General features: G+C 43.8%; 1 protein-coding gene across 1 annotated transcript; it reads right to left on the bottom strand.

The window, feature by feature from the left end:
* Nucleotides 1–21,133: 21,133 nt before the first annotated feature.
* On the bottom strand, nt 21,134–62,731 carry LOC144509785 (dihydropyrimidinase-related protein 2). The gene is made up of 14 exons (XM_078238571.1): nt 62,618–62,731; nt 61,586–61,674; nt 61,285–61,469; nt 56,774–56,938; nt 43,904–43,965; nt 43,720–43,800; nt 38,424–38,492; nt 36,807–36,927; nt 34,745–34,901; nt 32,215–32,356; nt 30,908–31,078; nt 26,228–26,407; nt 24,624–24,795; nt 21,134–22,744 (listed from the first exon to the last, which is right to left on the bottom strand). Exons 1-14 carry the CDS (start codon nt 62,654–62,656, stop codon nt 22,653–22,655), a joined length of 1,725 nt encoding a protein of 574 aa, XP_078094697.1. The 5' UTR covers nt 62,657–62,731; the 3' UTR covers nt 21,134–22,652.
* Between the last annotated feature and the right edge of the window lie 9,358 nt (nt 62,732–72,089).

Raw genomic sequence — 72,089 nt, 5'->3', positions numbered from 1 at the left:
GGTGAATGATGAATGAAGCTAAAAGGCTTGGGGAGCAGTGACATTCATTAACATAAAGCATCATTGTTCCACCAAGTTCCATTCAACTTTGAAGTACCATCACTTCCCCAGAGGGAAGTATTTCTCCTGGATGCTATTGACTTGATAAGCTCCCTTCCTGCCATAGCAACTCATTTTGAAACAGCCAGCACAAGTAGATCTTTTCTCATTTGAAAACCCCCCTCCAGGGACTGCAGGTTGATGCACTATCAATCAAGCAAAGACTAGTTTGTATGCAAGAACAAATAGGCTTTTATTCGCAAAAGACTTGGAGCACACCCATGCTGATGAACTGGTCCAGAGACTGAGGCAGGGGGGTGGGGAGCAGTCACCTTTATACCTGGACCAGGAAGGGGCGGAGTCTCAGGCAGGGCCAGCAGGGGCATGCCCAGGCATGTCACACACACACAGGCAATGAGCTTAACAGTGGTTTACCACACAGGTTAACGAGGATAAGTAGTAATCTAGCATTCCCAAAAACTACTAGTCAAAGTTAACCTCTTCCCAAAGCTCTTCCTTCTTAAAAGCTTCATTTTGAAAGAATAATGTTGGGATAACTTTCCTGTGCATCAGTGTTTTACCTTGTTTCAGGCATTGCATGGGGTAGTGTAGGGGGTGAATGACACATAAGTCCCAAACACGAGTTGTCAATTCACAATTGCTCCAACTGTGCAAATGCCTTTCGGACCTCTGCAAGATTAAAAAAAAATAGGATTGATAAATTTTCTTTTTATCCACAGCCACTAAGGGATATGGAGTAAATGTGGGTAATATGGAGTTAGGCCACACATCAGCCATGATCTCAGTGAATGACTGAATAGGCTGAAAAGCCTCCTACCTGTTCTCAAGTACCTGTGTGTGACGAGAGGTTTATACATAGTGCATTGCTGGAGAAGGGGTCAAATGCCTTCCAAATATGAAGGACTTTTAAGAGGGATAAACATTCTCTGGGGGAGGGGGGGCATATCATATTTACGCTGATGTGATAGTCACTGCCGTTTCAATTGTGAACAGATACCTCACACAAAGAAAACAAAAGTCTATGTTTGGGCTGAATGAGTTACTTACAGAAAAGGTGACTAATAATAAAGAAATGGAGAGTGACGAGTTGAAGTAGACAAACAGAACGAGAGACTCAGGAGACAGAAAAATGAAAAAGATTGAAGGACAGTGACAAAGACTGACTGATAATGTTTCTCTTTCTCTGTCACACTGTTTTAATTTGAGACAACAAAAACTGAAAGATTAAAGGTAAGCAAAAAGACAAACAGAAGACACGGACAAAAAACTGGGGGACATGCATACTATTAAGTGGACTGATGATCAAAAGAGACAGCACTGTCCAAACATTATTGAATATCCCAGTGTACGTTTTATCATACAAAAGAGTTAAATCGAATAAAATGACAGAATCTTCGTAGGCTTTGCACACAGCAGCATGACTGATACATGAGCAAAATACAATCATCCTTCCAATGGAGTGTGGCTTCAACTGGTCTGATTTTGATATAACTATATCTAAATTGTGTTATGAAAACTACTCACTACTAGATTCAAAAAACGTTAAATGGGTTACAGATGTCAGAATTTAATGAACATCGAGTTTCAAATGAGAAAAATATGGGCTTGAAAATATTGAGCAATATGTTGCTGTTTTTAAATTTCCTTAAAAGGACACAACAGTTGTGAAAAGAGAAACTCTTTTTGTGGTGAACCATCATTGGTTACCACTGGGGGTTGTTCTTATGTTACTGTTGGGTTAGGGTGTTGTCACTGTGGGGGTTGTATAATGTTGTTGGGTTAGGGTGTTTACCTGTGGTAAATGTTATTATGGCACATCCCGGTGGGGCCCCGCCTCCGGAGGCAAGGTATAAGACCCTCTGCTCCGGCAGGACCCCTCCAGTCTGAACTGGTGTACTCGTGTTAGTTAGTTCCATTGTTTGCGAATAAAAGCCTTCAATAACTGAAGCCTTGTTCCACGTGCTTGATTGTCGCGCATCAATTTTATTAGCAAACATAAAACTCTCAACAGTAAAAAGGGAGTATGGAACAGATATTAAAACCAGAACGTCTGGCGTTGGACCCACGTGCGGTCGGTGCCGCTAACACCTTCGACCACTGGTGGAAGTGTTTCGAAGACTACCTGGCAGCCTCTGTAGCTGTTACTACAGACAGCGACAAACTCCAAGTCCTCCACGCAAGGGTAAGCGACACGATTTATCTTGCGATTCGTGCGGCCACCACTTACCCGAGGGCCATCGAGCTCTTGAAGAAACGATACACGAGACCACCCAACGAGATACACGCTCGTTACCTCCTCGCTACACGACGTCGGCAGTCGGGCGAAACCATGGAGGACTACGCCAATGAGCTCCTGCAGCTTGCCAGGGGTTGCGATTGTAAAGACGTATCAGCCGAACAATATATGTACGACCTCACCCGAGACGCGTTCATAGCAGGGGTAGGGTCCTCGTACATCCGGCTTAAGTTACTGGAGAAAGGGAACCTCAACTTGACCCAAGCGATGGAGATGGCTGAGATGCTGGAAGTGGCGTCGAAAAGCTTGGCTCTGTACCCCGAAGACCACGTGGAGACAACGTGGCAAGAGCAAGCTCAAATCCCTCCTCGCCCCGCGGGCTCGCGCTCCCATATCGATCCGACGACGGCGGCAGCTCCAGGCGGCCAGCGATGCTATTTTTGCGGTGGGGCCAAGCATCCACGGCAACAGTGTCCTGCAAAAACGGCAATCTGCAGCCAGTGTGGCAAAAAGGGCCACTATGCTAAAGTTTGCAGGTCGAAGTCCAAAAACGGCAGTGCAGCTTGTAACCCTCCAGAGCGGAGACAATCTCCTTCGGCGTCGCAGTACCCACGAGGTCCGACCACGTGCGAATCCAGGACGGCGCCATCGTGGCTGACGGAGGAGGAGGAAGACCACCAGGAGTCGCTACGTTTGGCGCCCTCACCCACGTGCGATTCATGGGGGCGGCCATCATGGTCCACGACGACTAGGAGCGACCAGCAGGGGTCCTCAGCATCAATATCGGCTGCATGCAGTGATGCCCAGGGGCCAACGGTGGCGTCGATCTCCCTGGACCAGACAAAGCACCACAGGCTTGAGAATTCCATGATGAACATCAAGGTAAATGGTCGTACTGTGTATTGTCTGTTTGACAGTGGGAGCACCGAGAGTTTCATACACCCTGACACTGCAAAAAGGTGTGGACTCCGGGTTCTACCTGCCAAGCAGACAATTTCCATGGCATCACGGTCCCGGTCTGTACCGATCCAAGGACGGTGTATGGTAACTCTAGAGGTACAGGGCACAATTTACGAGCAATACAGGCTCCTTGTGTTACCTCACCTTTGTGCGCCAATTCTCCTCGGACTAAATTTTATGGTCCACATGAAGAGTGTGATCCTACAGTACGGTGGGCCACTCCCTTCACTGGCAGTAGGGAATCAGCCGCAGCCTCCAAATTGCCCAAAGCGCCCCGCATGCAATCTTTCCACTCTGAAAATCACCACACCTTCTTTATTTAAGAATCTGGTACCAGGCTGCAAGCCCATCGCTACTAAGAGTAGGCGTTACAGCGCTGAAGACCGGATCTTTATTAGATCTGAGGTTCAGCGGCTCCTCAAAGAAGGGATCATACAGGCCAGTGCTAGTCCGTGGAGAGCGCAGGTCGTGGTAGTCAAAAGCGGGAACAAACCTCGGATGGTCATCGACTACAGTCAGACCATTAACCGTTATACGCAGCTGGATGCGTATCCTCTCCCGCGCATTTCTGATATGGTCAATCAGATTGCGCAGTACCGAGTGTTCTCTACCATAGACCTTAAGTCCGCCTACCATCAACTCCCCATCCGCCCAGAGGACGGACAATACACGGCTTTTGAGGCGGATGGTCGTCTATACCATTTTCTCAGGGTTCCACTTGGTGTCACCAATGGGGTCTCGGTCTTCCAGCGTGCTATGGACCGAATGGTGGACCAGAACGGGTTGCGGGCTACCTTCCCGTACCTGGATAACGTCACCATCTGCGGCCATGACCAGCAGGACCATGACACGAATCTCAAACACTTTCTGCGCACTGCATCTCGCCTGAATCTGACCTATAACAGGGAGAAGTGCGTATTCCGTACGCGCAGGTTAGCCATCCTTGGATACGTGGTGGAAAACGGGGTCATTGGCCCTGATCCAGACCGTATGCGCCCCCTTACTGAACTTCCCTTGCCCGCTAGCACGAAAGCACTGAGGAGATGCCTCGGGTTCTTTTCGTATTATGCGCAGTGGGTCCCCAACTACGCGGACAAAGCCCGTCCGCTCATCAAGTCCACGACCTTCCCACTCACGCCGGAGGCCCAATTGGCCTTCAAGGCTTTGAAAAGCAACATTTCGAAAGCCACGATGCACGCGGTGGATGAATCCATCCCTTTCCAGGTGGAGAGTGATGTATCTGATTTCACCCTAGCCGCCACACTAAACCAGGCAGGCAGGCCCATCGCGTTCTTTTCCCGCACCCTTCAAGGCCCCGAAATTCGGCACTCAGCGGTGGAGAAGGAGGCTCAGGCCATTGTGGAGGCAGTCAGACACTGGCGCCATTACCTGGCGGGGAAGCGATTCACTCTGATCACGGATCAACGATCCGTGGCGTTTATGTTCAGTAACACGCAGAGGGGCAAGATCAAAAACGATAAGATCTTGCGGTGGAGAATTGAGCTCTCCACCTATAATTACGATATTATGTATCGTCCAGGGAAGCTCAATGAGCCCTCGGATGCCCTCTCGCGCGGAACATGCGCCATCATGCAGGAGGACCGCTTGAAGGCCCTCCACAATGACCTGTGTCATCCTGGAGTCACCCGACTCTACCACTTCGTAAAAGCCCGCAACCTGCCCTACTCGGTAGAGGATGTCAGGTCAGTGACGAGAAGCTGTCGGATTTGCGCGGAATGCAAACCGCACTTTTATCGACCGGACCGGGCACAATTGGTCAAGGCCACTCGCCCTTTCGAGAGGCTGAGTGTGGATTTTAAGGGCCCCCTTCCCTCAACGGACCGGAACGTCTATTTCCTCAATATAATAGATGAGTACTCCCGGTTCCCGTTTGTTGTCCCCTGTGCGGACACGTCGACTGCCACCGTTATTAAGGCATTCAGTGAGCTTTTTACCCTGTTCGGGTACCCCTGCTACATACATAGCGACAGGGGCTCGTCGTTCATGAGCAACGACTTGAGGCAATTCCTGCTCTCATACGGGATTGCCTCTAGTAGAACCACGAGCTACAACCGTAGGGGTAACGGACAGGTGGAAAGGGAGAATGCTACAGTCTGGAAGGCTGTCCTACTGGCGCTGAAATCCAGGGGCCTTCCAGTCTCCCGTTGGCAGGAGGTCCTTCCAAATGCGCTCCATTCTATCCGCTCCCTCCTGTGTACGGCAACCAATGCTACTCCCCACGAGAGGATGTTCTCATTCCCTCGGAAGTCGTCCTCGGGGATCTCATTACCAGCCTGGTTGACGTACCCAGGACCCGTCCTTCTGCGGCGACATGTGAGGGCCCGCAGGTCCGACCCCTTGGTCGAACCGGTCCAACTCCTCCACGCCAACCCTCAGTATGCCTATGTGGCATATCCTGACGGGCGAGAGGACACTGTCTCCATTCGAGACCTGGCGCCCGCAGGGGACGTAGCAACTCCTGTCGCTCCCATACCCCCTGTCACGAATCCCCTACTACTTATTTCTTCCCCAGACGTGGCGCGGTCAGCACTGGGACCAGTGCATAACAGTTATACTCCCATGTACAGCTTGCCTGAGACTCGGAGATCGGCGCCACCACAGAAGGTTCCAGGATCCCCTGCACCATCGCCTCACCAGGGTCAACCGGCCCGGGAGTCCTTGAGGGGACAGCCGGACGCTGTTTTGGAGAGAACGCCACCGCAAGCACCTGCTCCGGTTTCGCAACCGGTGTTGAGGAGATCACAGCGACGGTGCGGTCCTCCAGACCGTCTGGACTTGTGAATTTTGTACATATATGACCTGTTTTTGCACCCCGCCGGCCTTTGTTTTTAAAGGAGGGGTGAATGTGGTGAACCATCGTTGGTTACCACTGGGGGTTGTTCTTATGTTACTGTTGGGTTAGGGTGTTGTCACTGTGGGGGTTGTATAATGTTGTTGGGTTAGGGTGTTTACCTGTGGTAAATGTTATTATGGCACATCCCGGTGGGGCCCCGCCTCCGGAGGCGAGGTATAAGACCCTCTGCTCCGGCAGGACCCCTCCAGTCTGAACTGGTGTACTCGTGTTAGTTAGTTCCATTGTTTGCTAATAAAAGCCTTCAATAACTGAAGCCTTGTTCCACGTGCTTGATTGTCGCGCATCACTTTTCCAAAACCTATTCTTATGACACAGTAAATGTTATCTATGCAAAGAAGTGCCATGACTGTCATTACACAGAGATACTCAGGGGCAAGTGGAGGTCACGTAATCTTTGAGCCTGCTCTGTCATTCACTGAGATCAAGGCTGATATCTATATCTGAACTCCATATTACCCACCTTTGCTCTTTATCCTTTGATCCACTGGGATAACAAAAATCTATTCAAATTGATCTTCGCATCAACTGCCATTGGCAAAAGAAAGTTCTAAACTTCTGCTATTCCGTGTATGCACAAGCACATTTCCAAATTTCATTGCTGAAAGGTCTGGCTCTCATTTTTAGATTGTGATTCCTTGTCTGACATTCCCCAACTAGTGGAAATACTCTCTCTCAATCCAGATGCAGTAATTCAGCCAAACGCCATTTTCCCACCACCAAACGCCCTTTTACTGTGCACCTAAGAGAAAGGCCATGCCTGCGGTTCACAGCTGGACAAGGCTGCACCTTGGGACTTACAACGCTGGTCCTGGTTTTAAAACCTCCGCTGACCACTTCTCATTGGGCAAGCCTCTGTTCATTCAAAAAGGGAAGCTCATACTCCATGAAGCCCATGGGGAGATCTATCACTGATTGCCCCGTGGCCTTCATAACACCATCCAAATCAGGTTGACAAAAGCAACAAACATTTTGCATCAAGCAACTTTTCAGTAAACAACACTTGAGTTGTGGGGGGGTGGTGGGGGGCGGGGAGGGGGGGGGGTTACTTTTGCTTGTGTTGGTAAAGTGAGGCATGTTGGCCAAGACATTGTGAGACCACAGAAAATTTTCACACAGTGATAGTCAATCTTAAATAACAACACAACATTTTAATAGACTTTTACCAATTTTGAATAAAGATCAGTAACCTGAAACATTAACTCGGTCTCTCTCGCCACAGATACCGCATGACCGCTTTCATTTTAAACTTCCAGCAACCAGAGTATTTTGCATTTGTAAACAAAATAATGGAACGAGCAGGCAAGGCCTCAGCTAAATGCGATATCCTGATGATGACGACAAGTGTGGTAGCAGGGCTAAACTCAAGTGCGAGCCTCGGTTGCGTGTTCAAGTCCTGGAGTCAGAGTTGAGCCGACAACCCGCTTTCTCAGAGTGCTGATCCCAACTTCCCAAATTGTTCAAAATTTGCGCAGAGATTATTAAGCTTGTTCAAGGCCAAGAGGAGATTAATGTTTTTTTTAGCCTGGGAACAGACTTTTTTTTTTAATGGAAAAGACAGACATTTGTGGATATGTACAAAAACCAACAGCATTGAAATAAAAATTGAGCAAAATATCTACATCAGTTACGGGGAGAACATTGAGTTGGAATGTGTGGTAAACAATAGTTCCCCTGAAGCTTCAATTCCAATTCCTGTTGAAAATTTATCTTGTGCAAATAAGGGAAACACCCTTGCTTCGCCTGCCGACTTCCAATTCCACAGTATTGTTAATCATTTCAAAGCTACCACCAGCTCTAACAACAGTTTTCAAAGGCTGAGATTCCTGCTCAAAGGTCATGGAAACTAGGTAGGACCCAAGTTCCAGCTATAGTAGAATGAACACAACATTAACACCAATAAGGGTGCTGCAATGCTCCTCAAGTCATTTCTCGTCCCAAGCAGCTGACAACATTTATTTGATACCTTTTAAGGTAGAGATTCGTAAAAACAATTACCAAAACTCAACACAGAGCAACCCAGGATCTTAGGACAGATGACCAAAAACACACTTTTGATGAATGTCTTTAATGAAAAGAACAAGGTCGAAAGGCAGAGAGGTTTCAGGGAGGAACGAGAGAGCCAAGAGTCGTAGCAGATGAAGGCACATCCACCAATTGAGGATGCATGAGGGGCCAGAAACCAGGAACGCAGGGAGGTGCAGGGCTGCAAGAGGTTACAGAGATAGGGAGGGGAAAATTAAAATGGCAACAGCCCCCTAGAACAGAACCAGACTAAGGTGTAGCCTGAGGCTGAATATGTGTAAATATCACCAGGAATGACAGAAACTGGAATGAAGTGCTTGAACAAGAAAAGCCTCTTCTGAATATTGCCCTCGTTTCTAAATGCAGCCTCAGATTGGTTCATGAGTATTGAAGCCAAAAATTAACACTCTCTTCAAACAATGTTTCATACAAGTCCGATTGCAATTTACTGAGGGTCCTGGCCATCACTGTATGTCAACAGGCCAGCACCCTCAGTTAGGCCAAACAAAAGGCTCTTTTTTCCATCCAGTCCATCCCACACAAATGCAACATCTTGTGTCCACGCACCTCCTCCGAAAATATATGATCTCTTGTGAAAGGCAAAAAAAAGCTTCAAAATCCATACCAGTCTGGGAAGGGTGCGGTGGTGTTTGTCTGTGTGTGTGTAGGGGCTTTGTTCATTTCCATCCAACTTTCCCTTAGCAATCAAAACTATACCAAGAGATCTCTGTCCCTGAATTCCCCTAAAAGTACCTACCTTCAGGAAGAGGTGATCGCCACCCCAGTTGAAAACTAAACTCAATTATCACTTGAAGGAATTCAGCAAATCAGCTTAGAGTCATAGAGGTTTACAGCATGGAAACTGGCCCTTTGGCCCAACTTATCCATGCAGCCCTTTTTTTAAAATTCCGAAGCTCGTCCCAATTGCCCGCATTTGACCCATATCCCTCAATACCCATCGTACCCATGTAACTGTCTGAATGCTTTTTAAAATACAAAATTGTAGCCGCCTCTACTATTACCTCTGGCAGCTTGCTCCAGACAACTCACACCCTCTGCATGAAAAAATTGCCCCTCTGGACACTTTTGTATCCCTCCCCTCTCACCCTTAACCTATGCCCTCTACTTTTAGACGCCCCTACCTTTGGGAAAATATATTGATTATCTAGCTGATCAATGCCCCTCATTATTTTATAGACCTCTATAAGATCACCCCTAAGCCTTCTATGCTCCAGGGAAAAAAGTCCCAGTCTATCCAGCCTCTCCTTATAACTCAAACCATCAAGTCCCGGTAACATCCTAGTATATCTTTTCTGCACTCTTTCTAGTTTAATAATATCCTTTCTATAATAGGGTGACCAGAACTGTACACAGTATTCCAAGTATGACCTTACCAATGTCTTGTACAACTTCAACAAGACGCCCAACTCCTGTATTCAATGTTCTGACCAATGAAACCAAACATGTTGAATGCCTTCTTCAGCACTCAGTCCACCTGTGACTCCACTTTCAAGGAGCTATGAACATGTACCCCGAGATATCTTTGTTCTGTAACTCTCCCCAACGCCCTACCATTAACTGAGTAAGTCCTGCCCTGATTCAATCTGCCAAAATGCATCACCTCACATTTATCTAAATTAAACTCCATCTGCCATTCGTCAGCCCACTGGCCCAATTGATCAAGATCCCATTGCAATCCGAGATACTTTCTTCACTGTCCACTATGCCAGCAATCTTGGTGTCATCTGCAAACTTACTAACTATGCCTCTATATTCTCATCCAAATCATTAATATAAATGACAAATAACAGTGGACCCACTGTTTGAGCATGCAAGCCAATAGATTGTACTGCCGATCATGTTGAGTCCATCAGGAAGGTTTCAGGCATAAGAGGGGCACTGGGTGGACTGACCCTTCGTCCCCTTCACCGTCAGGTAAGACAGCCAAAGGGTGCCGGGGTTCTGGTTCGCAGGGACTAGGCCATACGTTGGAAACTGGAAAGAGCAAGTAGGTATAATGAAACAAAATATTGAGCATGTGGGAGCAATGCTCCCTCTCCATCCCAGTGAAGAACCTGGTCATCACCGGTGATCATCCTGGTCATCATCCTCAACACTGGTGCCCCACAAGGCCGTGTTCTCAGCCCCCTACTATACTCCTTATACACTTATGACTCTGCAGCCAAATTCCCCTCTAATTCAATTTTCAAGTTTGCTGATGACATCACCATAGTGGGTCAGATCTCAAACAATGACGAGACAGAGTACAGGAATGAGATAGAGAATCTGGTGAACTAATCTCTCCCTCAATGTCAACAAAACGCAGGAGATTGTCATCAACTTCAGGAAGCGTAAAGGAGAACATGCCCCTGTCAACATCAACGGGGACGAAGTAGAAAGGGTCGAGAGCTTCAAGTTTTTAGGTGTCCAGATCACCAGCAACCTGTCCTGATCCCCCCATGCTGACACTATAGTTAAGAAAGCCCACCAATGCCTTTACTTTCTCAGAAGACTAAGGAAATTTGACATGTCAGCTATGACTCTCACCAACTTTTACAGATGCATCATAGAAAGCACTCTCTCTGGTTGTATCACAGCTTTGTATGGCTCCTGCTCTGCCCAGGACCGCAAGGAACTACAAAAGGTCGTGAATGTAGCCCAATCCATCACGCAAACCAGCCTCCCATCCATTGACTCTGTCTACACTTCCCGCTGCCTCGGCAAAGCAGCCAGCATAATTAAGGATCCCACATACCCCGGACATTCTCTCTTCCACCTTCTTCCTTCAGGAAAAAGATACAAAAGTCAGAGATCACGTACCAACCGACTCAAGAACAGCTTCTTCCCTGCGGCTGTCAGACTTTTGTGTGGACTTATCTTGCATTAAGTTGATCTTTCTCTACACCCTAGCTATGACTGTAACACTACATTCTGCACTCTCTCGTTTCCTTCTCTATGAACGGTATGTTTTGTCTGTATAGAGCGCAAGAAACAATACTTTTCACTGTATGTTAATACATGTGACAATAATAAATCAAATCAAATCAAAAATCATCAAGTGTGAGGCACTCGTGTGCTGCTGTACATGGTGCAGATCTGGCCCATTCTTCACTCCTGTGCTGTGGCAATCACCCAAACCATTTTCCACTTCATTTGGGAGATCAAAAATGAATTGCGTTGGTAGGGACACAATGTACAAACTCTAGATAAAGGGGGGGAAAAGCATGCCCAACATTGTCCTAAGTCTGATGGCCACCTTTGTTGTGCGGCTGCATCAAACTCGTGTAGATCTTCAGTATGCAAATACCAAGTGTCACTACGTACTGAGGTTCTACCTGTCCTGTGTTGACAAAGGATGGGTTTGGCCATGTTGCCGCAGAATGCTCCAAGTTATTGGACCATGCCATACCATCTGTCCTTTGTGGAAAACTTTATGCAGAAAAACACCTTTGACCATAAGTCCGTCAGGCAGGCATCTGCACAGAATGTCCTAGGAGCTCGAAGGTAAAAGAAGATAGAGTCATAGAGGTTTACAGCATAGAAACAGGCCCTTTGACCCAACTTGTCCATGCCGCCCAGTTATTAACCACTAAGATAGTCCCAATTGCCTGCATTTGGCCCATATCCCTCTATACCCATTTTACCCATGTAAATGTCTAAATGCTTTTTAAAAGATAAAATTATACCTGCCTCTACTACTGCCTCTGGCAGCTCGTTCCAGAGGCTCACCACCCTCTGTGTGAAAAAATTACCACTCTGGACCCTTTAGTATCTCTCCCCTCTCACCTTAAACCTGTGCCTTCTAGTTTTAGATTCCCCTACCTTTAGGAAAAGATAATGATGGATCCTGTTGGATGATTCCTGGAGCAGACTGTCAAAGTCATTTAGCAGAATGCCTCATCACCAGAACTTACGGGCGATATGGTGGCACAGTGGTTAGCACTGCTGCCTCACAGCGCCAGGGACCCGGGTTCGATTCCCGGCTTGGGTCACTGTCAGTTTGCATGTTCTCTCCCTGTCTGCGTGGGTTTCTTCCAGGTGCTCCAGTTTCCTCCCACAATCTGAAAGACGTGCTGGTTAGATGCATTGACCCGAACAGGCGCCGGAGTGTGGGAACTAGGGGAATTTCACAGTAACTTCATTGCAATGTTAATGCAACCCTTACTTGTGACTAATAAATAAACTTTATTTACTTTACTTACAAACAAGCATCAAGACCGAGGTGGCTGGTGGTGAGAAAGGCCCTCCCCGTCAGATCCTTCATACATGCCTGGAGTCTCACTCCAGCTGCATGTTGCCCTCGACTTCACTGTGGTAGGGAAGAGACCACTGTCCACCGCCTAGTGGAATGTGCCTGTGCAAAGAAGGTTTGGAGAGAAATATGATGGTATTTGTCACCCTGAGCAGCTCCCTGACGCAGGACTTTGTGCTCTACGGGCTGGTCCCACGGATGCAATCTGAGACAAACATCAGCTGTCGCTTGAGGATCATCAAGTCGGTGAAAGATGCTCTTCGGTCTGCCTGAAACATGTTGGTCTTTCAGTACAAGGAGTTGTCCCCGATCGAGTGTTGCAGACTTGCACATTCCAAAACCCAGGACTACATGCTGAGGGATGCAATACCAAAGCTTGGGGCAGTCGTTGCAGAGGCGCAATGAGGAAGTCCCTGCTGAAACCTTTCAGCCACGACGGACCAGGGGAACAGAACCCCTTCGGGCCAAATGACTCACCGGATGTATACAATAAATATTACATGTGTCTCGGCTGTATTGAAGCACCTTGGATTACAACTTGATCTACGTTGACAGTTTTAAAACCTTTGCACCATTTGTGAAGACCATTTTGAAATGTCTGTCATGTTGTTTTGACTGTATTGGAGCACCATGTAAAGAACCTGAATATTACTGCATTGTGTGCGTTGGCCACTTTGGAATGTTTGCAATGTATATTTATGCAAAACAAAAAGCAGACTGCACCGGTGGTCCTCGATTCTCTGGGAAAGGAAGCACCTCCTGACATCTGACCTCGATCTGGCTTTATGGAAGTTAGAATGTGACCCCCTGGTTCTCCCAAACCTTGTTAGTTCAAACAAGTTGTCGACAGAAACAAAATCTATTTCTTTCATTGTCTTCTATACCAATCAAATCAATCCAAATTCTACAGTTGTCTACAACGTTGCAGTCCCAGTTCCTGGCACCTCTCTTGGCAACTAAGATGCCTGAAACTTGGAAGTAACTATGCCCTCCTCACCACCCTTTCCAAGGCTAGATCCAGATTGTCTGAACCCCATGTTTCACAGGGAAAAAGATGGAGATGTTCTGCGGCTGCAGTAGATTAGGCTGTTTTCAGCCAAGAAAGATCATTTTCTCTCATTCAGTCTCGGATTACAAGTCTACGGAAAGCTCGCAGAGGGAGAACTTCCGTCCCATCGACCCGCTGCTAACTTTAAAGTTTGGCTGGCATTCAGAAAACCAGTGAGCAGAGAGCTGTGCACAATGCAAGCCCGCAAAGCTGCAGAAAGGAAGCAATATCATTCCGGTCTGCTGCAATCCCTCACAAAGGAACCAGTTATGAATTTGCAGTGTTACGATGCCATCAATTCATCTTACTTCTGTAAGCAATGAATTACATTAATGGGCAATTGGGGAAATGTAAATCACAGCCCAAAAGCCTCATGATTGGTGTTTCCGATTCCCTATTCCAGTCAGCAGACTCCCTTAACATGTCACAAGTTCCATCTGTTTGCCTCTCTCAACAAAATGAGCGTACAAGTCTTTTAACATGCCTAATTCTTGAGAACACTCATTAATTAATTATTCCCCACTCTCCCCCGCCTCATTGCCACCCCTCCAACCCCAAGAGCATTGAATGGATCCGAGTGCTGGGGCTCAAAACAAGGTGTGAAATTTTGGACCAGCTCTGCTCTAGACAATGCTGCCCCCTGGTGTGAACTATATGTCAAGACAACCACAGCTGGAATAAAAAGTAACTGCGAGGAGAAAGCAGGTCAACAATTTTGAGATTAATGCTGTAATCAAAACTAGATGACCTGACATCAATTTTGCCTTGATGGTAAATCAAAGCAAAGAGAAGGAAAACAGCAATTCAAAGTCGGGTCTGATGCCCCAAGTTGCAGAGCAACAGTTAATGGGTTGGAGTAAATAGCTTTTTCTGAAGTTTGAACACAATGGCTACTTCCTCCCACAAATTATTAGATATTTGTCATTATTGAAGTGAAGACATTTTCAATTGTCTTAAGTTTAAATGTACATTTTAGTCACTTAAATCTACATTCTTTTGGTTCTGCTTTCCTTACTTTCCAAAAATGTTCCGGCCACATCCACAAGATGCACTGCACGAACTCACCAAGGCTCCTTCGACAGAACCTTCCAAACCCACAACCATGACCATGACCATCGAGAAGAACAAGGGCAGCAGATACACGGGAACACCACCATCTGGAAGTTCCCCTCCAAGTCACACACCATCCTGACTTGGAAATATATCAAGTCTCTTTCACTTTTTTCTTCTTTCACTGTCACTGCGTCAAAACCATTGAGCTCCCTCCCTTACAGCACTGTGGTTATAACTATATCACATGGACTGCAGCAGTTCAAGAAGGCAGCTCACCGTTGTAGCAGCCTGTGACTGCTTGAGTAGGGTGAAATCTTTGGGGCGAGGCCAGCTGTGGACGAGCATCAGGCCACGGGTGTAGGCACAGCAAAATGATGTAGCGACTGACATAGAAATTGGCCTAAAAGCAAGGTATGCTGGGATTACCTCAGTCCAAAACAGTCTGCCTGGAGACAGGCCCATTGCAAGATTTGAGTTTAGACAATTGAAACCCAAAGATGCACCAGGGCAAAATAGCATGTGTAAAAAGACAGTTGTACATTTCCTGGGAAACAAATCTGCATCAGTGAAACAAAAGATTTGATGCATATTCGAAGCTGAAATGAGGCATCTGGGTATGTAGCACACAAACACAAAGGGTCCACTATTGAAACTCAATAACATTCATTGAAACCCATCAACAATGGTGTGAAGCTAATCAGACCTAAGCACTGATAGGCCAAATCCTTGGAAGATTCCAGAAGGTAGCCAGACAGATGTAAGAAACCTATGCCAGCAGCGTTCGAGAGAACCCAGCTCTCCAGCTTCCCGCAGAAGGGCGTCTGGACACAGCAGCGACAAGAGCAGCTCGCCTCCAGACCAGAGAGAGAAAGAGACTTGCGAGTTCATTGTACCGATGGAATCACAAGGATTCGGGGTAGTATATGAATTTCGAAATGATAAATTAGCTAGAGATAGAGAGAATTGTTAAAGTTGTAAAACTGAAGTCTTTTACTGTTTGGAATTAAGTTGTGACTTGGTTATGCACTATTGATTTGTGTGTTGTCCTTTTGCCTAATATAAGCAGAGGTGGTTGAGTAAGATCCATTGTACACAGTACTGGCTGAGTCCACAGGATATGAGAAATACACTGGAAAACACCATCACCTTCTCAAGGAAACCTGGGGATCAGCTATAAATGCTGGATAGGAGGTCTTGTGATACAGTGGATAGCATCCCTGCCTCTGAGCCAGAAGCTCCAAGTTTGAGTCTGACCCAAGGACTTGCTGGCCAAGGAAGGTGCGTTCATAACACAGTCAAACAAGTTGAGGAGTGCCAAGCTGCAAATCCTTCCAAACCTGCGATTGGCTGGAGGTCAGAGCCGGAGGCACGCTTGGTCAGCCATGCTTGATGTGGAGTGATGCCCATCAAGCGATAAGCCTCTGGCGACAGAATAAAGTAAAAGTAAAGTTCATTCATTAGTCACAAGTAGTCACCATAGGAAGCATTCTTTCTGGTTGTATCACAGCTTGGTATGGCTCCTGCTCTGCCCAAGACCGCAAGAAACTACAAAGGGTTGTGAATGTAGCCCAATCCATCACATAAACCAGCCTCCCATCCATTGACTCTGTCTACACTTCCCGCTGCCTCGGAAAAGCAGCCAGCATAATCAAAGACCCCCACACACCCTGGACATTCTCTCTTCCACCTTCTTCCGTCAGGAAAAAGATGCAAAAGTTTGAGGTCACGAACCAACCGACTCAAGAACAGCTTCTTCCCTGCTGCCGTCAGACTTTTGAATGGACCTACCTCGCATTAAGTTGATCTTTCTCTACACCCCTAGCTATGACTGTAACACCACATTCTGCACTTTCTCATTTCCTTCTCTATGATAGGTATGCTTGGTCTGTATAGCGCACAAGAAACAATATTTTTTTTACTGTATACTAATACACGTGACAATAATAACTCAAATCAAATCAAGTAGGCTTACATTAACATTGCAATTAAAATAGCAAGGTGTCCCAGAAATTACTAGCTATGAAAACAGGCAAAGGTCTGCCTGCGTGCACCACTAGGTACAGGAAGAGGATTGGAATGGAATAAATGCTGGCCTAGCCAGCGAAGTTCAAATCCCTTGAATTTAAAAAAACACCCTATTGGTAGAATTTAATTCATATTTCTCAGCGTCAGTCTCCTCTAAATTCTACCCTAAAGATCACAAAGTTTAAATCTCTCTGATCTTCACATCGTCTAATGATACCTTTACATTCAGGTTCAGTCTTATGGCTCTTCCACATGCTATAACTTGATGGCCACAGTTTAACACAAGTCCGCCAAGTATATGGGCTTTTTGCTGTATTTCCTTTCCTTTATTTCGATTTCCTCATGGGAGATGATAAAGCACCGGGAAAGCTGAAAAGAAACTAAAATCATAAATTCTCCTCCAGATAATATTGCTTCGTCCTGAATAACATTTCTCTTCATCTTCCACAAACGACTTAATAGCCTCATATATATTTATAACCTATAATCTCATTGCTAGCTACATTACCATGTAACTCACTTTTTAAAAGACTTCATTTGACCCGTGCCGCTCCATTATTCAGCTGTAAATCATGATGGAGGTGACACACCGAGCAATTCTCAATAGGCTTCGCTGCCTTTACAGATCCCAAGACAGTGACCTCAAAATATTCCTTTCTTGGTGGTTCAGAATTTAAATATCTGGGCATGGGGACTTTTCGTGCGGAATCAGAGGTGAGACAGAAACCATTTGTGCTGGTTTTCCAAGCTATTACACACCATGCCCTCGACCCCACCCCAATCCTTCCTCACACTTTGTGGTGCTTTCTCTCGATTCACACATTGAGTGGCCTCACTTGCAAGCTTTTAATCCTCAGTTTGTACTAGCCGAGTGTTTGGGTTACAGAAGACTGGTACCATTCCAGCCACAATCAGCAGATACGGATGAAGTGAGAACCTCCTGACCTAAAGAGTTGCACTTGCCATTTTTGTTGCTGCAAAATACATTTGGACAGCTGTTCTGATTTGCTCCTATCTAATATAGACCTGCACTTGCTTCACATGCCAAGGCCACAGATTTTCAACCCCAACCAAAGTGAGAGTGTCACAGGACTAAGTGCAATATCCCATTTGGCATGTCTTTGTCAACAGTGAGAGCAAGAGAGTCTGATCAGCAGACAATTCCCATGTCATACACAGAAACATAGAAAATAGAAGCACCCTCCTCACAGCTCACCCAACTTTGTGTCATCTGCAAATTTGGAGATAATACATTTAGTTCCCTCTTCCAAATTATTAATATATAATGTGGACAGTTCGAGTCCTGGCACAGATCCCCGCTTGTCATTGCCTGCCAATCGGAAAAAGACTCATTTATTTCAACTCTTAGCTGACAGTCTGCGGACCAGCAGTCTGTTATGTGAGACCTTGTCAAAAGCCTTCTGAAAGTCTAAATAAACCACATCCACCTGTTCTCCTTGGTCAACTCTACTTGTTACATCCTCAAAGAATTCCAATAGATTTGTCGAGCATGATTTCTCTTTCGTAAATCCGTACTGACTTTGTCTGATTATACCACTGCCTTCCAAATGCAGAGTTATGAAATCCTTGATAATGGACTCTCGCAACTTCCTCAGCACTGACATTAGGCTCATTGGTCTATAGTTCTGTTTTCTCTCCATCTCTCTTTTTGAATTGTGGGCTTACATTAGCTACCCTCCAATCTGTGGGAGCAAGTCCAGAGTCCAAAATGTTTTGGAAAATAATCACCAACGGATATACTATTTCCAGGTCCACTTCCTTAAGTACTCTGGGATGAAGATGATCAAGCCCTGGAGATTTATCCAACTTCAATCCCATCAATTTCCCTGAAACTATTTCCCTAAGCTCCTCACTAAAACTTGTTTCTCTTGGAACTTCTGATACATTATTTATGTCTTCCTTTGTGAAGACAGAAGCAAAATATGAATTCTGTTCCTCAGCCATTTCTTTGTTCCCAGTTATGAATTTTCTTGTTTCTGAATGTAAGGGGCCTACATTCGTTTTTGTCAATCTTTTTCTCTTTACATACCCATAGAAACTTTTAGTCACTTTTTATGTACCCCGCTAGCTTGCTTTCATACTCTATTTTCCCCTTCTTAATCAATTTCTTGGTCCTCCTTTGCTGAATTTTAAACTGCTCCCAATCCTCAGATCTATTGCTTTCTTTTGCCAATTTGTATGATTCTTCTTTGAATCTAATACTATCTCCAATTGCCCTTGTAAGCCATGGTTTGGCACAGTTCCCTTACTACTCTTGCGCCAAAAAGGAATAAAGAACTTTTGGAGTTCACCAATTCATTCCTTAAAACAAGTGTCATTTTAGGCAAATTTCCTGCCATTGGCTTCCAACAACCTACGTTTTCTGCTCTCCATTTCACCCAGTAGATCCAGGAAATCAAACAAGAGTCTAAGTTCTTGTATCTTCTCCAGCTCTGCGTCATACCTTGGTGCCTTGCTTGGCTCATGCCATCTGCTCCTCTGGTGGATGTTCTTGAAAAGGTGGCATCAAAACCATGACAAAGGCAGCCCAGCTGCTCAAGTGAGTGAGTCATGCAATGGAACCTTTAATTCCCTCCTGTTCTTCCAGTCTGCTGCTACCATCTGTAACCAGAATTCAGTTTTAGAAGCTTCCAGTTTAATTTCCAAGCACATGCCTTTTTACACCTCCCACTTTCATCAGTGGGAGGTGTAAAATCCACACATTTGTGGAGCTAGGAAATTCTGGTGGAAGCACATCACCAGAGCACGGTAGATTGGCTATGCTAAATTGCCCCTGAAGTGTCTGGAGATTTGTGGGTTAGGTGGATTAGCCATAGTAAATGCACTGGCCTATGGAGAGAAGAGTGGATGGGAGGGTCTGGGTGGGATGCTCTTTTGGTGAGCCGGTGCAGACTCGATGGGCTGAATAGCCTTTTTCTGCACTGTTGGAATTCTATGATCTGTGAGTTTTTCCATATTGGCATAAAAATGGTGCAATTTACTGCATGGGCCTCCATTCAAAGTCATATGGGTGAAGAAAATCATTGACCATGTGCTGCGTTAGCTGATCTCTGCTGGTGAAGCAGTATAGGTACAATTGGCCTCCTTCCTCCTGCAATAGGGACAGTAAACAGCATTTTAAGTTCCTTCTCAGACTGCCCTCACTCCACTGAAAAGGATGCAGCTGTTGATATTAGATGAAAAAAACAATTTTTCTTTGTATAGCAGTTTAAACGCATTAAAAGGTCCCGGGACCTTCACAGGTGTGATATCAACATTTGACACAGAGCCATATCATAAGATATTGGGACAGATGACCATTAGCTTGGTCCAAGAATTAAATTTTAAGGACTTTGTTTAAGAGGTCAGATAGGTTTAGAGGGGATTCCAAATTTGGGGCCCAGGCAGTTGAAGGCACGGCCACAAAGAGTGGAGTAAATTGGAGATGCGCAACTGGATGAGTGCAGAGATCGTGATGTGTTTGTGAACTGAAGGAGCAGGTCACCAGGATTAGAAGGTCATGGTGGGCAGGATTTGAAAACAAGGTCTGGAATCTTACAATCATGGGGTTGCTGGACCAGGAGCCAATGTAGGTCAGCACAGTTGGGACACCGTGCATGCCAACCCTCACCATGTTGTATATGTCATTTGTGTCATGTTTCCTGCCACAGGCACCTAACAACCTATTGCTCCTGCTCTCTATTTCACCCAGCAGATCTTGTACATCAGACAGATTCCTCAAGTGCCATGATCTTCTCCCGTGTCATGCCGTGGTGCCTTGTTTGGTTGCCAATGCCACCTGCTGCTCTAGCAGACATTCTTGAAGAAATGGCACCAAAACAATGAGAAAGACAGCCCAGCTGGTTAACTGAATGAGCTAAGCAACGGGCCTTACTTTGCATCTGCACTCTCAGCCTGCTGCAGTCATCTGTCATCAGAACTATCCAGAGTTTTTGCATAAACTAATTCATAGAGAGTGGGAGATTGCAATCAGTTCAACAATGATTACTCATACAACTCTGTGAATTACAAATATAGGGAGAATTTTTACATTCAAATCTGCTTTGATGTAATTCAACACTAAGTGGGGACAGAAGTCCACAAAACATCCAATGAAAATGATTCCAAATCTGACATATTTGCAGGATTTCTGCAGTAAATGTAATCAGCATCATGAAAAATTTGATGTTAGCTTCTTGCTCATTTCACTTTGCTACTTATTTTAACATGTATTTAAAATGTACCTCTGAGGGAATCTAATTCCTTCCAATCCAAACCTTTGCAGAGGAAACAATGGATTTTCCATGTCAAATTCCCCTGCACCCTTTTATTTTGCAGGAATAAGAGTAGTAGGAGAGAGAACAGGCGAGCCAGGCATCACCTTACTTTGCAGCACCAAACCACCAGCACCAATATACTGAGAAACTCCTACCTCTGGTTGTCCCAGAATGATGCAGCCAATGGCTGCACTTCACAATGCAATGAGACACACAAACTCACACATAGACACGCAGACGCAAGCTTTCAAATTCCATTCACTCTGACACGATTAAACAGCAATGTGTTTTCTGAACAGTTCATGTCAGTAAAGCACGATATTTTATCAACCTTCCCTAATGGGATAAATCACAAGACCTTTATTGAACACAATGGAAGGAGGAAGAAAAGTACAAGAGCAGAACCCTATCATCAGGAATGTCATGAAAACACAAAGTAGATTTCTTTAATAAGAATACAATACAGAATTAGAGGGGGAAAAGCCATCGATACGACATTTCAAAACTACAATGAGTTTTAGAGCATCAAGTCACTGCAGTCAATTAATCTTCGAAACTCCCCCAAATATGAATTAGCTCATCTAGTGACAAACACAAGGAAGCTGTCAATGAACGTACAGCGAGCCCATTTTGTGTTCCCAGTTTGAAAAATTAAGAAAAATGCACTTTAAGCACCCATAGAGGACAACAGTGAATCCTGTTGAGATGATGTGGGCAAAGCCTCACGACATACTGCCTCATGGGAAAGTGGACCATCCCACAGGGCAGCTGGGGAGAGATTTCCGAGTGGTGGAAGGACGATAGCCCATGAATAGACCAAGAAAGGAGCAAGCTTGTTAGTCAGACAGCCTTACCATTAAAAACCTATTCTTCTGTTCTTAGAATTTATCTCAGTACAAATTACATTTAACAATGCTGTGTGGAACTCAGAATTGGGAAGCAAATAGCATTCTACAGCTAAAACCAAAGGATGCTGGAAATTTACAATATGCTCCTCATGGGCGAAAACTGAAAAGACTAGCTAATATCATCAACCTACGTTTTCATTTTTTAGATGTTGTATTTACACTATTTCACTTCACATTTCCAGCTGTCAGTTTTTCCACAAATAACAAACCTTCCCTGCAGAACCAAATACCCAAAATTATCACCTGCTGCATCTTCAGGAAACTGTTGTAAATTATCATAAGTGCATACTTTTAATGACAAGTATTTAACAACTTGAAATTCAAACCATGTTTAACACAATTTAAACAATATTTGCAGACTGCTTTTCAGCCCTGTAGAGTATAAACTGAAAACAAATTGCATTCTGGCACTGATTTACTGACCATCCATTAACTGAGAGTTCAACTGGGTTAATACTGCTGCCATACTAATGACAAATGAACCTTGCAATTTCTTTTGTGAAGGGTGGCTGATTTAGTCAGGTTTGTGACCCTCTCAAATCATTTTGCATGGCTGTAAAATTCAAGGAACTGACACATTCCTCAATCTGCGTGGGAACGTTTTGGTTCGTTCTGCCGCACAGCTTAGAGGAAACATGAATGACAACTGTATTGTATGAGGATGTACAGCTCCAGGGAAGTCACTCCTATCTCCCTCAATCAGATGGATGTAGAAATTCCTTCATCTCTTAAATACTGTGTGTGTCATATTGCATCAGGCGTGGGTTTAAGAACAAGAAGGTGTTTCTCTCTGGATTTAATTGTTGGTGATAAATATAATACTGGGAATGGGTTACACAAATCCAGGATTGTTTGTCCACAGTAACCATCACAGGCTCTTAAAAAAAAAGGTGAAAAAAGATGATGGCTCCGCCAACACCACTACACAATGGAGGTTCATCCAAGCGTTGTGATATTCGCATGACCACCAGGAGGCATCACGATGCGCTGGCCAGTACGGCGAGGTAGATTGTCATCTACCTGTGCACCTGTTGAAAAGGGGGAAGAATTAGAATGCAGAGAGAGATACATGCAACAAGATAATTGATTCACCCCTCTGGTTTCCACCCCACCCACACCCCCCAATCCACCCATTCACTGCCTGAACCATCCCAACATTTTCTTTTGAATAGCTAACTGCACAACATTCTGTGGAAAAGCTTTTGGTTAAAAGTCAAGGAGCAGTTTTCCACTCTCATTCAGGATATGTGACACCAACTTGATTGAGTTTTTTTGAAGAGGTGCCAAAGAGAATTGATGAGGAAAGGCTGTGGATGTAGTTTAGATGAACTTTGGTAAGGTGTTTGACAAAGTCCCACATGGCAGACTGTTACAAAAACTAAAATCACATGGGATTCAGTGGAAGGGTGTTTTTCCAGGACGGAGATCTATAGCTAGTGGTGTTCTGCAGGGATCAGTGCTGGGACCTCTGTTGTTTGTAGTATATATAAATGACGTGGAGGAAAATATGGGTGGTCTGATAAGTTTGCGGGTGACACGAAGATTAGTGGAGTTGCAGATAGTGAATTATATTATAAATGGCAGAACCCTTAGCAACATTAATTTACAGAGGGATCTGGGCGTGCAGGTCCACAGTTGCCTAAAAGTGGCAACACAGGTGGCCAAGGTGATTAAGAAAGCATATGCCATGCTTGCCTTCATCAGCCAGGGCATTGAGTACAAGAGTTGGGAAATCATGTTGCAGCTATATAAATCCTTGTTTAGGCCACATTTGGAGTATTGCATGCAGTTCTGGTCACCACACTACCAGAAGGACATGGAAGCTTTGGAGAGAATGTAAAGAAGGTTCACCAGGATGTTGCCTGCACTCGAGGGTGTTGGCTATGCAGAAAGGTTGAATAAACTAGGATTCTTTTCGCTGGAAAGACGAAGGCCGAGAGCGGACCTGATAGAGGTCTACAAAATTATGAGAGGCATAGACAGGGTGGATAATCAGAGGTTTTTTTCCCAGGGTGGAAGTGTCAATTACAAGGGGGCACAGGTTGAAAGTGAGAGGGGGAAAGTTTAAGGGAGATGTTGGGGGAATTTTGTAGGGGAGTGCTGGGTGCCTCGAACGCGCTGCCAGAGGAGGTGGTGGAAGCAGACACATTAGCAATATTTAAGAGGCATCTGGATGGGTCCATGAATAAGGAGGGAATAGAGGGATATGGACCGTTTAAGGGCAGGTTTTTTTTTAGGTTAGTTAGGGCATCATGATCGGCACAGGCTTGGAGTGCCAAAAGGCCTGTTTGTGTACTTTTCTTTGTTCTTTGAATTTCCAACAAAGCATGGCTGATCTTGGCACACTGCATGAACTGCAAGAGCGAAGCCCAAAACAGCGGTCAGCTTACTTCTAATACTGCAAGTGAATTGAGAAATTTATGACCTGCATCATTTCTTTTTGCTGCTTTTGTTGTTGCTCCTCTCTGTCTCCTGAAACAGTTGGGCACTCTCTGCTCTGTACCCTTCTCCCTCCTGGTCTTAAACTGCCTGGGGGCAGTTTACATCCTGCCATTAGCTGACCCCCCCCACATGTTCTGGCAGAGACTGCTGCAAATAACCCAGCAGCGAGTGCATCGCCACACCATACTTATTAACTAAGTGAACTCGGTAAAACACATTTCACTAAAAGAGCCCTGTCCACTTTCAATGCGAGTCCATCTGAGACAGGCTGGAGAAATCCACCCATCACTGCATCGAGGTCACAAAGACTTGAAAGAATGCAATCATAAATTAACTTGGTTCCTCATATTTGACGGATCTGCTACTTCAGTACAATGTCAAGGTAAGGAGCTAAAACAAATACTAAATACAAAGTATTATACTGCCACATCAATATGTTGAGAGGTAATAAAACAGGAAACACACATTTACCAGACAAACTGAATCCTGACTGGTGCAGGTTTCGCACTGGTGGTGCTTGTTGCTTGGCAGGTGAAGTCCTGGCAGAGGAAGCAGGTGTGACTGATTTGGGCGTCACTGAAACCTCACAGACAGGACCATCGTAGAGCCCACGGGGGACTCCTCGCAGTTCTGTTAACTGGGAGGCAAAAAGTGATGGTGTTACAAACTATGTGTGGTTGAGATGCTGACAAAAGCAATATTTGTTGCAGTTCACGTGCAACATGCAGCAGTGCAACATTTCAATGTACCAATACTGATGGAATTGATTGAGTCCAATTCAATTGATGTGAAATCAATAAAATCTTAATGATTCTTGCTCAAGACCTCCTCTTTTTGCATGTACCAACAATAAAATTGTGGAGGTAGCACAAAGGATATGGGTTCAAATCAGAGATCAGCAGTGTCAAGAAATTTGTTTTCTTAAGAGCGTGCTCAATGCATAGAACAGCTCATGGAAGCAAAAACTTGCGGAACATTTATGCTATAGGCTGAAGCTATGTTGGGGGGGCTTGGGAGGCAGTGTGCGGTGGGGAGAGGAGGATGTTCATCCTCATGAAGCATCAACATACAATTACATTTCTCCCTTGCTGGAAACATCATTTCGCCTCCAACATTCCCGACGACTATTGCAAACATGGAGGTTAAACATGTTTCATTCATGGGACTATGTGGCAGAAGAGCAAGGGTTGGCGATACCAACATTCAATAGCAGCGCATTGTTGTATTCTAAAGAGAGGTGCACCTTTGCTACTGTTCCTGCAAAGCTGCGTTTTTGGGAGCTTCTTCCTGTGCTTTGCTTCTGCATCAGGAGTTAAGCACATATCTTGGCTGACATACTGCATAACAGACGAATCATCATTTCCAGGTCAAAGTGAGATTGGCAGTGGTCAGTGAAACTAATTTGGCACATTTGCATGTGCCCAGGACTGCCAGAATCAAGGGGTGGTGATGGGGGGAGGGGGGTGGCTGGGAAATAAGACTTTTATTACATAGAACCTCATGGTATTCTTCAAGATGGGATCAATGTACATCCTGAAGCGTGATTGTTATTACCTTAACATATCCTCACTTTGCACACAGCAGGATCCCACAATCAGCTCGAGAATGAATGACCAGTTAATCTACTTTTGACAGCATGACTTGAGGAAAGACTTCTTCTTAAAATGGTGCTGCAAGATCTTCACTGATCCAGTGAAACATGCCTCACTGTAAAGTCACATCTAAAGATCTGTGCCACACTGTGCTACAGTGTCAGCCTCAATTATCAGCTCAAGTCCCAATGTGGAACAAAACAGCGCAACAAAAAAAACACAATCTTCACAGGGCAGAATCAATGAAAGTAACAAAAAATGCTCACGGGATTGACAACTTAATGGTTGAACACAGAAGCTGTCCCAAGGGTCAACTGTGAGCAGTTTTCAATTACACTGAAGCAGCTGATGTGTGGGGCCAAGCTTTGCTGAGTCAGAGGCATAGGCTGAATTTGAACAGGACATGTCGCCAACAGAATATCAAGGCAAAGTCAACACTTTTAATCCTGATTTGGGACAACGTATAAAAGTAATTACCTTGCTCCTTGCTTTGACTCTCTTGTACACATAGTCAGGGAATGGTTTCTTGGGGATAAAGCGTCCAGAGCCCTCAGTAGCATGAACCGTGCCATCCTCAAAGACAATTTTGCCTTGGCTGATGACAACCAAGGGTGCCCCACGACACTCCATTCCTTCAAAAATATTGTATTCCACTGCCTAATTGCAATAAGAGGGGGAACAAAAACGTGAGAGCGGCAGGATTATATGCACGCACCTGCAAGAAAATTACAGAAGTGCTGCAAAACACATGGTTGACTCGCTGATCATATTTCTCTCCTCCCCTCCTGATTCTTGATGGAGCTCAGATGCATGAGCACCAACATCTATCTGGAAACATATCAAAATGCTCATTCTCACTGTCCAAACGGATGAGGAAGCACTGGCAACCTATTTGACTGTGAAAGGCATTACTACCGAACACGATCCAGTCCTCCCTCAACAATTTGAATCATCGATAGTCATGGGTGAGGTGCCTGAAGATCGGAAAGTGGCAAATGTTGTGCCTTTGTTTAAAAAGGGCTGGGAACTACACAGGCCAGTGAGCCTGTAAGTTGTTGGAAGGTATTTTGAGAGACAGGATCTACAGGCATTTAGAGACGCAAGGACTGATTAGGGACAGTCAGCATGGCTTGTGAGTAGAAAATCATATCTCACAAATTTGATTGAGTTTTTGAAGGGGTAACCAAGGAGGTAGATGAGGGCAGTGCAGTTGATGTTGTCTACATGGATTTAGCAAGGCCTTTGACAAGGTACTGCATGGTATGTTGTTGCACAAGGTTAAATCTCACGGGATCCAGGGTGAGGTATCTAAATGGAGAGTTGTTTTACAAACTGGAGGCCTGTGACCAGTGGTGTGCCTCAGGGATCAGTGCTGGGTCCACTGTTATTTGTCACTTATATGAATGATTTGGATGAGAATATAGGGGACATGGTTAGTAAGTTTGCAGATGACACCAAGATTGGTGGCACAGTGGACAGTGAAGAAAGTTATCTTCGATAGCAACGGGATCTTGATCAATTGGGCCAATGGGCTGACGAATGGCAGATGGAGTTTAATTTAGATAAATGCGCGGTGATTTTGGTAGATTGAACCAGGGCAGGACTTACAGTTACTGGTAGGGCGTTGGGGAGGATTACAGAACAAAAAGATCTAGGGGTACAGGTTCATAGCTCCAGGATGCTACCAGGACTTGATGGTTTGAGTTATAAGGAGAGGCTGGATAGACTGGGACTTCTTTCTCCGTAGCATAGGAGGCTGAGGGGTGATGTTATGGAGGTCTATAAAATAATGACGGGCACAGATCAGCTAGATAGTCAATATCTTTTCCCAAAGGTAGGGGAGTCTAAAACTAGAGGGCACAGGGATGAGGAGGAATTTCTTCAGCCAGAGGGTGGTGAATCTGTGGAACTCTTTGCCGCAGAAGGCTGTGGAGGCCGGGTCATTGAGTGTCTTTAAGACAGAGATAGATAGGTTCTCGATTAATAAGAGGATCAGGGGTTATGGGGAAAAGGCAGGAGAATGGGGATGAGAAAAATATCAGCCATGATTGAATGGCGGAGCAGACTCGATGGGCCGAGTGGCCTAATTCTGCTCCTATGTCTTATGGACTCAGGTGTGCAACAGAGATCCACTAGACAAGAGTTCTGGCATGAGGCTGCTTCGCAATCCCTGTTGAACCTGATAACTTGTGAAGGAGAAAGTAATCCCCATGAAGCTAATTGGTGGGCAGAATTTCACATTTTACGACATTTGTTGATAGAAACCAGCAAAAACCAACTTATTTCAAGCTAAAGGCCGGAGGCCATTTCAAAAAAAAGGGTAAATGTCTTTAAATACTCGATACAGCCAGGATACACCTCATGCAGATACAAGCACTCCCATTATTTCCTGCTACATTTGGTGCCATGTAAATCTCTCCGTTTTTCTAACTGGGCCTCACTTTCTCACTCATTTCAGCAAAAAAACAGAAAATGCTGGAAAATCTCAGCGGGTCTGACAGCATCTGTGGGGAGAGAATAGAGCCAACGTTTTGATTCTGGGTGACCCTTCGTCAGAGCTGAGCTGAATCATCCCGACTCGAAACATTGGCTCTATTCTGTCACCACAGATACTGTCAGACCCGCTGAGATTTTCCAGCATTTTCTGTTTTTGTTCCAGATTCCACCATCTGCAGTATTTTGCTTTTAGTCATTTTGGTGCTTGAGTCGCATTCACCAGTAACCATATTCCATCTGAAGTACCCAGACGCTGTTACCATTGACAAAGCACCTGTCAATTAACCTTCTCTCTCGCTGGTCATGACAGTCCTAATGGATTCCAGGATTCCTGGAGACTCCCTTCTTTAACCCCTTTGCACAGTCTGGTGGGTTCTGACAAGAGGATCTTGATCAATTGGGCCAGTGGGCTGACGAATGGCAGATGGAGTTTCATTTAGATAAATGCGAGGAGATGCATTTTGGTAGATTGAACCAGGGCAGGACTTACTCAGTTAATGGTAGGGCGTTGGGGAGAGTTACAGAACAAAGAGATCTAGGGATACATGTTCATAGCTCCTTGAAAGTGGAGTCACAGGTGGACAGAATGGTGAAGAAGGCATTCAGTATGCTTCGTTTCATTGGTCAGAACATTGAATACAGGAGTTGGGACGTCTTGTTGAAGTTGTACAAGACATTGGTAAGGCCACACTTGGAATGCTGTGTACAGATCTGGTAACCCTATGATAGAAAGGATATTATTAAACTAGAAAGAGTACAGAAAAGATTTATTAGGATGCTACCGGGACTTGATGGTTTGAGTTATAAGGAGAGGCTGGATAGACTGGGACTTTTTTCTCTGAAGCGTAGAAGACTGAGGGGTGAACTTATAGAGGTCTATAAAATAATGAGGAGCATAGATCAGCTAGATCGTCAATATATTTTCCCAAAGGTAGGGGAGTCTAAAACTAGAGAGCATAGGTTTAAGATGAGAGGGGAGAGATACAAAAGTGTCCAGAGGGGCAATTTTTTCACACAGAGGGTGGCGAGTGTCTGGAACAAGCTGCCAAAGGTAGTAGTAGAGGCAGGTACAATTTTGTCCTTTAAAAAGCATTTAGACAGTTACCTGGGTAAGATGGGTATAGAGGGATATGGGCCAAACGCTTGCAATTGGGACTAGCTTAATTGTTTTTTTAAAAAGGCAGCATGGACAAGTTGGGCCGAAGGGCCCGTTTCCATGCTGTAAACCTCTATGACTCTAAGCCATCCATGGACACTTTCCATCAGAAGTCTCAGTACAGTGGTTCAGAGCAAGAATCCTGTGAATTGTTTTACCCTCTACATTCCAGGTGTGTTGAAGTCCACTCAGATCAGCTAATTCAGAACAGACCGGGGATAGTTCCAAGCATGAACTGAATCTGCCATCTACCTGTTCACTCTACCAACCTCGCTCTGTTTTGCATTCCTCACACTTGTGATCACTGCTCAGTTGCTATCTTCATCAGCTCTCTTTTATTTCTCCAAATGCTTTATATTTCATAGAATGCACCGCTCAAAGAGTGGTGGAAGGAGGTTCATCCATAACTTTGGAAGCGATGAAGAAACAGCTAAGACTAACTGGATAGCTCTACCGAAGAGTTGGCACAGGTCTGTTGGGCTGAATGGCCTCCTCCTGTGCTATATCATTTAGAATTCTATGTTAAATAGAAACGATAGAGGTTCCAGCATAATTCACTGGACACACAACTAACTGCATCAGACAATCTTGTTGGAGTAAACTCAAGATTAAAGGATACCAGATGGTTACCAGGCACAAAATGGACTCTGGGAAAAGACATTAAGATGTGCTGACTTGGGCACAGACATTGCACAGCGAGTTAAAACCTGTTAGTGTCTAAATTACTGCAGGAAATAGATCAGACCTTGAGGCACCTTAGTTTGAGATAAAGCAGAACCAAAACAATGAGTTTTGGTAATGAGATCAGTCGTTGATGGGGGGCATAAATGCATTAATGTATCTACTCTATGTATAACGATGTGCTGACTGCCAATGTCCGTACTTGTCTACTCTATGTATAATGATGTGCTAACGGCTAATGTCCGTACTTGTCCATTATTTGAAAATGTATAAAAGATGCTTAACTGCCATTTTAAAGTTGAGAAGGTGACTGCGTGCACTGCGGAGTGCCCAGCGCTTCTCCCAAAGCTTTGTTCAATAAACTGCGTGCTGAATCTTTAGATCTGACTCCGAGTGGTGATTTTCCCACAACAATCTCAAAAAGCATCAAACTTTCTTTGCTTCAGTTCCCTGGTCACCGTTTGAACTTCTTTTCAGAAGGTCAGCTACCAGATACACTGCCCAACTTGTGTAACCAACACTTGAGTTGCTGGGAATTTCCTGAGAGCTTCTCACACTCTACTCCTTCAGCAGAAATTATAAAACAATAAGTTCTGCATAAACGGAGGTGTCTTCCCAACTGCAAAAGTTATGGTGGCAGAGGAGGAGAATGCTCCAAGGAAATTTCTGGTAAATATTTACTATTACAGCCCAAGGTATCAATAGAGTCTTTTGTCCCTTGGTGAAAGTAACAACTTTGGACAGTGATTTATTTGCTTCTGCAAAAACATTTGATTGCAGTGACTGACTGGTGTATTAAATAACACAGAAAGTGGTCAAATTACCAGGCTATGGTTTTTTGCAGTGATGGTCTTGACAAAATCAGGGTCCCAGATCACAAGGTCGGCATCCGAACCTACTGCAATGCGTCCCTTCCTTGGGTACAAATTGAAAATCTTGGCAGCATTGGTGCTGGTCACTGCTACAAATTGATTTTCATCCATTTTTCCAGAGACCTGTGACAAAATACATTTCAGTTAAAGAACACTGACAGTTGGGGACACCGTGGAGGCATCTAACAAATAATTATTGGGCTTTACTCATTCATGTGGGTGTCACTGGCTGGGCTAGCAATTATTACCCATCCCCAAGGCATTCAAACATCAACCACACTGCTGTGGATCTGCAGTCACATATAGGCCAAACTGGATAAGGAAAACAGATTTCCTCCCCTAAAGTGAACCAGATGGGTTTTTATGACAACCAACAAAGGTTTCATGGTCACCATTCTTCTTCATTACAGATGTTTGTTGAATGCATGGTAGAATTCGAACCTGGGTACCAGAACGTTACCCTGGGTCTCTGCATCACCACTGTGCCACTGCCTTCTCATTTAGTCTTAGTGTATTGCAATACTGCAGGTGCATTCCTCACCCCACAAAATCCAATTTCCAGTGTACTAAATGATTGTTCAGTAATTTAATTTTCAAGAAAGATCTAGGTGATGAATGTCATTGAAATCCACGCACTTTCCCTCCCTGTTATCTTATGCACCTTTGTTCTAATATTCAGGCTCGCGTTGAAGGAGAAATTTATATCTCAAACTTCGTATCTTCAATTTTCTCTGTCTACATTTCCCGCTGCCTCGGAAAAGCAGCCAGCATAATCAAGGACCCCACGCACCCCGGACATTCTCTCTTCCACCTTCTTCCGTCGGAAAAGATACAAAAGTCTGAGGTCATGTACCAACTGACTCAAGAACAGCATCTTTCCTGCTGCCATCAGACTTTTGAATGGACCTACCTTGTGTTAAGTTGATCTTTCTCGATACCTCAGCTATGACTGTAACACTACATTCTGCACCCTCTCCTTTCCTTCTCTATGAACAATATGCTTTGTCTGTATAGCACACAAGAAACAATACTTTTCACTGTATACTAATACATGTGGCAATAATAAATCAAATTAAAAATCAATAAAAAGTTCTCTTTGTGGCCTCCTTTCAAGTCTCATAGCCTCTTAGCAATTTTGTCACAGCTGAATGCTCTAGAAGTATAAAGGTGAGGCTTGGAGTCTTCCTCTGCAAGTCCCCACAGCCTAAGACACATCAGCACTTGGTTTTTCATTTTTCCTTGACAAGGATTCTACTTACCACAGCTTTATCCCAAACAATGGACATTCTCTCCTCAATTCCATTGGTACCTTCAGGAATCAGGGTGAAGTCATCCTTTCCTAACGCCTTTTGAGAGGTGTTGAAAGTACAGTGTGCGCTGCCAGTGACCTGCAGGTCACCACTGTAAGTACAAAGAAAGACTGAGGGTCAATAAGGGTGCTTACCTAGATCCATTCAACACACTGACAAACGTTTTTTTTAAAAAACAGACCTTCTCTACCTAATCAGTAGCGAGATATTAAACAAAACAGACCACAACAATTCAGCCTCTGCTGAATAACTACTAAATGAAAAGTTAGAAACATCCAATGCTGCATAGTTTGAAAGAAAAATTAGTTGAGCTTCCAACACTCATCCGCTAATCAGTGACATTTGCTTGCTCCCTGCTGACTGGGCAATCTGGGCAATGTGGCAAAAAAATCAGTCCATTTCTGTGCAGCAACGTCCCGGCAAGACTCACACCGGGGTTTTCCCATCCCGCTCGCCACGGGATCCGTAGTGGGTGGAGCGGGATGGGGGCAGACCATGCAACGGTCTGTTGAACTCGGACGGGATTTTCTGGTTTTAGGGCGAGCGTGGCCAGGAAATCCCAGCCCCAGTCTCAGCCGTGGCGCAGTGGATAGCACACCCACCTGAGTCAGAAGTTGTAGGTTCAAATCTCACTCCAGAGACAAAAATCAACGCCGATACCCCAGTGCAAGTACTGAGGTGGCACTGTATTTTTGGTTGAGGCATTAAACCAAAGACAATCAATTCTTTCAGGTGGATGCAAAAGATTCCACAGCAATGTTTTGACTCAGAGCTGGTCCCAGTGAGCTGGCTAATATTTATTCCTCAATCAACACCAGTAAAGAATTTGACCTGAACTTTTGCAGATTGCCGCTCTGTTACTAGTTCCTACTTCAAAATCCAGCTGTGCAACAACTGTACGGAGCATCACGCTCCCGAAGCCTTCTATCAAGGGTTGCAAAATTGGACTTATGGGGGGGTCACACCCACTTTTTCATGGCACGAGTTGCTGTAAAGCTGGTGCATTTAAAGGTCCAGCCACTTACAAGGCATGGAGAAGGTAGGTTTACAAGCTAGGTGGGTCGGATTGGGGTTGTACGGTTGATGAGAGGTGGGGTGGGAGTGGTGGAGGGAATGAGGCTGTGGTGTCGAGTGTTCATGGGGGTTCTGTGGGGAAGTCAGTACTACAGTTACCCAGGAGTTAGAAGTGCCATTATTACAAGACAATTGGAGCTATCCAAACTTTTACAATTTAAATTGTACTTTCGGATGGTTTCGATTACAGGTCAATTGCCCAATAGAAGTTTGAACTTACCGGGCAATATTTACCTGGGGTCCTCTGGGGGGCTGGGCATTCCCCAGTACATTTTTGGAGTTCTCCCTGAAACATCTCCCAGAAGCTTAGACTTTAGAGGCCATTATATTTCTGTTTGTGGGAGCTCACTGTGCACAAACAGGCTGCAATGACTATACTTCAAAATCACTTCTGCAGCTCCAAAAGGTTTTGGGTCAACATGAGGTTGTGAAAGCATGATTTAAACGCAAGAATTATTTTCTTCTTCCTTTCTCTGCCCTCTGAAGAGAAAGGAGTGGAAAAGTAGAGCAAAACTGGGAAGCAGGGGAGAGGGTATGAACATTTCAGAAATCTCTCCAATTCTCATTACTGTGGAGCTGTCTGACTCAAGGTTGATGGAAAAGCAAGCTACAAAAATAACCGGGAAAGTGGATGGGGAGCTGATGAAAGGAGGACTTGAGTGCAGTGCAAAGCATCTTCCCGTACACACAACAATCAACAGTAGACACCAGAGTGAAACTGTCAGTATTTTTAGAAAGAATAATGGACCCTTTCGTTTTGCAGCCAAGGTCCAATTCACAAATCCCAGGATATCTCACTGAAATAGTCACAAAATTGGGAGCATTCTGACAAAGGGTGAATGTGCCCTTACTTCTTTGCACCCAGTTACTTATTTCACAAAATACAACCTAGAGGTCCAACTGCTCCAATTGAAAATGCCTTCCTAAATGGACCTTTCAGTGTTTTATGCTATTTCTTTATTCTAAATTCTGGTCTTCCTTGAATAAGCATTCAAGATGTACCTTCACATTCCATTTCTATCTCACATCTCTATAAAAGGTTTCCTCCTGGGTCCTTTACTTCATTTTCTGCCCTGTTATAGCCTTGCTCCTCAAATACAGATACAATTTGCATTTAAATTATGCAGTGCCTTCAGTCTCAGTGGCCGCCTGTGGTAAATTGTTCCATGCCCAAATTATCTTTGGTTTGGTTAAACTTCCTTTACTTTTCGTACTCGTTCACCCAGTGATATCTGAGAGTCTGTCACTATTGATTGTGGAGAAAACTTGAACCCTATTTGGTATCAAAACTTTTCGGTTATGGATTTTGCACCAAGTTGTCCCACTTGTGAATTTCAATGTTCAGGATAACATATTATCAGCTAAGATCTGCTGCTCGAGAGACTTGCATGTACCAAGCATGTACCAAGATAGCAAGGAGTTCAGGTAGTCTGGAGTAGTCGGATCAGGACTCAGTGGAGGGGAAGTCACAAAAGCAGCTGCTTTGGCCCAGTTCTTGCTCCAGTAATGAGATCCATCAGTTCCCAGGCTTGCAGTGATCGGTTCTCCATACACAACAGTGCCTGTAGGGAAAAGAGCATGTCATTAGCTCTTTTATTTAAATGAAGACTTGAATTGAGAGAAGCTGGTTTATTTTCAAACCCTACTGCCAGCTGGAGTTGAATGAGAAAAATGTGCTGTTTTTAATTTCATTGTTCATGGGTTTACAAGTATTGCATGATTCATGTTCAGTTTCTATTCCGATCATGCACAAACACACATGCACACAGTGCCAGTTCTTTTGTTCAATCAATAAATTCCTGGTAAGCAGGGAAAAATTAATTCCCCTGGCAAGTGGGCAGGCAATCAGAGGTCAGGTTTAAAATTATAACCAAAAAAGAGTTAGAGAAGAAATAAGGAGAAATTCTTCACACAGAGGACTGTTAAGATCTGGAATATAGATGAAAGGTATCAGATTGCATTGGAACTCTCAGAAGGCACTTGGGCATTTTCTTGAACAAGTTTAATTTGCAGAGTTCAGTGAAACAAACCTGGGGTGAGAGACTAAATTGGACAGCTCTTTCAGAGAGCTTGCACAGGGCTGATAGGCCAAATGGTCTCATTCTGTGCTATGATCAGTTGTTACTTGAGCCAAAGTTCATGTAAGCTAATGTGGCACCTCGAAAGTACTTGCACAGGCTGCAAAAATCACCATACGTGCGTGGTCATGCAAAAAAGTTTAAATAGGCCACACACTTAAATACGTCACCCGCAGGCTGCACACTAAAAAAAGGTACTCACCACAGCTTTGATTCATGTCAGCCTGTTCCAGAATGTCCCAACTTGAGTAATTCCCCTTGATAAAGAGAGCCAGCATAAACAGACCTCATCTGGGACTCCAAGACAGGAGAGCAGGCAAGCATATGGGATTGGGACTACTGCATCTTTGGAGAACAAATACCAGCAAGGACTGGTTGGGCCAAATGGCCTGTTTGTTGTCTTTTCTATTGATGGCTGGATCCTAGTTGTAGGAAATAATTGTTGACCCAACGAAGGTGGGCATTTCCCCTACAGACAAAATATTTGATCTGACTACGTAGTTGATATCGCGCATGGATAACTGTGGGGACTGAGAACAAAGCTCATTGGCTTATTGAAACATCTTAATTACTTTCCTCTTTAACCAAGTCAATTAAAAATGCAATGATCGAGTTCTGCTTGCACCATTTTAGCTTTGGAGCAGAGCCTTTTTTTTCACATCACTACAATATCCAATGGGTTCACTCTCGCATCCAAATCTAAAACTCTGCCTTGAAGTTTTACTTTGATGCTTAAGCACATGACCTCAACTGACACTTCCTGACTGGATGGAAGGCATGCAACAGTTTTGGGGTTATCTTTGTTAACTTATCAGTCCAGTAAATGTCCCAAACTGAAGAGTTCTCCTGATGTCCCGGCTAACATTCTGTCCTCAAACAATATTTTAAAGGAAGGTGGATTGGTCATTCATCTCGGGTGCTGTCTGTGAGGCACTGTTGATTTAAAATGGCTTCTGCACTATTGATGTACTTCAAAGTTACTCCATTATTTGGAGATTTGCTGTAATGGGATGATACCGCCAGGCAAGAAATACTTTCTTTTTGCACTGCTACTAAAGCTACAATGGACACAATGAGGAACAATCCCAATTTTAAAACAACAAGTTGACGGTCCACAGGAAAGGACCATAGTGCTGCCCCATTAAGTGCTTCCAGCCCAGATAAATCATGCAGTAGATGGAATAACAGGTTCTCTCTCTCCCAAACAATAACATTATGCAAAACCACTGATGAACACTATAAATGGCAATGTTTGATCTTTTGATGTCCAGGCGTTGTGAAGACCTGGAGAAGCAGAGGAGGAACATTCAACTTGCAGGCCTAGAGTTGGTAAAAATCCAGGCAATGGGGGTGAAAGAACAAATATTCAGGAGAAGGGCAGATACATACCTTTCTTCCTGGCTTGAGCAATGATATCAGCAGCAGTTTTACTCATTACTTTGGTCACGTAGAGCGGGCAGTTGGTTTGATTTGCAATAGTGATGGCCCGGTTCACTGCTTCTGCTTCAACCTGCAGAGGGAGAAACATGTTGGGTCACATGGGGAAAAAACCTTCATAAAATCATGTCACCCATGATTTGAACAAAGGACAGGATTATTTCCTCCTACTTTTATTTCTTATAGTAATCAGCTCTAGTTTTGTTAACACAGAAACTGCTCTGTGGACTGCTCTGTATTCACTTGTGGGAGAAAGTCCCATTTCCAAATACTGCTTGAAGCAGAGTAATTCTCGAACCAAAAGAAAATCTCAGCAGGGCTGGCAGCATCTGTAAGGAGAGAAAAGAGCTGACGTCGAGTCCCGATGACCCCCTGTCAAAGCTAAAAGACATAGAAACAGTATTCACAATATTTTGCTTTTATGCTTTAACTCTTGAACCAACTGTGGTACACAGTGCAACTTAATTAACCAATTTCTACCTGCTCAAACAGTAGTTCTCAAAATTCTGTTGCAATAATCACTCTACAATGACACACTTCACAGTGGCAGCCACTAAATAGCACTGAGTCTCAACTGTAACCACTAACTAAGCACAGGCTCCAAGTAGACGCTTCGATGATCTCGACCTGTATGACTTAGTCGCCCATTGGGTTTTACAGGAGCAACTTCCAAGGCCTGATCTGAATTCACAACACATATGTAATGATTGTGGGGTCTGTCTCTTTAAGACAGCACAGCAGAAGAGGGTCATCTGGCTTGAAGGACCAATGGGAACCAAGAGTGAATGATCATGGCCCATCGAGCCTGCACCGACAACAATCCCACACAGGTCCTATCCTATTCCCATAACCCCACATATTTACCTCCTAATCCCCCTGACATTAAGGAGCAATTTATCATGGCCAATCAACCTAACTCACACACATTTGGACTGTGGGAGGAAACCGGAGCACCTGGAGGAAACCCATAGAGGCACGGGGAGAATGTGCAAACTCCACACAGACAGTAACCCAAGGCCTGGGTCCCTGGCACTGTGAGGCAGCAGTGCTAACCACTGTGCCACCGTCCCAGAGGGTGAAGTCCTCACTTGGGCAGAATACATCTGAAAGCCATGTAGTAAACATGTGAGGGCTGGAGCAGTGGGGGAGGCTTTTCCAGGGCAGCAAACCCCTTTACATATTTTCTCTTTTATCAATAAAAACCTTTTGTTTGTAATTAAGCCTCAAATGTCTTGACAAAACCAGAAGTGTGCCATGCTATTACAACATTTAAATTACTGACAAAGCATCAGAACCAGCAGCTTTTGAACTCTTGCTGCCATTTGATGGTCAAGCAACTTGGTAATGGGCAATGGAGCAGATGGTGCAAGGTCCCAAGAATAAAATTTCAGTTGGAAGAGTCATGAACTAATGGCTGAACTGAACAAAGTATGTCATGGGTTTCTGCCTCATAACCAGTTATAATGTTGCTTGATCATCGTACAGCAGTAATTGTTTAAACAAAAATTCTGATCCTAAAATCAGGTGCATCAGAATGTTATCCCTGCGTTTCAAAACCTATCATCTCACCTCCTCTGGCCGGCTCAGTACATGGCCTTCAGGTCCAGTGATACCCAGTGCAAGAATCCTCTGCTGTTCCTGCAACAGGAAGCATGGTGGTTAGGAGGCGGTTTCACAAAACAGTCCATGTAACCCTAAGGGGATAATTATTGCTAACAGCAGAATCCAGTTCTTATTTCACAGCAATGAGCAAAGGCCAAGTGACACACTCTCACCGAAAAGTCACACTAAGATTTCTTTATTTCAATCTTGGTAAAGTTGACGAATATAAAAAGTGTACTGATGTGGACAAGGCAGCCAATACCTCCGAGTGGCATAAATCCATAGTCAGCAGAAACCATCACCTTCAAGAGGCAGAAATAAATTGGGAGCTGAGGGGGAATTGTTCAACTTTGGTGTTCTTCACTTATTTCAGCTGTGGCTCTCCAGGTGGGAAATTTGGGGTTCAAGTCCCACTCCAGAGACTTGAGCACAAACATATTGGCTGACAGTCACAATGTAGTGCCCAGGTAGTGCTGCACTGTTGGAACCATCATCCTTCAGATGAGGTATTCAATACACACATGACTTAGATGAAGGAACCGAAGGTATGGTTGTGAAATTTGCTGATGACACAAAAATTGGTAGGGAAGTGAATTGTGAACGGGACACAAGAAGGCTACAAAGTGACATAGATAGAGCGGGCAAAGATCTGGCAAATGGAGTATAATTGAGGAAAACGTGAAGTGGTTCATTTTGGCAGGAAAAATAAAAAGACGACTGTGAGATCTGAGATTCAGAGGGATCTGGGTGCCCTTATGCATGAATCGCAAAAAACTAGTATGCAGGAACAGCAAGTAATTAGCAAAGCTAATTAAATGCCACAGTTTATAGTGAGGGGGAATGATAACCAAAGTTCGGAGGTTATGCTTCAGTTGTACAAATCATTGGTGAGAACACATGTGGAGTATTGTGTATCATATTGGTTGCCTTATTTTAGGAAAGATGTAAATGTGCGAGAAGCAGTCCAGAGAAGGATTATTAGACTAACACTAGGAATGGGCAAGTTGTCTCATGATGAAAAGTTGGACTGGTTAGGCTTATGGTCACTAGAGTTAAGAAGGATGAGAGGCGACTTGATTGAAACATACAACATCCTAAGGGATACTGACAGGGTGCATCTGAGAGGAGATTTCCTCTTGTCAGAAAATCTGGAACCGGGGTCACTGTTTAAAAACTGCTCATTTAAGACAGCGATGAGAAGAAATTTTTCCTCTGAGGGTGGTGAGTGTTTGGAACTCAAAAGGCAGTGAAAGCAGAGTTGTTGAATATTTTAAAGGGAGAGCTAGATAGATTCTTGATAAACAAGGGGTGAAAGCAGGAATGTGGGGTTGAGGTTACAAGAGATTTTATGAACCGCAGAGCAGACTTGAAGGACTGAAGGGCCAACTCCTGCCCCTAAATCATACGTTCATATGTCAAGGGGAGATGTTAGATTTTCTCATCTTGGAGTTGGTCTGACACTTGTATGGAGCAAATGTTACTTGATATTGGACCAATGACCTGCATGAAGGGGCCGGACATTATGGTAGCTAAATGTGCTGATGACGGAAAGATAAGTAGATTGTCAAGAGGACATAAAGGGTTCACAGCGGAATTTAGACGGATTAACAAATGAGCAAACATTTGACAAATAAGGTGGGAAAATATGAACTTGTCTACTTGGGCAGAAAATGTGAAAAAGCAGTATGTTATTTGAATGGAAAGAGACTGCAGAACTATGCAGCACAGACCGGGCAGGGGTGAAACCAGGATCTCCTGGCTGGAATATGCTTCTTGGCCAATGGCTAAGTCAAGTGTCAGATCAAGCCCAAGATCAGGTGCATGCCTTATCTTGTCCTCTTGGATCTTGTTTGTCCCATTTGTGAGGACTGTGAATTGGATTCAATTTGAATTTGGTTTTTGAAGCAGGCAAGGAGATGGATTCGGGTCTGCTCGGTCAGCTCCATGCATTGGCTTTGTAACTTGAAGAATGGAGGAACTTTAAGAAAGGTGGAAAAAGTATATTTTTAAAAAACTATACAGTGCAGAGGGATCTGCACGTCTTAGCACATGACTCATAAATGTTGGTATGCAAATGCAGCAAGAGATTAGCAAGGTAAATGGAATGTTGGCATTTACTGCAAGGGGATTTTGGAATATACAAGTTGGGAAATGTTGCTGCAACTGGATAGGGCTTTGGTGAGGCCTCATCTGGAGTATTGCGTACAGTTTTCACCTCCTTACTTAAAAGATGTAATTGCATTAGAAGCACTTCAGAAAAAGTTCCCTCAACTGATTCCCAGAATGAAGGGTTATCTTATGAGGAAAGCTTGTGCAGATTGAGACAAAATTGGAATTTGGAAGAAAATGAAGTGATCTCACTGAAACATACAAGATCCTGAGGGGACTTGACAGGATGAGGTGATGTTTTCTGCTGTGGAGGGAGTCTAGATAAGGGACACCGTTTAAAAATTAGAGGTCTCCCATTTAAGACTGATATCAGGAGAAATTGCATCTTTCAAACAATCATTAGTCTGCAGAATTCCCTTTCTCAGTGAGCAGTGGAAGCTGGGTCACTGCATATAATCAAGGCTGAGTTCCATAGACTTTTGATCAACAGGGGAGTCAAGGGTGATGGAGGGCAGACAGAACTGTGGAATTGGGGACACAACCAGAACACCCATAATCTTATCAAATTGCAGAGCAGATACAAGAATCCACATTGCCGACTCCTGCTCCAAGTTCTTCGTTGCTCTGTACTCTGACCTGATGATGGAGGAAAGGCCCATTGATGAAGAAGTTGAAGACGGTTGGGAATAGGACACCATCCTGATGAACTCCTGTTGTGATGTCCTGGGGCTGAGGGCATTGGCCTTCAAAACCACAACCATCTTCCTTTGTGCTCAGCATGACTCTGACCAATGGAGATTTTCCATTGATTTCCACTGTCTTCAATTTTGACAGAGTTCCTTAATGATTGGGTCAAATGCTGCCTTGATGCCAAGTGTAGTCGCCCTCCTCTTTCCTCTGGAATTCCTGATCCTCTGTGATCCAACATTCCTTTCTCACAGGTTATCCTGACTTGATGTAAAGTTGCCCATTGGAAGCAGTTATTCATATATCTTCCTTGATCCAGGCAACAGAACATCAAGTGAACTAAACAGGTTTGTGGAATTATAAAACAGATTTGCTGTCACTCTTTGTCAGCAAAATACTGACCGATATAAACAGTAGGGATTCAAGACCCACTCCTGAACTTGGGCAGGAAATTTAGAGAAAATGCAAGAGAAATGTTTCAGGTGGAGACTGTTTGGTACAAACTCCATGAATCTAACATTTCTCTTCAGTTCCTGTTTGAGCTGAAAGAATGGCTGACAATCAATGTTAGAATTTATACCTGCTTCATATCTTTCACAAACAACCCTCATATCTTAAATACCAGAAACTATATTAAAATACCATGACTGTTACATTGGAAAATACAGCGATGAGATAAATGTAAGCTGGCTGGTTTCATGGTCTTTTTTGAAGAATGCTGGCCCTGACACTGGAAGACTTCATTGCGCTGCCCTTCACCGATTGATACCATGGAACTTCAACAGTTCCCTCAAACAACATGTTTACCTTGAAAGATCACACTTCCAGTGTTGTAGTACCTTGTCACGACTGCATTGGAGAGTCAACCAGGATTATATGCCCAGGTTTCAGAGCAGGCCTTGAAACCATATCTGCTATGCATTTTAGTCATTCTATCATTTGCAGGAAAACGTAGCTCGCAACAGATTTCTGTCAACAAGTTCAATCTTTCCTCATGCCAGTAGCGTGGACCAGTTTGACTGTAGATTGAATTTTATCAGTGATTGCTGTACGCCAATCTCTGAGGGTGCGGGGCTGGAGGAGATCGTAGAGATTGGGAAAGATGACAACATGAAAGGCATTGAAAACAATTATGAGAATTTTAAAAATCGAGGTGCTGCTTGTAGGTTACCAGGCACAGGGGTGATGGATAAGCTGGACTTGGTGCTAGTAAGGATATGGGCAGCAGAGTTTTGGACGATCTCAAATTTACTCAGAGTAGCATGTTGCAGGTCAACCAGGAGTGACTTAGAATAGTTAAGTCTAGAAGTAACAAAGGCATGGCTGAGGGTTTCAACGATAGATGAGCTCAGGTAGGGGTGGAATCAGGCAATGCTACAGAGGTGGGGGGGGGGGGGCGCGGGGAGGAATCAGGCAATGCTACAGAGGTGCAAGTTGACAGTCTGAGTTACAGCACGCATGCAGTTTGAAACTCATCTCAGGGTCAAGGTTACAAACAAGATCTGCTTAAGTGGGATTGAGTGGCTATGGAACAGAGCTTGTGGCCAATCAACGTGAGCAGCCTCTGGATAAAGCACAGGAAACCTCAGGCAGTCGTCTTGCTCAGCACAATGCCACTTCTACCTTTACTGTTTTAAATAAAAAGCAGCATTTTTCCAAAGGTCAAGAAAGGCACTCTCTTCCCTTACTTCCAAGCGGTCTCTTATGAAAATCAGTTGACTAAGTATTATGTCTGAGTGCCAGTTTCAGCATTTTACAGACATTAGCTCAGGCTGGGAATCTCAAAACTGGTCTCAGCCATTCCAGTCAGAAATAAAATTTGTTTCTCTGAATCTTGTCACTGTGCAATATCAAGCTCAAATGTGGTTTTGTTAAACAGGCTAGTTGGTATCAATGGAAGTTGCGCAGGGCTGTCCTTAACTTGTGACAAGTTCACCCATTGCACACTTGAGTGGCATCGTTAAAATTTACCTGCTCTAATCTTTAACGGAGTTAACCCTTTAATAGCAGAGTCTATTTGTTAATGTTTAATTCATCCTACATCATGAAAACTATTTGGAATAAAATTATTCAGAAGCATTCAGTATGTCTCATGAAACACCCTCACTTGTGCCAAGTTATGAAATAATTTCCTATACACTCAGTTCCATTTATAAACATGGAGCCAAGGCAGGTTTAGGTTGTTTAGATATAGATCTGAAGTTAATGATGCAACAAGCTCAAGGGGCTGAATGCCTTGCTCCTGTTCACAGACTCCGATGAATCGGATCAAGGGCAAACTCAATTTCACTGAGAGTTATGTATCAAGAGACCAATCAAGTCAGGTTGGGTTAGATTTCAATGCAAATTCATAATGTCCAATTACTGGCTGCTTAACTCATTGTGCTACAAAATGGCAGCCTTTGAATGCAACCTCAATTCAGTTTAACAGTATTTAATGCTTATGGTGTCACCGCAACAATAATACCTCAGCAATAATATCACCATTCTCAGCGTGAACTTGAGCAATGGCACCCATATCACGGATTGCACTCAGGGCTTCATACATCTGCAAGTAAAACATAGACAAACAACAAAAAAGTTATTGTGATAAACTGAACAGGGGAGTACTTTTTTTCCAGTAGATCTCGGCTATGTCATTGGTGCCTTACCTGGGCATCAGAGAGTTGATAACGATCTTTATAAGCCATGTAGACAAGGAAGGAGTTAACACCTGATGGAAAGGATCAGAAAGCTGTAAGTTTCTTGAATTCACTATGTTCCATCCATAATAAGACATGATTCTGACTTTGTGGAGAATGGCTGCCAGATCACTGGGAGATAAGTAAGATTTAAATGAAGATCTTTTCCAAGGCAGGCCCTGACTGCCAGAACTAAAAGTTCAACTGCCTGACCAAATTTGTTTTAAACACAGCATTCCACAGTACAAGAAGTTAAGGCATGGCCCCTGCCCAAGGTTAAGTAAGTGGCATTTGCTATATCACAGATTACATAACACTTGCAAGGTTTATACATCAAATTCAATATGCTTGGGTGGGAGCACTCAGTCACAAGGCTGGAGCCATTCCTTATCAGGGACATCCGGTGCCCTCGTGCTAAATTAGCTGTGGGGACTCTGTTTGGACTTGCAGGAAGGGACCTGCTATCTTGTGCCATATGATAGCACAATGTTTAGAGCAACAAGTGTTCTCTATAATTTATAGATTGAATGTCATTTGTTTAAGCTCCTGGTCAGAAACCTTGAAACTGAAGCATACAACATTAACTACTTCTGCTTATATTGTGCCTTTAAGTAAACTTTCTCAAGGCATTTCACTGAACTTTTACATGAAACAAACTTTAACATGAAGCCATATAAGAAGATACTAAAACAGTTGGCCAAAAGCTTGATCAGATGCAGCACCTTAAACAAGGAGAGAACAGGATGCAAAGCTGGAGGAGATAATTCCAAAGCTTTGGATCCAGGCAACTTCAGGAAGAGTCACCAATAATGTGGAGTGATATAAATCAAGGTTACATAAAAAGCCAGAATTTGAAGAGTGCTAAAATACAGAGTTAGAAAGGGTCAAGGCCTTGGAGTGATTTGAAAACAAGGATAAGAATTTTAGAATTGAGGTACTGTCAAACAAGAAGGCAATGCAGCAGGCACAGGGGTGGACAAATGAATAAAGCTTGACAACAGCAGAAAATGCTATAAAAACTCAGCAGGTATGACAACATCTATGGAGAGAGAATAGAGCCAACGTTTCAAATCAGGATGACCTTTCATCAGAGCTTTAGACAAAGAAAATCGGACTGAAATTTATAATACGAGGATGGAGGGGGGCTGCAATTGGACAAAGGGAATGTAGATGGTGATGATAAAGTGTGAGAAAGATGCTAAGAACATCCATTAAGAGAGGGGGGGGGGGCGGCGGTGTGGAGAGCAAGATTTCAGAAGTGGAACAGTAAAAATAATATAAAGTAATATAAATGGATGAATAAGATGAAAAGAGGAAATTAATATAAATGGAAATAGGGCGGTGGAGAGGAGAGAGTTCATGCTCTAAAGTTGTTGAACTCAATGTTCATTCCAGAAGGCTGTAAAGTGCCCAATCGGAAGATGAAGTGCTGTTCCTCTAGTTTTTGTTGGGCTTCACTTGAACATTGCAAAAGGGCAAGGACGGACATGTGGACAGGATAGCAGGGTGGTGAAATGGTAAGCGACAGGAAGGTCTGGGTCCTGCTGGCGGTCGGGTCTAAACATTTGATTTTATTCTCTCTCCACAGAAATTTGACTTGAAACATTGGCTCTATTCTCTCTCCACGGATGCTATCAGACCTGAGTTTTTCCAGCATTTTCTGTTCTTGTTTCAGATTCCACCATCCACAGTATTTTGCCTTTGACAATAGCAGAGTTTTGTGTAAATGTGCAAGATGGGATGTTTGCCAAGAGAACACTGATGGGGTCAAGTGTGTTTCTGATCACAAAATCAAAAATGGGAAAACCAGAGGTGGCAATTTGAACTGCAAGCTCAATGTGTATTATTCTTCACAGTGGTAAAACCAGCGTCAGAGCAGATGTGTTAAAAATATATTTGTTCACAATTTTTCCCTGCTCATCCTGTCCTTCTTGCACTGGCCCCTGTCCAGATACAATTCCAGCGTGTCAGCAAATCACTTCATGGAACAATATTTGATTAATGAGAGAACCTGCACTTTGAAGTACTTTCTGTGACTCACTGGCTGAACTGTCAAGGTGATTTGATTCCTCTTATTCGCCCACTCAAGGTTTTCTGCTACCTTCAATCTCTTGTATAATATTTCCATTCAAACAGATAATGGATGGCATTCACTGGGGCCACTAGCCCCTAACGGGAATCCGGTGGCCCGTTGAATCAGGCCCGATGCGCCAATCAGATGAATATTTAGAAATCCTCATCTGCATTTAAGTATCAGACTGGAAGTTCGATTCAATGGGTCCTCCTCTGATGCAGCTGCCACCCACCCATCCAGCGGGAAGTCCATAGGCCAGGCTTGAGTCAGGAACTGACAAACCCTGGACCTGCCACCTCCGGCTGGGGGTCTCATGGCTGCACTTGTCCTTGTTGCCCTGGGAAAGCTGCTGTTCACTTTCAGGATAGTGATTTCAGACAACATTCTTGGAAGGTGTTCATTATTGTCTCTGTTCTTTAAAACTTTGAAGTGCCCTAGTCACTTTGATATCCATGCCCCATGGACAGATGGAAGCCTTCAAAATCACTGCCACACTCCATTGCATGTTAGGGATTGAGCCAGGTGTTAAAAGACCTCCTTAAAGTGCTCTTATAGAAATGGCCTGTCAAGATTCCCCAGCAGAACCCCTTGCTTTCTCTTGTAGGGTACAGCTGCCCCAAAACCTCTTGGAAGTGCTTTGATGGTCAGTTTCACTGGGGAGTTCTCCTTTTAACATTGAAAGAGTAGTTTCTGTTATCTGGATTGGCTGTTTAACTCTAAGAATATTTAGACATGCTAATGGTGGGAGAATTCCATCTGATGGCATTGCTTACGCCAGCAGTTTTCCCGCTCACCAGAGCACTTCGAGCAAAAATGAGAGAATCTTGGCCAATATCTTTTCCAGTCATTTTTGAAGTAATATATCCAGATATTTCACAAATTAAATCATGGATTTAAAATTCTGTGCCTTTTTTGCATTATTTGGATCAAATTATGCTCTGATATTAGCTTTTGAGCTGATCATTTATTTTTTTAATCAGCACAAAGTAAACATCACAGCTCAAACCCTGGGCCCTCCCAGTTATAAGGCCTTGAGTTGATGAGCTCCACCATTTCCAGGCAGTTGTAAAACGGTGACAGGCAATTGTTGCACGTAATCTTGAATTCTGCGCAAATCTACAGAATCATGCCATCTTCAGCTTATTAATTTCTCAAACTGACAGAAAGGCAGTTCAGTTCAATCTGAAGAAAGACCAAGCAAATGCTCCAGTTGCAACTTTAACACACTCACAGGACATCGTTACAGGAGGATATAGTCAGGCTGGGCAGATCAGTGGCAAATTGAATTCAATCTGGATATGTATGAGGTGGTGCAATTGGCAGGACAAACAAGGCAAGGGAATACATGACGATAGGCAGGACCCTTGGAAGCACCGAGGTGTACAACGTTCCTTTAAGATAGCAGGGCAGGTGGATAAAGTAGTTCAAACATTCGGTGTACTTACCTTCCTTAGCCACGATGTAGAGTTTCAGGGCAGAGAGGTTATGCCGGAATTGTATAAAACGTTGGTTATGCCACAACTAGGGAATTGTGTGCAGTTCTGGAATCCACATTATAGGAGTGATATAATAGTATTAGTAATGATGCACACGAGATTTACCAGGATGATCTCAGCAGGTCTCTGACAAAGGGTCAATCTGTCTCAAAACGTTGGCTCTATTCTCCCTCCACAGATGCTGTCAGACCTGCTGAGATTTTAAAGCATTTTCTGTTTTTGTTCCAGATTCCAGCATCCGCTTTTACCAGGGTGATGCCCGGGCTGAAATGTTTTAGTTTGGATAGACTGGGGTTGTTTTCCTTGGAGCAGAGGAGGCGGAGGCGGACACGATTGAGAATTATAAACTTATGAGGGACATAAATGGACAGGAAGAAACCTTTCCCCTTGGTTGAGGGATCAATGTCTAGGGGGCACAGGTTTAAGTAAGAGGCAAGAGTTTTAGAGGAGGACGTGAAGGAAAACCTTTTTCACCCAAAAGGTGGTAGGAGTCTAGATCACTGCCTGAAAGCGTGGTGAAGGCAGAGAACTGCATAACATTTAAGGAGCAGTTAGGTGTGCATTTCCGAAGCTAAGGCACAGAAGGCTATGGACCAGGTGCTGAAAAACAGCTTTAGAACATAGAACATAGAAAGCCACAGCACAAACAGGCCCTTCGGCCCACAAGTTGCGCTGATCATATCCCTACCTCTAGGCCTATCTATAGCCCTCAATCCCATTAAATCCCATGTACTCATCCAGAAGTCTCTTAAAAGACCCCAACGAGTTTGCCTCCACCACCACCGACGTCAGCCGATTCCACTCACCCACCACCCTCTGAGTGAAAAACTTACCCCTGACATCTCCTCTGTACCTACCCCCCAGCACCTTAAACCTGTGTCCTCTCGTAGCAACCATTTCAGCCCTTGGAAATAGCCTCTGAGAGTCTACCCTATCCAGACCTCTCAACATCTTGTAAACCTCTATCAGGTCACCTCTCATCCTTCGTCTCTCCAGGGAGAAGAGACCAAGCTCCCTCAACCTATCCTCATAAGGCATGCCCCCCAATCCAGGCAACATCCTTGTAAATCTCCTCTGCACCCTTTCAATGGCTTCAACATCTTTCCTGTAATGAGGTGACCAGAACTGCGCGCAGTACTCCAAGTGGGGTCTAACCAGGGTCCTATAAAGCTGCAGCATTATCTCCCGACTCCTAAACTCAATCCCTCGATTAATGAAGGCTAGTACGCCATACGCCTTCTTGACCGCATCCTCCACCTGCGAGGCCGATTTAAGAGTCCTATGGACCCGGACCCCAAGGTCCTTCTGATCCTCTACACTGCTAAGAATGGTACCCTTCATATTATACTGCTGCTTCATCCCATTGGATCTGCCAAAATGGATCACTACACACTTATCCGGGTTGAAGTCCATCTGCCACTTCTCCGCCCAGTCTTGCATTCTATCTATGTCTCGCTGCAACTTCTGACATCCCTCCAAACTATCCACAACACCACCTACCTTGGTGTCGTCAGCAAACTTACCAACCCATCCCTCCACTTCCTCATCCAGGTCATTTATGAAAATGACAAACAGCAAGGGTCCCAGAACAGATCCCTGGGGCACTCCACTAGTCACTGACCTCCATGCAGAGAAAGACCCCTCCACAGCCACTCTCTGCCTTCTGCAGGCAAGCCAGTTCTGGATCCACAAGGCAACAGCCCCTTGGATCCCATGCCCTCTCACTTTCTCAAGAAGTCGTGCATGGGGGACCTTATCGAACGCCTTGCTGAAGTCCATATAGACCACATCCACCGCTCTTCCTTCGTCAATGTGTTTGGTCACATTTTCAAAGAACTCAACCAGGCTCGTAAGGCACGACCTGCCCTTGACAAAGCCGTGCTGACTACTTTTGATCATACTAAACTTCTCTAGATGATCATAAATCCTGTCTCTCAGGATCCTCTCCATCAACTTACCAACCACTGAGGTTAGACTCACCGGTCGGTAATTTCCCGGGCTGTCCCTGTTCCCTTTCTTGAATATAGGGACCACATCTGCAATCCTCCAATCCTCCGGAACCTCTCCCGTCTCCATCGACGATGCAAAGATCATCGCCAAAGGCTCCGCAATCTCCTCCCTCGCCTCCCACAGTAACCTGGGGTACATCCCATCCGGTCCCGGCGACTTACCAACCTTGATGCCATTCAATAGTTCCAACACATCCTCTTTCTTTATGTCCACATGCTCGATCCTTTCTGTCCACCGCAAACCAGCAGTACAACCACCCAGATCCCTTTCCACCGTGAATACCGAGGTAAAGTATTCATTAAGCACCTCCGCCATTTCTAACGGTTCCGCACAAACTTTTCCCCTTTCACCTTTTAAGGGTCCTATGCCTTCACATCTCATCCTTTTACTCTTGACATATTTGTAGAAAGCCTTGGGATTCTCCTTAATCTTACCCGCCAAGGTCTTCTCATGACCCCTTCTCGCTCTCCTAATTTCCTTCTTAAGCTCCTTCCTACATCCCGTATACTTCTCTAAATCCTTAACACCTCCTAGCTCTCTGAACCTTCTGTACGCCTCTCTTTTCTTATTCACCAGGTTCATCACAACCTTCGTGCACCACGGTTCCCGTACCCTACCAACACCCCCCTGTCTCATCGGAACGTTGTCATGCAGAGCTCCAGACAAACATTCCTTGAAAATCCTCCACTTTCCTTCGGTACTTTTCCCCAAGAATGCCTCCTTCCAATTTACCCGTCTAATTTCCTCCCTGATGACACTGTATTTCCCTTTACTCCAGAGAAACACTTTCCTAGCCTGCCTGATCCTATCTCTTTCCAATGCTATCGTGAAGGAGATAGAATTATGATCGCTATCCCCAAGATGCTCACCCACCGAGAGATCCTCCACCTGTCCAGGTTCATTAGCCAGCACCAGATCAAGTACAGCCTCTCCTCTAGTAGGCTTATCCACATACTGTGTCAGGAAACTCTCCTGGACACACCTAACAAACTCCTCTCCATCCAAACCCCTAGCCCTAGGGATATTCCAATCTATGTTTGGGGAATTAAAATCTCCCATCACGACAACTCTGTTATTCCTACATCTCTCCAGGATCTGTTTCCCCATCTGCTCCTCAACATCTCTGTTACTATTGGGCGGCCTATAGAAAACACCCAGCAAAGTTACCGACCCCTTCCTGTTCCTAACCTCCACCCACAGAGACTCCGTAGTCAATCCCTCCACGGCGTCCACCTTCTCTACAGCCGTGACACTATCCCTGATCAACAGTGCCACTCCCCCCCCTCTCTTGCCTCCCTCCCTGTCCTTCCTGAAACATCTAAAACCCGGCACCTGAAGCACCCAGTCCTGTCCCTGAGACATCCAAGTCTCCGTAATGGCCACCACATCACAATTCGAAGCAGCAATCCACGCTCTAAGCTCATCCACTTTATTCACTACACTCCTGGCATTAAAATAGACACATCTCAGACCTTCAGCCTGAGCACTTCCCTTCTCCATCACTCGTCTAACCTCCCTCTTACCCTGTCTACATTCCTTATCTATTTGCGAGCTAACCTCCTCGCTCTCAGTCCCCTCATTTCGATTCCCTCCCCCCAACCTTTCTAGTTTAAAGTCTCTCCAGTAGCCTTAGCCAACCTTCCCGCCAGGATATTGGTCCCCCTGGGATTCAAGTGCCACCCGTCTTTTTTAAACAGGTCACACCTGCCCCTAAAGAGGTCCCAATGATCCAAGTACCCAAATCCTTGTCCTTTGCTCCAGTCCCTCAGCCACGCATTCATTCTCCACCGATTCCTGTTCTCACTCTCCCGCGGCACAGGCAGCAATCCCGAGATTACTACCTTTGCATTCCTCTTTCTCAGCTGTCTACCTAACTCCCTATATTCTCTTTTCATGACCCCTTCCCTCTTCCTACCTATGTCAGCAGTACCTATATGCATCACGACCTTCGGCTCCTCTCCCTCCCCCTTCAGGATTTCTGGGACTCGACCAGAGACATCCCGGACCCCTGCACCAAGGAGGCAAACCACCATCCGAGAGTCCCGTCTGTGTCCGCAAAAACGCCTATCTGACCCCCTCACCGTAGAGTCCCCAATTAGCACTACCCTCCTTTCCTTACCCTTTTGCACTACTGGGCCAGGCTCAGCTCCAGAGACACTGCCACCGCTGCTTCCCCCAGGTGGGCTGTCCTCCCCAGTAGTACTCAGACAGGAGTACTTATTATTAAGGGGCACATCCACCGGGGTGCTCACCATCAACCGAGCTTTCTCCTTCCTCACTGTTACCCAGTTACCCTCCTCCCGTGGTCCCGGTGTGACCACCTGCCGATAGCTCCTGTCAATGACCTCCTCACTATCCCTAACCCGGCGAAGGTCCTCGAGCTGCAATTCCAGTTCCCTAACATGGTCCCTTAGGAACCGCAGCTCAACACACCCAGCACAGATATGGTCGTCCGGGAGGCTAGGAGCCTCCAGGACCTCCCACATCCTACATTGGGAACAACATACTGGCCTCACACTCATAATTGCCCTTTTAAACACACAGGGAAAAAAAAAGTGAATGAAAATTTTAAACTTACCTTTCCTCCTCCTGTTTTCTCCAAAGCCCTGCTCTCACTGGGTCTTTTTTTTTAGGTTAGAGGAGGAGGGAGGGTGGGATACTCTACAAGTGTAGAGTATCGGGATTCCTCTCTGTTCCAATTTATTGGGGGAAAAAAAATCTCTCTCTCCCAGACCTCCCTGCACGACCACTTCCGGGTTTAGATATTTAAAAAAAAACCCGCGAAAAAGTAAGTTAAAAAATAAAAGCGCTTACCCGCAGCACTCCTCTCGCGAATCTCTCCCTCTCTGCTGTACTTCCAAGAAGCAATGAGGCCGATTCACTGAGGTGAGTAACTTTTAAAAAATCTCTCTCTCCCAGACCTCCCTGCGCGACCACTTCCGGGTTTAGATATTTTTTTAAAAACCCGCGAAAAAGTAAGTTAAAAAATAAAAGCGCTTACCCGCAGCATTCCTCTCGCGAATCTCTCCCTCTCTGCTGTACTTCCAAGAAGCAATGAGCTTTAGAATAGTTGGATGGTTTAGCTTTGACCGGTGCAGACATGATGGGCTGAAGGGCCTTTTCTGTGCTGTATACCTGTATGACTATGATTATCTGTAACTCTTTCTTGAATCGTGCTTAGCTATGTTTATACAAATTCTAGCCAGTCTCCACATCTGATCCAAATGCTCATATTTCTAAGTCTGGTCAATGAGCATTAACAAGCTATTTAGGTACTGAGTGCAACACAACCAAGTCTAAACCCTGAAGTCCCCCCTTTTCAGCAGAGGTCACTGGACAGTGAACAAAAGGTACAAATTATGCCTGGCTTCCCTCCCTCCCCCAACACTCCTCTGTTCCACAGGTTCTGACATGCGACTGTATCACCTCTACTTCCCCAGCTATCAGAGGTGGGGGTCTGGGACCTTGCTGCTTTTTGTGGTTCAGCACAACACAGTGTATTTATTCACCAAGCCATACAAGGAATTACAAATGAAAACAGAAATTGCTATAGAACCTCAACACGTCCAGTAGAGTTGGGAAGTGAGAAACATAATTAACATTTCCAGAGCATGTGACTCCTCTTCACAGCTGAAGAGAGGTAAAAATGTCATGGATTTGAGGCTGTTGAAGAGAGGGTGTGCAGCAAAATACAAGGTCAGAGATGGGTGGTAGCTGGGAAGAAATTTGACAAAGATGTCACAGATACAAGAAGAAGTCTCACAACACCAGGTTAAAGTCCAACAGGTTTGTTTCGAATCACGAGCTTTCAGGGTTCTGAAAGCTCGTTCTTACCGTGCCCATCCCAGTCCAACACCAGCATCTCCACATCATAGATACAAGACAAAGGGGGTGGTAGTGATAGTGTTAAAAGACTTGAGACAGATGCCGATTGTGGCAGGAAGGTCAGATAGCAGAATTTATTAACAGCAGAACAAGGGTCGACATTCTGTGAAAGGGAAACGTAAGAACAAGTTGCAAACTGGCCCTGTGGGGAAAGGGATTTGGAAAAAATATATAAAAACGAAGAACAGAATTCATGGTCTGAAGTTCTTTTTATTAATTTATGGGATGTGAGCGTCACTGACTGGACTAACATTTAGTGCCCATTTCTAGTTGCATGAAGAAAGGTGGTGGTGAGCTGCCTTCTTGAACCGTTGCAGTCCCTGAGGTGTAGGTACACCCACAGTGCTGATAGGGAGAGAGTTCCAGGATTTTGACCCAATGACAGTGAAGGAACAGCGATATATTTCCAAGTCAGGATGGTTAGTGACTTGCAGGGAAACCTCCAGATGGTGGTGTTCCCAGGTGCCTGCTGCTCTTGTCCTTCCAGATGGTAGTGGTCATGGATTTGGAAAGTGCTGCCGAAGGAATCTTGGTAAGTTCCTGCAGTGCATCTTATAGATGGTACACTCTGCTGCCACTGTTTGTCAGTGGTGGAGGGAGTGAACATTTGTGGAAGGGGTAGCAATCAAGTAGGCTGCTCTGTTCTGGATGATGTCCAGCTTCTTGAGTGTTGTTGGAGCTGCGCCAAGCAAGCGGAGAGTATACCATTACGCTCCTGACTTGCAAATGGTAGACAAGCTTTGGGGAGTCATGAGGTGTGTTTCTCGCTGCAGGATTCCTGACCTGCTCTTGTGACCACAGTATTTACATGGCTCGTCCAATTCAGTTTCTGGTCAATGGTAACCCCCCTGGATACTGATAGTGGGGGAATTCAATGATGGCAATGCCATTTAATGTCAAAGGTTGATGGTTAGATCCTCTCTTGTTTGAGAAGGTAATTGCCTGGCACTTGTGTGCTGCAAATGTTACTTGCTACTTGTCAGCCCAAGCCTGGATATTGTCCAGGTCTTGCTGCATTTGGACATGGAATGCTTCAATACCTGAGGAGTCACGAATGGTGCTGAACATTGTTTCTTCATCTGCAAACCTCCCCATTTCTAACCTTAAAATGGAAAGAAGGTCATTGATGAAGCAGCTGAAGATGGTTGGGCCCAGGACATTACCCTGAGGATCTCCTGCAGCGATGTCCTGGAGCTGAGATGACTGACCTCCAATCACCACAACCATCTTCCTTTATTACAGCTATGAGTCCAGCCAGTGGAGGGTTTTCCCCTGATTTCCACTGATTCCAGCTTATTGAGTTTTGTGAGGGCTCCTTGATGCCATCCTCGGTCAGATGCTGCCTTAATGTCAAAGACAGATCTTGATCAATTGGGCCAGTGGGCTAACGAATGGCAGATGGAGTTTAATTTAGATAAATGCGAGGTGATGCATTTTGGTAGATTAAACCAGGGCAGGACTTACTCAGTTAATGGTTGGGCATTGGGGAGAGTTATAGAACAAAGAGATCTAGGGGTACAGGTTCATAGCTCCTTGAAAGTGGAGCCATAGGTGAACAGAGTGATGAAGAAGGCATTCGGCATGCTTGGTTTCATTGGTCAGAACATTGAATACAGGAGTTGGGACGTCTTGTTGAAGTTGTACAAGGCATTGGTAAGGCCACACTTGGAATACTGTGTACAGTTCTGGTCACCCTATTATAGAAATGATATTATTAAACTAGAAAGAGTGCAGAAGAGATTCACTAGGATGCTCCCAGGATGTGATGGTTTGAGTTATAAGGAGAGGCTGGATAGACAGATTTTTTTCTCTGGAGCGTAGGAGGCTGAGGGGTGATCTTATAGGGGTCTATAAAATAATGAGGGGTATAGATCAGCTAGACAGTCAATATCTTTTTCCAAAGGTAGGGGAGTCTAAAACTAGAGGGCATAGGTTTAAGGTGAGAGGGGAGAGATACAAAAGGGTCCAGAGGGGCAATCTTTTCACACAGAGGGTGGTGAGTGTCTAGAACAAGCTGCCAGAGGTAGTAGTAGAGGTGGGTACAATTTTGTCTTTTACAAAACATTTAGACAGTTACATGGGTAAGATGGATATAGAGGGATATGGGCCAAATGCGGGCAATTGGGATTAGCTTCGGGGTTTAAAAAAAGGGGCAGCATGGACAAGTTGGGCCTGTTTCCATGCTGTAAACCTCTATGACAGACACTTTACTTCACTCTGGAGTTCAGTTCTTTGTCCAGATTTGAACCAAGGCTGTAATGAGGACACGCACTGAGTGGCTCTGGTGGAACTCAAGTTTATCATCTATGAATGGGTTTTTGCTGATTTAGTGCCCACTTGATAGCGCTATTAATGACTCCTTCCATCACTTTGAAAGTAGACTGATGGGGCAGTAATTGGCCAGGTTGGATTTGTCCTGTTTCTTGTGTAAAAGGCATACCTGGGCAATTTTCCACATTGCCGGGTAGATGCCAGTGTTGTAGCTGTACTGGAACAGCTTGGCTAGGGGAGCGCCAAGTTCTGGAGCACGTCTGATTATTACTGCTGGAATATTGTCAGGGTCCATAGCCTTTTCAGTATCCAGTTGCTGGACTCAATGCTAGTTCCAGAAGGCTGTGCACTGCTGAATCATAAAATAAGATGCTGTTCCTCCAGTTTGTATTGGGTTTCACTGCTACAGGTCCAGGACAGCAATGTGAGCATGATACCAAGATGGTGAACTAGCAAGCAACAGGGTCAGGATCATGCTTGTGGAGCGAAGGTGTTCCGCAAAGCGGTCACCCAGTCTGTATTTAATTTCTTCATTGTTGAGAAAATCCTATTGTGAACAGTGAATACAGTAGATAAAAAAGAAAGAAGTGCAAGTGAATCGCTGTTTCACCTGGTAGAAGTGTTATGGGGTCTTGGACAGTGGGGAGGGGGGAGGAGGCAACATGACAGGCATTACAGCTCCTGTGATTGCATACGAAGGTGCCATGGGAAAACAATGAGGAATTTAGGGTGATTGGGGCAGGGAGGAGGGGGGCAACAAGCCCCGCAGAATGTTGACGGGGTGGGGGTGAGGGATAGATGTGTTTGGTGGTGGCATCATACTGGAGTTTGTGGAAATGGCAGAGGATGAACCTTTGAATGCTGAGGCTGGAAGGGAAAGCAGGGAATGGGGTGAGGGCAGAAGTGCAGGAATGGATAAGACACAGTGGTGGGAAAATCTCAGGAAAAAGGAAGATATTTCAGAAGCGCCATTTTGGAAGGCAGTATCATCAATGTGATGGAGGCCGAGAAGCAGGGAGAATGAGATGGAGTTACAAATCTGTTTTATACCAATTGTTAAGCAAGATTTGAGACACTTATTACTGTTTCGCAATATGACCTTACCATGTTCCTTCACAAGGAAATCCATCTCTTCTTGAAGGCCTTTATACCACTCTGTGATATCAACATGTAGCGAGTAGTCGCAACAAGACTTGTTATCTGCCCATTCTCTCCACTGTTCAAAAGCAGTGATCAAACTGATTCCAGGTTCGGCCACTACATGGTCAACTGAAATAAACATTGTAAAAGTTACAAAATTACTTGGATGGAGAATGGGATTCTACACATTTGTTCCAGAATTACAAGAATCTATTCTTGGTGCAGAGTCTCACTTGATGCAAGTGCAAAACAGGGAGCTGGTGCAGAGGTTAACATGACTTGCCCACACCACAGATGGAGTCTTTGCAGGTTTGTGATGAGAGGGCAAAGATTAGATGGCACACTATTTCGGAAAAACCAGGATCTTTGGCCTAATTAATGCACAACCATGTTGTTTCAAATGCAGTACCTTTCACACCTCCACAGAATAAACAAAGAAACATTTGCATTGAAACAGTGTGTAAGGATGTAGTACGAGTGCCTTAAGTGTAGATTTGTGAAGTTTAGTCAGCTGTTCAGTGCTAGAATCTGATCAACAACCTAATAATCTGCATAGTTTTAGTGTGCAGCAATTGAACTGTAAAAAACACCATGAAAATGAAGGTTGCATTTATAAAACCTGGAATGTATCTGATGACACCATTTTGAATGGAGAAACACTACTGGTGTTTACAGGCCAACAAGCCACATAAAATCACAATGGTTTAAATTTAATCTTCTTTCTACACACCACCAATAACAACACTGAAATTTCATAAGGGAAATTGTTCATTGTTTCCTTTGTTCAATCTGTCTGCCTTGTATGACAAAAGTAACATAGTCAGGAAGAGTACACATAAAGGAGATCTGATTTAACTATTTTTGTCAAGATAATTTTCCTGCACAGTCACAGTCCTCTCCTACATTGGCACTGCTGCACACTAATTTCTGCTTTGAATTATGTTACCTGGATGATGGGTCAGCGACACCGCACTGCACAGCACTGAAGTTAGAGAACAGGAAAGGAGGATTGGGAAAATGAGAAACTTGTGACTATATATTGGCAGATGTAGTGAGTTTTACCAACAAGCAGTGAGCTGTACACATCAGAAAGATCCCTCAATCGCCAGACTGTGCCATGTCACCTTTCTGTTTGGATGGTGGCAGGGGTACTCCAATTAACCTCTGCAGTGGGATTAAGCATTTTTAAAAAGCTCAGCTTCTATTTGCAACTCTTGATCAGTGGTCAGCAGCCCCTAAGGGGAAGCGTACTTGGCAGAATGCATTCTGCAACTGTACCGCTTGTTGGCACTGTCAATACAGTAAATAAAAGCAACATCAGTGGTCATTAAGTAGGAAACAGCATCCCAGAAAAGGAATTACCACCATTTGATAGAGAACGTGGGGGACGGGAGAGAAAAATCAACAAGAAAAAGCTATTCGCTGATTTGAATCAGATTGTGGAAGATAGTGCAATTTTTGAATTGACAAATATACTTTTTGCAAATATATGGAATTATTCTACAGAAGGGAAGAATACAGGTTGGGATGAACAACCGGCCCGCTCAGAGCTGTTGACTGGCCACCAAAAATATTCAGAAGCAGCACTCTTCTAGTTTGTAATACCCCCCTTTTGGAGTTGGATTGAAGGCTTGATCTGCAGTGTATGCCAAGTTGACGAACCTTAAATAAGGACAACGATAGAAGGATGCAAGAGACTTTAATGTTGTCAGTCAAGAAGTAGGTTTGGGGAATGCAGTGTCCCTCTGCAGGTCAGGAGAGCTGAGACACTGGGCAAGACTAAGATTCAATTCAACAGTGACAACCTCACAGTAAAACAACTAATTTATACATATAGAATGAAGAAACAGAGGACTTCAACACAGCTTGGTCCATAAAAGCATAAAGGAAAAAAGTTAAGTCTAAAATGAAACAACTGTTCTAAAAAATGCCTTCTTTTTAAAGATATATGCATATCAGAATGATCTGAGAAACATAAAGAAAGGGGAAGGTGGGGGAATTGAGCTGCAGCAAATGTCTATTTTAGGGAGAAGGGCAGATTAACGTGGCAAGTAATTCCAAATTCAGCACTTTATTTAGATCTAATATTTTGGGTGGGGGCCCACAGAATATTTCAACAAACCATTCCATACAAACATTCCTTTTTAACCAACACCAAATTTGCATCAAAAGAAAAAAGTTGTTCAGTAAACACAAGTTAACTGAGCTCTAGTGTGTTGACACAGTGGTCAAGCTTTTGGAAGGCATGCCTCTTCCAGCTTCAATTGTGCATTGGCATTGCCCAATCCCGTAAGTACCACGGTTACCTGATGCCTCAAGTAGTTTGGTCAATGACTGCATCGCATCACACGTCGTTAAAATTCAACATTTGAAAACAGGGCTTGGTCACGTTTTTGCCAGTTTTTTTTCCTTCTCTCCTGAGGACCCCGATTTCTAATGTGGTTGCATTCTAAGGGCACAGGTATTAATTATATTTTCACATGGCCCTAAACAATGAGTTTGGACACACCATCTGACCGTGGACTGCATCAAATCGAACTCCAAACTTGTCCTCACTCAATGTCCTTGCACATACTTTTCACCATGGGTCATTGGTGAACCATAAAGAGTAAGGGACCCCATGCAATTTTTATCCTTTTCCTTAATTTTGGTAGTTCTCATCTCCAAACTGTTGGCAAGGCTGGATCAAGAGCAACTCTGTATCGGCCAAGGATCAAAGCTAGCACATTTCCTCATTGTTGAGCCCAGTCGACAGAAGGATTTGCCTCAATTAATTTCAGTATCCAACTGTAGACTGTGAATAAGGGCCTGCAGTCAATTGCATAGTTGAAACTTACAATTCTATGTCTTCCTCGGAAAAACAGCTAGAAGTACTATACTTAAAGAGTGATCATTTTTTAATGTTGGTTAAACTTCTAATTATTTCCTGCGTTGCTGCGCACAGCCCTTCAGAACAGCACTGCTTCATTCAGCTGACAGGAGGTATGAAACAAGCACTCCTGCCAAGGGATGTGGCACTCTCCACCACATGGGGCTAAATCTTGACGCTCAGTCAATAGTTAGCACAGCCTGGCTGATCAGAGCAGATGGTATCCAAAAGCACTATAGCCCAGGAGTTAAACCCAGGGTCCTGAGTGGGAGTTCAAATTGGGCAGAAAGAGCCTGGGGTCTGCTGCATCAATTCCAATCCAGCAAAATGGATTTAAATTCCTGTAGATCCCATGAGTTTTGGCACAACTTTTGCAACAATTATCAAAATGCTTTGCAGTTTCTGACAACAAATGCAAATTACATTTGCTACCTGTTCATTTTCAGCTCCAATTCCATTTGTGTCCAATGATAGAAATTTGGTATCTTCCATTAATGCCATATAATAAAAATATACACTCACTCCTTGATGGTTTATAAGCTAAATTGACTAAGCCACAAAATCTAGGAAATTTCCCATTCAACTGCTGATCTATACCAAATTACTATATCTCAGTTAGATATAATTACTGATCTCAACATGTATGCAATTTTGATAGCCTTACCTCAGGAATGATTTACTTATCTCAGAGGCAGGGTAACCAAGCTTCATCAGACTGAGTCTTGGAGTGAAGGGATTATCCCCTAAGGAGAGACTGAATGGACTAGCCCTATTTGTCAGAGAGTTAAGGAAAAATGAGATCTGAGCTCATTGAAATCTTTAAGATTCTTAAGGACTTCAGCAGGTAGATACTGGTAGGATATTTGCCCTGCTGGGGAGTTCAGAACTATGAGTCACTCTCCAACAAATTGAGGTCGGCAATTTAGGACTGAAATGAAGAGAAACTTCTTCACTCCAAGGGTTGTGAATATTTAGAATTCTCTCCCCAGATATGGATGCTAAGTCAGTGAGCATATTCAAGACATAGATCAACATTTTTTGACTGCAAAGGGAGTTGATATGCGGACAATGGAGGAAGGTGTAGCGGAGGTAGGATCACAGGGAGTTTACAAGGGCTTACTCCTGCACCTCTTTCTAATGCTGTTAACCCCAGATAAGGACACAGAAAAAACCCAAGATTGCCAAGGTCCTGGTTGCCCTTCAATATGCCTTGGAGTTAGGAATGAGATTATGTTTAACTGTGCTAGCCCCCTTCCCACTCCCAGCAGTTAATTAGCCAGCTGGCACTCACTCTGCATGTGTACATAACTGTCACCTGAGCACAACACCATCGGACTCCTCCAATTCATATGTAAATAATGTCAAACATTGTACAATACATAATAAATTAGGAGATGCTGCAGATCCATACATGTACGTTACAACATCCTAGTTGTTCCGCTCTGCAATACCCATGTATAAATCATTAGATCCATTATTTCCCTTTCCAACCTTCTTGCCAATCAATTTACTTCTGTTCTTTCAAACTTTTTTTGCAATGGAAACAGTTCATGTACAAAATATTATGAAAGTTAAGTCACAAACTGAATGAAAAACTGAGTCTTACAGATCATAGTCGTGCCCCCAGCCAAAGCTGCTTTTGTTCCCTGGGAGAAATCATCAGCTGCTGTCATCCCTTTGACGGGCATCTGCAGACGGGTGTGGACATCAATCCCCCCAGGAATAACCATCCGTCCGTGGGCATCAGCGACTTTAACCCCACCAGGCACGATCAGATTTTCACCAATTTGCCTATGCGGATGACAAGCAAGTCCGTATTCATTTTTATTTAAATAAAGGATTTATTTATTGATTTTTTTTTCTCTAAACACACGACACCAAGGCTAAGCTGAATAAAGCCATCTTACTTGATCAGACCATCTTCTACATAAATATCAGCAAAAAAAGATTGATCATCATTCACGATTTTTCCACCTTTTACCAGCATACGCTCACTCTGAAAGAGATTTTGTAAAGATCCATTAATTTAAAGGCTCAAATCTTCAGCATTTTTCAGTGTGTGAGATCGGCTGATCTGACAAGCAAACATAATTTTGGAGCATCATGTAGTCAGAAATGAAATTAGATAAAATACATTTAATATAAAAATGCAATATTACTGTACACTGAAACAGCAAATACTAACAATGAGATTTATGTATTCGATCAGTTTGTCTTGTTTTATTATTTTTAGGCTAGGTTATATTATTCCTTAGTAGCTTCATACATTTATGTCATTATCTGGATGGGTTTGGCAAATGAAAATCGACAATTTACTCCACCCTGAATATTCCAGACCATTATATTTACAAGACACACAGAACTGTCCAAGATTGATTCTGACTTAATTTGAAATTACACAAATTAATTACATTTTTAAAAATATTTTTAAATAATTCAAGTCGCTATTATTAAATTGGTCGCACTCAACACCTTCTTTGTTGGAATGCGGTTGGGGACAAATGGATAAATAGTGATATTAATTGCATAATAGATGGTATTTTGCAAAATCTGTTTTCATTTCTTGCCTTGGAGTAAAGCGTTCCTTTTTTTTAAAATTGACTTTCCGTTTTACCGAATTATTTATAAATCAAATTGTATAAACAATCATATCAGAGACGGGGAGGGGGCGGGGAAAGACAGACAGAGGGAGAAATCTCGTCCATCTGCCGCGATTCAGACACCGCCATTATCTCCTCCAAATGCTGCACAGTCGCTGTCCTTGGTCCCACACATATAAAAACTGCGTCGCTCTTGGACAGAAATTATGCAGCCAGGCTCTTTAAACGAGGTCTGCAATGAGCACTGTTCATGTCAGGCACCAGGACCTTGGTATTTCTACCCCAAAATTACAAAATCAATCCGACATTGCGTTTTACAAACAGCCCCTGAATACTTACCGTGATGCGGGGGATATTTTTCTTGCCCTGGTAAGACATGGCTGTGATTATCAATCGGAATCGAACAAACGATAAAACGCAGAATGCAAAAGCTGCAGCCACAGAGCGGTTGCAATTTTTTTTCTCTTTAATATATTTCTTTTCTGCCTCTTGCAACCTCCCCCCCCTTATGCCAGACCGTCCCCAGTTGGGAGAGACTCCAGCAATAACACAATTAGACCAGGCATGCGCCTCGCCGCACCCAACTTGAAGGTAAGTCCAGCCCCTTTGCCGTCCCGATTGGTTTCTATCAACTGATGTGTGACAAGGCTTTCTCTTGGCATTGTGTTCAAGCCACATCATTGAAACAGTTTGATGCCACATTGCAAAACCCAAATTCACTAAAAAGGATGGAGTCACCACAACCTCAGCTTTGTCCCAGGGTGACTTGTTTCATTTATTTTTGTTCACTGATTATTTTTTGTTGCAAATCCAATCTCAAAACAATCAAAGGGTGAAAATCTGCAGTAAGATGGAGAGCAGTCTCAGACACCTTGCAACTTCGCTGTTTGTATTTTACTGCACTCAGCCAATTCTTTCCCATTATTTTAAGTGTTTGCCATTCCATTTCAAAGGGACATTCACAGCCAAAGATTCCAATCCTCATTTGCAGAAAGTCGCATTCCAGGTTAAATGGAGAAGTGGGGCTGAAACTCTTTGGGAAGAAGACAGTTCTCAAGGACTTCATGACTGAGATTAATGACAAATACGCCGACTGGACCGCCAATTTGTTAGATTTGTCTTTGTTGTATGTGCCATTTAATATGTGATTTATAGTTTATAACTGATCATGATCGGTCTGTAGAATTAATGTTTAACTTCCATTGATTCTGGGTGTTAGAATATAAAAGTGCTTACCCAAGTGTTTATTTAGTTAGACTCCTGTAGAGTAAAACATTCATTTGGTTGAAACCATGGAATCTTGTGGCTCAATTCTTTAAGTCAACCATGGATTTTGGGTTACTCTTTTTTTTAAAAAGTTACTGGTCTCAACTGAAATCATAACAGATGTATCAGGAGTTCCCTTCAATTGACTATCAATATTTGGGTAACCAGATTAGTTTCTGAGTGCTTCAGTCAAGCAATGCTTCTGCATGTTACACATCTGGGGAGGACAAGAATTGGGCTTAACTTTGATGTTCACTCCCTCACCTCACCCCTGCCGAAAGTCGAATACCACCTGTTTAATGTCAAGTTTATGTGATAAGTGTTTGGTTAAGGTAGAAAGGGGTTTGTCAACACCAACTGAAACATAAATCTACAGTAGAGGAAGGAAAATCGGTTAGAGGACAGGAGGTTGGGGTGGGGTAAGGGATGTGGAAAGGTGGCTTTAGCAAACAGGGAAATAAGGAATGTCTTTGACATTATTGAGCTCATCAAAAGTATTCAACTAAAAACTCTTCCATTCAGCCACTAATAGATTCTCCTAAATCAGCAAACTACAGGTCAGTTAGCCGAACATCGGTCATTGGAAAAATGAGGGAATCTGTTATTCAGGAGGATATAGCAGGGCACTGGGAAAATCTCAAAGAACAAAGAGCAAAGAAAATTACAGCACAGGAACAGGCCCTTCAGCCCTCCAAGCCTGCACCGTTCATGCTGCCTGACTGAACTAAAACCCCCGACTCTTCCGGGGACCATATCCCCCTATTCTCATCCTATTGATGTATTTGTCAAGATGCCCCTTAAAAGTCACTATCATATCTGCTTCCACTACCTCCCCCGGCAGCCAGTTCCAGGCATTCACCACCCTCTGGTAGTGTGGCGACCAGAATTGAACACTATATTCCAAGTGCGGCAACAAGGCGCACAACATGGTTTGTGAAAAAAATTGTGTTTGACTGATTGACTTAGCAGAGTTCTTTAAGTAACAAGCAACGTGAATAAAGGGGAATCTGTTGATTATGCTGTCCTTAGATTTTCAGAAGGCATTTGGCAAGATGCCACATCAAAGACAACAACACAAAATAGGAGCTTAGTGTCGGGGTTAACATAGATTTAGGTGGATAGAGAACTAGTTAGCTAAAAGGAAACAGAGTTGACATAAATGGGTCATTTTTGGGTTGGCAGAATGTAATGAGTGGATCGCCATGGGGATCAGTGTGGGATCTCAACTATTTACAATCTACATTCATGACTTGGATGAAAGATTAGAATGGATGGTTGCTAAATTTGCGGATAACACAACAGCATGTTGGCAGGTGCAAAGGGATAGAGATAGAGTATGTGAGTGGGCAAAAATTGCTGAACTTTGCATTATAGAGGGATCTGAATCACAAAAAGTTAGTATGCAGATACCACAAATGATTAGGAAGACAAATGTAATCTTGGTGTTTATTGCAATGAGAATGGAATATAAAAGCCAGGAAGTTTTACTTCAATTGTACGAGGCTTTGCTAAGACCACATCGAGAGCAATTTGTGTAGTTCTGGTCTCCTTATTTGAAGTTCAGAGAAGATTCACCTGACTGATTCCTGCGATGAAATCACTGTGTTATCAGGAATATTTGGACAGATTGGGCCTGTATCCACTGGAGTTTGGAAGAATGAGCGGTGATGTTATTGAAACAAAGAAGATCCTGGGGAGATTTCACAGGGTGGAAGTTTAAAGGATGTTTCCCCTTGTAGGAAAGGATGGAACTGGGGGACACAGTTTAAAAGTAAGTGACCTCCCATTTGAGACGGAGATGAGAATGCTTTTCTCTGAGAGTTGTGAGTCTATAAATTCTCTTTGCCAGAGAGTGAGGGTTGCAGAGTCACTGAATACCTTAAGGCCGAATTAAATAACACTTTTAATTAACAAGGGAATTGAGGGGATGGGGATAGACAGTAAAGTAAAAGCCATAATCAGATCAGCCATGATCTTACCAAATGACGGAGCAGTCTCAAGGGCTGAATGACCCACCCTTACTCCTAGTTTGTCCATTTGCCACCACTGCCCCACTCACTGACACCATGTGAAGTGGCTGATACAAACCCAAACACTGCTACTATAATTGCTTGTACCCTCAATTCAGATCTCTAAAATAAAATGTGCAATCACACACCCTTGCATTCTGCCAATCAATATCTTTTGGGATAGCCAATCTCATAAAAAGAGACCGTTTGTATCGTTGGAACTGTTTATGATCTTGTGGTTTCATTTAGGTTCCAAAAGATTTGACAACATTCATGTGCTAAACTGATCAGACATGCAAATGTTAAACTGATTACATTTTCTGAATTTTAGTGCTGAAATGTAAACAATTAATGCAGTGCGAGACCTTGACAATGACTTGACCAAAAACACAGCAGTTACGCAAATCTTAGCACTGCTATCTCTAAGGAATACCTTAAAGCGGCATGGTGGCTAGCACTGCTGCCTCACAGCGCCAGGAACCCAGGTTCGATTCCCAGCTTGGGTCACTGTCTGTGCGGAGTTTGCACTTTCTCCCCTTGTCTGCGTGAGTTTCCTCCGGGTGCTCTGGTTTCCTCCCACAGTCCGAAAGGCGTGCTGGTTAGATGCATTGACCTGAAAAGGCGCCGGAATGTGGCGACTAGGGGATTTCACAGTAACTTCATTGCAGTGTTAATGTAAGCCTTACTTGTGACTAATAAATAAACTTTTTTTAAAAGTATGTACTAATCCCAGACATGACCAGCAAAGACACCTCTGATTTTGCAATATAGCCAACATCTTACATTTCATGCTATAGAGAAATTTTGTTCATTATTCAAAACTGCTTCTTTCTGATGAACTCCGTACAATAAACACTTATTTGGATATTGCTGGCATTAAACAAGCAACACAAGGATTATGTGAAGCTTAAAAGGGTTCAAACAAATAATTTGTGGTCCACAAAATAATGACAGAAAACTAATTATAATTCTTACCTGCAAATCAGTGCATCCCAGGGCTTCTTTCATTTCAATCTCCTGATCTGCCTTGCTGAAAATCAATTCCTCAGCGTCACTGTTTTTCTCAACAACACTGGAGTCAGTTCGGGACTGAGCAGATTCAGTTTCTTTCTCACTCGTTTGTCTGCTTGAGTCACGACTCAAAGAACCAAAATTCAGAGTTTTGTTTTCGTGGGAGCCCTCCACTGCTGCGAACATGCCCCCAAACTTCTGTCGGGGTCTTGGGCTACCAGACCCCATTTTTGCAAAACAAGCTGGAAGTTCTTCCAGTCTGGTAGGCATTTTATTCATTTCCCTTTCAGTCATAATGTGATCTCGTTGCTTTCTCTCTTGTCAGCAGAGCCTCCAAAGATCTTGCAAGTGGTTTGAATACAATTTTGCAGAGGCTGATGCCAGTAACTGGAAATAAAACGCAACCTTTTCAAATGAGCAGTGATGTTATGAGTTCCCAGCACACAGACACTGCATCATCAAAGCCAATCAATCAAGGATTTACCGTGGAACTGAAGTGACGCTCCATCACCACCTCCTTGAAACACACACACAGTCATAATGTGCTATTTAAACATCTTAGAAAATGGTTTTGTCCGTAATTATTAAATTACACAAATAGAGTTAAAATAGTACATCTGTGAAAGGTGGGAAAAACAGAATCACAGAGTATCCATTCAGTCATGTTATCAGAGAATCACAGTGTTTGAAAGACTGAAGCCCAAAATAAATGACCCAGGGTGGGGTGGGGCACTGAAGTGAGAAGGAAAATGAAACGGAAGTGCAATTTTTTTTTAATAATTCAAAATGATTTGCTACAAGAGCTGGGCATAATTCACTCAAGCAAAACTGGGCATCGGAAAGCTGAAAATAAACCAGAAAATGTTGGAAATGCTCAGCAGGTCTGGCAGTATCTGTGGAGGAATAGATTTAATGTTTCAATCTTTCATCAGAATTTAGACCATAAATAATAAAGCAGCCCCTGCAGTGTGATGATACATGTACTCGTTTGGCCTCTTCCTTAGCCAGTTTGTTTGGTCACAGAAGTTTTGCAATATCAAATTCCATCTTTGGACTGGGCACTTTATAACTTTCCAGGTTCAATGTGGAGTTCACCAATTCTACATTGTAACCTCTGCAGCCATGTGATTTTATTTCTCTTTGCTGTCTTTTTCTCTCTTGTTTTTCTTAAGTTTGTTTTGCTGGTGGATGTCAGCTATTGAGAATCCCACCATGTACTGCTCCTCATTTCTTTACTTGCCCCATTATCACTCCCTTTGGCCTTGCAGCCTGAAACCCATGTCATTTAATTTATTCCACCTCTACCTATTACAGACAGACCGTCTCTTTGTTTTTCTTCCCTTTCACTTATTCAAAACCTATTACACTTCAAAATTATCTCAGCTCTGATTAAAAGATAATTGACCTGAAACGTTAACTCTGCTGCTCTCTGTACGAATGCCAGAAGGCTTCTCAGTGTTCTATTCTTATGTTCCTCTGCCATGATATGGCAAATTCCCAAGGCCTTCATTTTCTTTTTATTCATTATCTTACATTCATTAAAGGCTCTCTCTTCAGCATCCCTCTGCTCTAAAGGAAGCAATTATAATCTGGTGACCAGCATGAGTCATCTGCTATCGGAAATGGAGATCCTTGCAAACCAGATTTCAATGCTGGGAACAGAATCTGAGTCAAATGGAGTAAAGACTGGACTTGGACATGCCATTCTGTGTTCTATTTTCAATGCTGGCTTCAATGTTCAATTTTTAAAAATAATAATGCCTTGCTGAACTGGTACCATCACACTGCCATTTGAATTACATTTTCAACCCACTTTTTAAAATGACTTCATCGCTTTGCTAAATGGGCAATATGTCAAGCAGCTTGGTAGGATTACCTCACAGAGGTATTTTAAAACCTTCAGCCTAAAAGGAAATATTGGAAACTATTGGCCCCAGTATGAGGAAACGCCCATACAACAACAAGCTGCCTTCTGAACCGAGCTCTATTATACCATCTTATACACTACCCGTTGCCTCCAGAAAACCACTGAGCAATTTTTAAAGATTCCTGGCCAACAAAAGGCCTCTGCTTGCTGATTTTAAAATAAATTCCTGTTAAATGTCATTCACAGCTGGAAGGATTCTGGGAATGAGAAATTTAACTATTTTAATATTTAATTGCAGTTTAAGGTTTTTACTTCTGGTTCATTCAATCACATGAGATTGGGCCAAATCCTCATGCTACGTATGTATGTGTGTAAGAATATGGTATTTTATAGCAATGGCAAGGGCGCCATAGAGGAAATTATCAGCCAGAGCATCATGGTATTGAATCATTGTTCAGCTATGGGGCCCCTCACCAGTCAAATAACCGACTGTATTATTCAACAGCCTGACTGTTGCATCTAACAAAGATATCTTCATTAATAACTATGCAATTTGGAACAAAGTTTTGCATCCTTTTTGGTAACATTATGGCGAATCAAACCCTGAATAGGATCAAATCATGCAACCTAAAGCCAGTATTTGACATCCATGTTACAGATGAATTGTGCAAGTCCTGTTTGACCTTATTTAACAGTTGTCTTAGCACATGCCTGGAATTTGCCAAAATGATCTATCGATCAATATTAGCTCCTGCTCTCTTCCCATCATGGGAATTATTTCTAAAAACACTGACAGTCATCAGCACAGTGATAATGGATCAGTACAACAAGTTGGTTAGGTTGCATTTGAACTGCTAGATGTAATTTCAGAAAGGCTGTTCAAGCTGACAGAAAACATGTAAACATTAATTAACTAGCATGAAGGGTGGAAGGATGTGATTGCACTAGAAAATGTGCAGAGGAGATTGACGAGGATGTTCCCTGAGCTGGAGCATTTCAGCTATGAAGGGAGGCTAATTAGGCTGAGGCTGTTCTCCTTCGAGCAAAGAAGGCTGAAGGGGACCGACAAAATTATGACGGACATAGACCGGAAGAAACATTTCCCCCTTAGTAGAGCGGTCAATAACCAGGGGATATAGATTTAAGGTAATGGGCAGGAGGTTTAGAGGGGGATTTGGGAAAAAACATCTTCACCCAGAGGGTGTTGGGAATCTGGAACTCATTGCCTGAGAGGGTGGTAGAGGCAGAAACCCTCACAACATTGATGAAGCATTTAGATGAGCACTTGAAACACCATAGCATTCAAGGCTACAACCAAGTGCTGGAAAATGGGATCAGAATAGTTAGGTGTTTGAAGGCTGGCACAGACACAATGGGCCAAACGGCCTCTTTCTGTGCTGTAAACTTTACATGGTATGGAGATCAATGATGCAGTCTCAAAGTTTTAAGAGACTGATAAAAACTTAAAGCTGAAAAATATTTTAGAGCATGGAAGAAAGAACAGAGAGAAGTTTAGATACGACAGACTGAATGGCCTACTTCAAAACTAACACATCATTTTCTATGTCAGTTGCTGGCGTCTCATCTTGCCGAGTTGGACCAAAGATAGGGGAGTCTAAAACTAGAGGGCATAGGTTTAAAGTGAGAGGGGAGAGATACAAAAGAATCCAGAGGGGCAATTTTATTAATCGCAGAGCGGTGAGTGTCTGGAACGAGCTGCCAGTGCAGTAGTAGAGGTGGGTATAATTTTGTCTCTTAAAAAGCATTGAGACAGTTACATGGGTAAGATGGGTAGAGAGGGATATGGGCCAAATGTGGGCAATTGGGACTAGCTTAGTGGTAAAAACTGAGCAGCATGGACAAGTTGGGCCGAAGAGCCTGTTTCCATGCTGTAAACCTCTGTGCCTCTATAATTTGCATTTATTTGTCAAAACAGCATCATCAACACCCCTCCAACAAATGGAAGCCAAGTCCTGGCACTGTTCAGCATCAATTATGACTCCTCAGATACTGAAGCAATCTATTTCCACATTCAGGAAAACCTGTCCAACATTCAGATTCGGGCTCACAAGTGGCAAGTAACATTTGCACCACACAAGTTGTCAGGCAAATCCCATTTGCAACTAGGAAGAATCCAACCATCGCCCCTTGACATTCAACAAAATTACCATTGCTGAATCCCCTATCAACATCTTCCCAAGGGTTACCATTGACCGGACCTGAACTGGACCAGCTATAGAAATAGTGCAGCTACAAATGCAGATCCAGAGACTTGCAATTTTGCAGTGAGTAACTCAGCTCCCAACTCTACCAAGTTCATCCATCATCCATAAAAGGTGAGTTGGAATCCTCTCCACTTGCCTGGATGAGTTCAACTCCAACAGGGCTCCAGGAGCTCAATACCATGCAGGATGAAGCCACCTGCTTGATTGGCACCTCATCCACCATCATAAGCATTCATTCCCTCCACTACCAGCACACCACACAAGATGCACTGCAGCAATTTGCCGAGTCTTCTTTGACAGCACCGTATAAACGCATGACCTCTATCACATAGAAGGGCAAGGACAGCTGATACATAGGAATGCCACCATTTGCAACCCACAAGCCTCATACAATCCTGACGATAACCAATTGTCTCTCTAAATAGAGTTGGCGATGGTCCTTCATGGACTCTAGCGAATTACCTACCTAACAATTACACTCTCGATTTCTTAAAGAGACAAAAAAATCTGGGCGGGATTTTGCAGCCTCACTCGACCTTAGACCGGAAAATCCCGCCTGAGGTCCATTGTCCATCCCTCGCCTGTTCCAATTCCCTAACGGTAGAATTCCGGCATCTGTCTCAATCTTAAATTTGCATAATGGGTATCCGTAACCCTCTGAAGGAGGCAACAACAAAAATTCACAATCCTCTTCATGGAGAAATTTCTCATCTCTGTCATAATTTATGGACCCAATATCCTGAGATTGTGTACCTGCATTATGGATCCTCCAGCCAGGTGAAACAGCTTCTCAACATCTACCCTGTCAAGTCTCTTCAGAGTCTTGTACTTTTCAAGGAGATGAACTCTCAGACAATATGAGCTCAATTTTCTTAGCTTCTCCCAAAGTAAGCCTCTCGACAGAGGAACAAAATTGAGGAAACGTTCACTGTATCACCACTAAGTATATCCTTCCTTCAATTTGGAGACTAAAACTGTACACAGCATTCCAACTATGGTTTTACCAAAGCCCCACACAAAATGGTGGCACTGGTTAGCACTGCTGCCTCACAGCGCCAGGGACCCAGGTTCGATTCCTGGCTTGGGTCACTGTCTGTGTGGAGTCTGCACATTCTCCCTGTGTCTGTGTGGGTTTCGTCCGGGTGCTCCAGTTTCCTCCTACAGTCTGAAAAACGTGGGTTAGGTGCATTGGCCATGCTAAACTCTCCCTCAGTGTACCCGAACAGGTGCCAGAGGCGACTAGGGGATTTTCACAGTAACTTCATTGTAGTGTTAATGTCAGTCTACTTATGACACGAATAATAAATTTAAATTTACTTGTAGCAAGACAGCATTTTCCTGTACTCCATTCCCTTTTGAAATAAAGGCCAATATGACACTTGCCTTCCTAATTGCTTGCTGTACCTGCATGTGAATTTTCGTTTTTTTGTATG

This window comes from Mustelus asterias, chromosome 22, assembly GCF_964213995.1.
Source record: "Mustelus asterias chromosome 22, sMusAst1.hap1.1, whole genome shotgun sequence".
In the NCBI taxonomy this organism is placed as follows: domain Eukaryota; kingdom Metazoa; phylum Chordata; class Chondrichthyes; order Carcharhiniformes; family Triakidae; genus Mustelus; species Mustelus asterias.
The sequence above is the reverse complement of the archived record's forward strand: the minus strand, read 5'-3'. Positions and strand labels throughout refer to the sequence as shown.

What these genes read in the sequence shown, in the direction of transcription:
- LOC144509785 (XM_078238571.1), bottom strand. Translation starts at nt 62,656, where the DNA reads ATGTCTTACCAGGGCAAGAAAAATATCCCCCGCATCACG. An exon ending in ATCAACTCTCTGATGCCCAG is followed by an intron (nt 43,801 to 43,903) that starts GTAAGGCACCAA and finishes TTTTACTTGCAG; the next exon opens with ATGTATGAAGCCCTGAGTGC. An exon ending in TTGTTTGGGATAAAGCTGTG is followed by an intron (nt 31,079 to 32,214) that starts GTAAGTAGAATC and finishes ATTTTGTCACAG; the next exon opens with GTCTCTGGAAAAATGGATGA.